We start from the raw sequence: 72089 nt of genomic DNA on the forward strand, positions 1-72089 counted from the left end.
TAGTTTATTCCTCCTGCACGGTGTAATGGTGACAGTGTGTGCATCCGTGTTAGTACTTGGCGTAGGCTATGATTGTGATCTCTTGTAGATTATGAAGTTAACTATTGCTATGATGGTATTGATATGATCTATGCCTCCTTTCGTAGCGTGAAGGTGACAGTGTGCATGCTACGTTAGTACTTGATTTAGTTGTGTTGATCTGTCGTGCACTCTAAGGTTATTTAAATATGAACATCGAATATTGTGGAGCTTGTTAACTCCGGCATTGAGGGTTCGTGTAATCCTACACAGTTAGTGGTGTTCATCATCCAACAAGAGGGTGTAGAGTATGCATTTATCTATTCTGTTATGTGATCAAAGTTGAGAGTGTCCACTAGTGAAAGTCTAATCCCTCGGCCTTGTTCCTAAATACTGCTATCGCTGCTTGTTTACAGTTTTACTGCGTTACTACTGTTGCGTTACTACTGCTTGTTTACTGTCCTGGGCAAAGCACTTTTCTGGTGCCGTTGCTGCTACTTATTTATACCACCTGTATTTCACTATCTCTTCGCCGAACTAGTGCACCTATTAGGTGTGTTGGGGACACAAGAGACTTCTTGCTTTGTGGTTGCAGGGTTGCATGAGAGGGATACCTTTGACCTCTTCCTCCCTGAGATCGATAAACCTTGGGTGATCCACTTAAGAGAAACTTGCTGCTGTTCTACAAACCTCTGCTCTTGGAGGCCCAACACTGTCTACAAGAATAGAAGCTCCCGTAGACATCAGTCAGAGGCCTTACCGTTACCGTTAATCTGACGGGTGGGGCTGCACAGAGGGCAGTTCCTCTCTGATCGTCTCGTGCTGACGGGTAGCCATCCATCTATCATTGACGCGTGGGCCATTTTATTTCCTGATTGTATACGCGTTGCTGCCAATGATAAATGGGGCTGCTCTATAGGGCTGCCGCAGCCAATGACCAGTGGGGTCGTCTATTTTTCAGGAAAAGATATATATAACCGCTCTGTGGGGCTGCCGCAACCAATGACCAGTGGGGTCGTCTATTTTTCAGGAAAAGACATATATTGCCGCTCTGTGGGGCTGCCGCAGCCAATGACCAGTGGGGTCTTCTATTTATTTAGAGAAAATCATATATTCCCGCTCTGTGGGGCCTCCGCAACCTATGACCGCTGGGGTCGTCTATTTATTTAGAGAATATCATATAGAGCCGCTCTGTGGGGCCGCCTCAGCCAATGGCAGGTGACTATTTTCGCAGCTTAATCTAAAGTGAATCTTATGCTAAACATGGTGCTTCCCGACGGTGACCTAGCAGTGGTGGCGAGCATAGCCGTTCTGATCATGCCGATATCGGCATCGTTTGGAGGCTCTGGTGCTCGAATCATGGTGAAAATTGCGATATAATTTTTTAAATGCATAATATATAGGAAAATAGCTAGATCTCTAAATTGATGCATATGAAGCTACATATATATTCTTGGTCATAATCCCCTTATCTAAAGGGGATGGATGCATGGCTTCACGTCGTCGTCGCTTTCATCGTCAGTATCTTCGTCGTCCGAGTAGTAGTACTTCCTGCACATTGTTCCGTCGAACACCTTCACTGTGAGCACATCATCGCCTTCATATTTGAAGTGTACGAAGCAGCCGAAATCCACACCGTGCGTGATGGCGAAATTCTCCCAGCCCTTGTCGAGGTACATCCGGCCTTGACCGTCAAATAGGACCTCCACGGACCACGGTCCAGAGATGAGGACCACAGTCAGCTGCTCGCAGATACACTTTAACTGGCTCGTGGCCGTCAAGATAGTCCGCAATTTTTTTTGGGAGTGTCTGAAAGAGATCGAGCGCCGATCGTTTGAAATTAAAGGTTTTTTAGAACATGCCCATAATTAATCACATGCATCATATATGTAGGAACGTGTACATACCTTCTTGACCAAAGGGTCTTCATAGACGACGATGAAGAACTCCTCTATGATCAATGGCAGTGTTGACGGTGGTGGTGGCAATGATGATGATCCACCACCCCGGCCGCCCCTTCCCCTTCCCCTTACGGTCTGTTGGCGTCCAAAACCCACCGGCGAGCTACGGCTGGCAACACGAAGAGCCGGGAACAACCTTAGGGCTGCGGCTGGCCCTGGTCCCTCCGAGCGATGGCCCGCAAAGCTCCTGGTACGCACGTCCCGATGCTGGTGCAAGGGCGTGCCACCTGATCTATACCTGATCAGGAAGGTGATGGATTTGCTTCGCTTAGTTTCCTGCATGGCATACACGTAAACATTAAATACGAGCCTCGATCGGCTCTCAGGTTGTTCCGTGAATCGGCTCAAGGAGCCGATCCACCCATGACTCGTATGGGGTTTACGATTGCATGGTGGTCCTGCTTGATCAAAACAAAGCTAAAACGACCTACGACGATCTAGGGTTTTCACCGCATAATCGGAACGTCCTACTCGTGATTGAGCCTGGCAGCCACGCACGGTGATCATAAACCGACCCTAGACAAGGCCTAAAAACCAACATTAAGTTGATCCCCGGAACATCTTGTCTAGGGTTAGCAAACAACACCCTACGTGCTACTGGATCATTCAACCCGTTTGTAAGGCCTAACTATGCAGATATTAAACTAATCCTTGAAGAATCAAGGAGCGATCATAACGGATCGGATCTACTAAACAATGATCAAGCAAGGTGCCGCCCTTACACCTGAGAAAGGTGTAAGGACGGCTAGATGTCTAAGGGTTGCATGGACGAAAACATGTAGCACGGTAAAGCAATGCTAACCCTAACACATCTATGATAACTACGTTGCTCGCCATCAACAAGGCTTCAGCACGAGCAACGCATGGATAAAGAATAAACGTATACTGCCTAGATCGCAAGATGCGATCTAGGCAGCATGATGCTTACCCGGAAGAAACCCTCGAAACAAGGGGTCGGCGATGCGCCAAGATTGGTTTGTGATGAACGTGATTGTTGTTTTTTCTTGACAACCCTAGATACATATTTATAGTCCGTAGACTTTCTAACGTGGGAATAATCCCAACCGTGCACGAGCCAAATTCTATCTAACCGACACGTATCCTACTATATTTACAGATACAAGGGCAAACTAGCCCAAACTTCGTATACAAGGCCGGTTCACGTATTTCTTCCATGTATATTCTTCAAGCCCAATCTTGATCACGGCCCACCTCTGATCCGGTCAAATTCTGGTGATAACACATGCCCCCCTGGTTTTGGAATTGATAATTCCAAAATCACTCTGCTTTTTCTTCGTCGGGTCATGTCGTGGCAGAGCAGAACCGTCGCAGCATCCTTCATCATGATGCCCTGCCTTCTCAACTTCTCCGCGTGATTTGACCGTTGTTTTTTTTCTTTGGGCACCACCTCCTTGGAAACTGCTGTGGCATTGAATCTCCACTACATCCCCTTTATTTAACCGCGCCGAACAGTTCGCCTCTTCATCCCCTTGCTCTGTTCTGGCCATCGGCACCCAAAAATTCCCAATCCAGAGCAATGTCTTCCTCCTCTTCCTTCTCCGCCTCATCGGATCTCTCCTCCCAGTCCTTCTCCTCTTCGTCCTCCTCCAGCTCGTCGGTATTCTTCGATTCTTCCTCATCTCGTGAGCCGACGCCGGAGTGGGACCCGGTGGCTGCTCAGATGGCGGCGCACAACAAGCGCACCCCAGAAGAGTGGGACCAGGAGGACCACGCCTCCTCCGTTTGGTCCGAGGACGACAAGTCCTTGACCAGCGGAGACGAAGAGCTCCAGTTCCTCGCCGATGGGGAACTGGAATCGGAGAGCGAGGATGACTCGTTCTCCTGGGACGGGTACACCTTCTCCGAGGAAGAGGAGGAGGAAGACGACGACACCGACTCCCTCGAGGATTACCCGCCGGCGAAGCGGTTCCGCGCCGGGTCAGATGATGACGACGACGACGTCGACGATGAAGATGACGAGGCCCCCCCTGGGGGCCGCTGGAGCAGTGACGAGGAGCCCGCCGGCAGCAGCGCCGACGAGAGCTCCGACGACGATGAGGGCAGCAACGGCCCGTAGACTAGGATCCACTAGTATAGGCCTAGTAGCAGTAGATTGGCCAATAGGCCTTTCTTTTGTTCTTCCTTCCTTGAGCAATCGGCTCTTTCTTTGTAAGAAATCCTTTATTAATGAAGAAATATTCCCCAATTAATTTTGCTTCTTTGTCGATTTTGCCGATTGTCAAACGAAGTCGATGCACAAAGAACCGATGGCAAGGCATCGGCTTATGCCATAAACATGCTTTAAGGCCATAACGGTTGCTTATTCATACGGTCAACAGATCCTATTCGTGTCCACGCCATCTCCCGGTCTCAAACACACAGATTCAGCAAAATCTACGGGAAAATTACCTCCGATGCCATGAACTCTGGCATGAAACCGATCTGTTAATCCGCTCCATTGAGTTTTGTTCCTCTAGAGTCGATGGCTACACATCGGCTTTTCCGTTATTCTAAAGTCGATGTCCATGCATCGGCTGTACTGATATCCATATTTCTCAAGTCGATGTCTGCGCATCGGCTATGATTTGTATAAATTTTTTTTTACTGGCCGATTTCATGAATCGGCCCCCATATTTTTACTGGTCATCCCACATGCTTGGGAAATATTTCTTGAGATGTTGACCATTGACAGCTACTGGGAACTTAGCACCGTCCAGCTGCTCTAGCATGTATGCATTACCCTTCAATGCCTGGACGACTTTATATGGACCGTGCCAATTAGGAGACCATTTACCATACGCTTTATCCTTGGTTCCTAATGGCAACACAGCTTCCCATACTAGATCACCAACTTGAAACTCCTTTGGTCTCACCTTCTTATTGTATGCACGAGCTACTCTAGCTTTATTCTCTTTAATCTTCTCCAACGACCAAAGTCTAAGTTCCGTTGCATCCTCAATAGTGTCACTCATCAAAGCTGCATATTCTTCAGCTGTTAGATCATTCTGAAATGTGACACGTCTTGATCTAGCCGTAATTTCCCAAGGCAATACGGCTTCCTGCCCATAGACAAGCTGGTAAGGCGAAGTTTTTATGGCTCCATGGCATGACATGCGGTAGGCCCACAAAGCTTTTGACAGTGTTTCATGCCAAACCCTAGGGTTCTCGTCAATCTTTCTCTTGATCAGCTTGATCAGGCTCTGATTAGACGCTTCAGCTTGCCCGTTGGCTTGAGCATAGTATGGAGATGATCGGATCAGCTTAATCCCCATGTCATCGCAGAATTTTCTGAATTCTTTAGAAATAAAGACCGAACCTCCATCGGTCGTGATTGTTTGGGGAATCCCGAACCTATGAATGACGTGTTCTTTGACAAATTTGATAACATCTTCTGATTTTACCTTCTTCATAGGAACGGCCTCCACCCACTTGGTGAAGTAATCTGTAATGGCCAGAATCCACTCGTGGCCTTTGCTTGACGCAGGATGGATTTTGCCGATCATATCCATGCCCCAACCTCGGAATGGCCAAGGCTTGATGATAGGATTCATTGCTGATGCGGGTACCATCTGGATTTTCCCGAACATCTGACACGCTTGGCATCCCTTGTAGTACTTGAAGCAATCTTCAAGCATAGTGGGCCAATAAAACCCTGATCGCCTAATCAGCCACTTCATCTTATGAGCCGATTGGTGAGTTCCACAGGCGCCTTCATGCACCTCATGTAAGAGCCGATTAGACTCAGTTGGTCCTAGGCACTTGAGTAGTAACCCTTCCAACGTCCTGTAGAACATGTCATCTCCTATAAGGACATATTTCATGGCCTTGTATCTTATCCGTTTAGGTGCCCCCCGAGCCGAATCCTTCAAGTAATTGAAGATATCGGCTCTCCGATCATCTGTTCAGGAACTGCACCTGAACTTCTGACCCATCTGGTATGTCCTTGTACCCTGACGCCATTTGCGCGAGATCATTGGCGTCGGTATTCTGAGATCTTGGGACCCAATTGAAATTGATGTACCGAAAATGTGTCATCAGCTCACGACATTCCATCCAATATGGGAAGAGCGATTCACTCTCGCACTTGTATTCGTCCGTGAGCTGGTAAATTACCAACTTCGAGTCTCCAAAAAGCTCCACCGCTTCTGCCCCGGCTTCCAGCAGCAACTCCAGTCCCTTGCGTACTGCCTCATATTCAGCGACATTGTTCGTGCAAGGAGTAGATAGTCTGATGGAGAAGGAGTATGTTGCCCCCCCGAGGCGATACGAGCAGAATGCCGATGCCACAACCATCGTCACAAGCCGATCCATCGAAGAACATAGCCCATGCACGTATAGATAGTGCTGCTATATTAGTATTGATCCGTTCAGCTATGAGATCGGCCAACGCTTGTCCCTTGACTGCTTTTGCAGGCTGATACCGGAGATCAAACTCCGATAACGCAAACATCCACTTACCAAGTCGGCCTTTCAAAACAGGAGCCGACAGCATGTGCTTGACAACGTCTGACTTGCATATGACGATTATTTCTGCCGTTAAAAGGATGTGATGGAGCTTGGTGCAGGTGAAGAACAGGCAAAGGCATAACTTCTCGACCTCAGGGTACCTTGTCTCTGCATCCAACATCCTTCTGCTGAGGTAGAATACAACCTTTTCAACGCCCTCGTAGAGTTGCACCACCACTGAAGCAATGGACGTGTCAGCTACTGATAGGTAGATATAGAACGGCCTGTCCTGCTGAGGCGGAACCAGTACAGGCGGTGTTGTTAAATACCGCTTAATCTCATCAAACGCCTGCTGCTGTTCTGCCCCCCAGTGAAACTCGTCATCAGATTTAATCTTGACCAACGCCATGAACGGCTCAATTCGTCCTGAGAGATTAGAGATGAATCGCCGGACGAAATTGATCTTGCCGATCAGACGTTGGAGCTCCTTCTTCGTGGTAGGCGGCTGCATGGTACGTACTGCTTCCTGACTTTTCAGGCCGATCTCAATTCCTCGTTCATGAACAAGAAAACCTAGGAACTGACCGGCCGTCACGCCAAAGGCACACTTCTTTGGATTCATTCGGAGTCCGAACTTCCGAGTTCGGTCTAGGATGCGTCGCAAATCATCCAAGTGTCCTTCCATGGAGACAGACTTGACCACCACGTCATCGATGTAGATTTCCACCAACTTGCCGATCAGATCATGAAAAATATAATTCATGGCTCGTTGGTACGTCGCACCGGCATTCTTCAAACCAAAAGTCATGACCACATATTCGAACAAGCCCACTGATCCTGGTACTCGGAATGCAGTCTTGTATATATCTTCTGGGGCCATAAAAATCTGGTTGTAGCCGGCATTGCCATCCATGAAACTCAACACCTTGTGGCCAACAGCTGCGTTGATCAATGTTTCTGCCACAGGCATTGGATATTCATCCTTTGGAGTGGCTCTGTTAAGATCTCGAAAATCTATGGCCACACGCCATCGGCCGTCCTTTTCTCCACAGGTACAATACTGGAAATCCATTCAGCATACCTGCATGGCCTGATGAACCCGGCGGCCAACATTTTCTCGATCTCTTTCTTGACTTCTTCAAGAATTTCGGCCTTCATCTGATGTGCTCGTTGTTGGTATGGCCGAAATCCTTTCTTTAGAGGGAGCCGATGCTCAATGATGCTCCTGTCTAGCCCAGGCATCTCTGTGTAATCCCATGCAAAGCAATCTGGGTACTCTTTTAATAGAGCTATCATCTGGCTCCTGAGATGTGGATCTAACTTCTTGCTGATGAAGGTTGGTCGTGACTTATCCCCAGGACCAATGTGGACTTCTTCTAGCTCATCAGCCGATGTAAACCCATACCCTAGCTTTCCGTCACCTGTTAGATCGACGCTGAACACAGGCAAAACGTATGGCAAGGATAATATGGGCCGATTGCTGGAATCGGCCCCCATCTTGATTGCATTGCTCAAAAGAGGTTTACATCTTGTTCGTGCTTCACTATGACTACGTGACATACTTGAGACAAGATCATTACTTTTTATTTTTTGGGGCCGATCACAAGGATCGGCCTTCCCATGTACGTTCATAGACTTTGCTCTTGTTACACGGTCAGGCCAGTGGATAAGACCAGCCTCACCCCGTTTTTTGACATGTCGATGTACTCGCAGTCGTCCAAAGTGATGCCTGAGAGTGGCTCTTGGCCTTCTGTCTCCCAAACGTTCATGCCAGCCGTTGAAATCTCGGCTGTATCGTCTGCATGGACGACTTCTACTTCATCTCCATCCCACTGTATTAGGCATTGGTGCATCGTAGATGGAATGCAACAGTTGGCGTGGATCCAATCTCTCCCTAGCAGGACAGCGTAAGTGCTCTTGCTATCGATAATGAAGAATGTCGTAGGGATGGTTTTCCTCCCTACGGTCAGATCCACGTTCAGAACACCTTGTGCATCGGATGCTTGGCCGTTGAAATCGCTCAGTGTAACGTTGGTCTTGATCAGATCCGAGCTAGAGCGTCCCAACCGACGTAGCATGGAGTATGGCATGATGTTGACTGCCGCTCCGGTGTCCACCAGCATCCTATTGACAGGCTGCCCATTGATATAACCTCGTAAGTACAGGGCCTTCAGGTGTCTGTAGCTTCTTTCACGTGGCTTCTCAAAGATAACCGGCCGTGGGCCGCAGTCAAGTTGTGCCACAGGTGCTTCGTCTAATCCTGGAGCACAAAACTCCACTGGAAGGATGAACACCATGTTTGTACTAGCCGATGTCTCATCATCGGCTTTCCTTTGCTTGGGGCGCCACTCCATCTTTTGTGGCCGACCCTCTTCGTCCAGGGTTCGTTGAATTTTCGCGGCCAGGTCAGGCCGCGCCTTCCTTAGCGTGTGCAGGTATAACCTTTCGGCTTCCTCCAAGCCACGCAATCGCTGAACCCTACGCTTTTGGGAACGGCTGAGTCCATCAGGGCACCACCTTAGCCGGTGGTACTTGTCCTCTTCTTCTTCGCAGTCATCTTCTAACTCCTCGAGGTCTTCTTCCCGAGAGGACTCAGTTTGCTTGTTCCTAGATGGGAGAGGCCCTAGACGTTTGAACACTGACACGTCTGTTGCACCCTTCTTCTTCTGTCTACATTCTGGGCAGTTGCCGATTGTAGGCAATCGGCTCATCCCTGAATCCCAGCAGTGTTTGAAGAAAGGACAGTCCCAGTGCCTGTCCACGTCGTCTTGTTCTCTTGACCTTTCCTTGGCACGGTGCTCGTATCTCTCCTCATCGCGATCATGCCGACGATGTCTCCTGGCGTCTCTGCTAGCTGGACGATCCCTTTCATCGTCGCTGTTGTACCGCCGGCGCTGGTCGTACTGACTTACATATTTATTGAGGAGATGATCAGAGAGAGGTCGTTGATATCGCACATTCTTCACTTCTCCCTCTGTGATGTAGCGTTTGCCATCGTGCCGGAGCCGATCGCGTGGAGCGGCTTCCTCCTTGTCCTTGCTACGAGAGCGGCTGCCCTCGCCTTTGTTCTTACCAGAGTGGTGCCCAGGCTCAACCATGTTAATGCTTAACGAGAAACCTGGTTGGCACCCCTCGGGGTAAGCGTATTCCACCGTGTTAACGGCGGGGAAGGGGTGTGTGTCGACTTTCATGGCGTACTGGTTGAAAATTAGACGTCCTTGTTCTATCGCCATTTGGATCTGCTGACGCCACACCCTGCAGTCGTTGGTGGTATGGGAGAACGTGTTATGCCATTTGCAGTATGGATTTCCGTTCAGCTCCTGTACCGTGGGGATTTTGAGGCCTTCGGGTAACTTCAGCTGCTTCTCCTTAAGTAAGAGGTCGAAAATTTGCTCAGCTTTAGTTACGTCAAAATCAAACCCTCTGGGCGGACCTTGTGGCTTAACCCATTTGCAGGACACGGGGGTTGCCCCCCGAGTCCATTCAGCCACTGCTACCTCTTGATCTCCCGCAGACCCTTCATCTTCCTCTGTCTCAACCAGGACTACTGCACGCTTGAATTTGTCCTGGTACAGCTCTGGGTGGCGCTGTTCATATAATGACAGTTTCTGAACCATGTGCGCCAGTGAAGGGTAGTCTGCTTGGGAAGCCATATCCTTGATTGGTGATGCGAGACCCACCATCGCCAACTCGACCGCTTCTTTTTCAGTCAAACGAGCCGAATAGCATCGGTTCCTAACGGTCCTGAAGCGCTGGATGTACTCTGACACTGTTTCTCTGCGCTTCTGACGTACTTGTGCCAGATCGGCAATGCCAGCCTCGGAAGCTTCTGAGTGATACTGCATGTGGAATTGTTCCTCCAACTGCTTCCAAGTCCGGATCGAATCTGGTGGCAGTGATGTGTACCACCCAAAAGCCGATCCTGTGAGGGACTGTGCGAAGAACCTCACGCGTAGTGCATCTGCAGCTGAGATCGTGCCCAGCTGCGCCAAATATCGGCTTACATGCTCGATAGAGCTGGAGCCATCTGACCCGCTAAACTTGGAGAATTCAGGGAGCCGATATTTGGGTGGTAGTGGGATCAAATCGTAGTCGTTGGGGTACGGCTTGGAATAGCCGATTGCCCTCCTTTTCGGCACCATGCCGAACTGGTCTCTCAAAATCGTGCTGATCTGATCCGCAGTGCTAGCTGCAGGAGTGGAGCTCTGAAGATTCGCTGGCGTGGCATACTTAGCTAGCCACGCTTGCTTCTCAAGATCTGAGCTAGCTACAGGAGTTGAGCTCTGGAGGTTCGTCGGAGTGGCATACTTAGCTAGCCACGTCTGCTTCTCAAGATCTGATCCAGAAGCTCCTCCTGCTGTTCCGGAAGTCCCTGCTGTTGCAGCCTGGTCGTGAGTGCCCAGTTACTGCTGTCTGGCACGTACGTGCACGTGTACCCGTGAGGGATTTCCTTAGGCGCCTCATACAAGAACTGGTAATCGCTAGGATCGCCACCGATCTTGTAGACAACAAATGCCGGTGTACTCGGCACCTCTGGTGCTGCCAGCGCGAACGGCAGCGGTGGTCGGCTCTGGAGTGGCAGCTCTCCTTGGTGAGTCCCTAGAGCAGGTCCTGACGGAGAGTATTGATGCCTCAAGATTTCATGGAGCACCCGAAGGGCGACACGCTCCAAAGTGTTCACCAAGCTCTCAGAGTGGCGGTGTAGCGAATGAGCTACCATGAAATTGATCTCCTGACACAAGGACCTGGTGCGTTCTTCTGAAGGGGTGGACAGGTCCACTCCATCGAGCGCGCCTTCAGGTGTGAACCCTCTCCACCTGATGCCGTGTGAGCGGGTCCTGTGGAAAGAGCCGATGAGGTCGGCTTCGAGGATAGCTTTGACATCGTCATACTTCTTCTTGAGCTCCTCGGGCAGCTCCTCGTACGTGACTGGAGTACCTTCCGCCATCTCAGATGTAGATGGCGATGCAGTTGATGTCGAAGACCGTCCCACCGGGCGTGCCAGAATATGTTGGCGTCCGAAACCCACCGGCGAGCTACGACTGGCAACACGAAGAGCCGGGAACAACCTTAGGGCTGCGGCTGGCCCTGGTCCCTCCGAGCGACGGCCCGCAAAGCTCCTGGTACGTACGTCCCGATGCTGGTGCAAGGGCGTGCCACCTGATCTATACCTGATCAGGAAGGTGATGGATTTGCTTCGCTTAGTTTCCTGCATGGCATACACGTAAACATTAAATACGAGCCTCGATCAGCTCTCAGGTTGTCCCGTGAATCGGCTCAAGGAGCCGATCCACCCATGACTCGTATGGGGTTTACGATTGCATGGTGGTCCTGCTTGATCAAAACAAAGCTAAAACGACCTACGACGATCTAGGGTTTTCACCGCATAATCGGAACGTCCTACTCGTGATTGAGCCTGGCAGCCACGCACGGTGATCATAAACCGACCCTAGACAAGGCCTAAGAACCAACATTAAGTTGATCCCCGGAACATCTTGTCTAGGGTTAGCAAACTACACCCTACGTGCTACTGGATCATTCAACCCGTTTGTAAGGCCTAACTATGAAGATATTAAACTAATCCTTGAAGAATCAAGGAGCGATCATAACGGATCGGATCTACTAAACAATGATCAAGCAAGGTGCCGCCCTTACACCTGAGAAAGGTGTAAGGACGGCTAGACGTCTAAGGGTTGCATGGACGAAAACATGTAGCATGGTAAAGCAATGCTAACCCTAACACATCTATGATAACTACGTTGCTCGCCATCAACAAGGCTTCAGCACGAGCAACGCATGGATAACGAATAAACGTATACTGCCTAGATCGCAAGATGCGATCTAGGCAGCATGATGCTTACCCGGAAGAAACCCTCGAAACAAGGGGTCGGCGATGCGCCAAGATTGGTTTGTGATGAACGTGATTGTTGTTTTTTCTTGACAACCCTAGATACATATTTATAGTCCGTAGACTTTCTAACGTGGGAATAATCCCAACCGTGCACGAGCCAAATTCTATCTAACCGACACGTATTCTACTATATTTACAGATACAAGGGCAAACTAGCCCAAACTTCGTATACAAGGCCGGTTCACGTATTTCTTCCATGTATATTCTTCAAGCCCAATCTTGATCACGGCCCACCTCTGATCCGGTCAAATTCTGGTGATAACACGGTCCGCGTTCGAGACGTGGAAGCCATGGCAATTGATCAAGTGTATGTGAACGAACAAGAGAAAAGCAAAACCTATTGACACAAGGGATGGCCGTTGTGGGTGTTTATAAGGGAGAGATGACCGTTGTAGGGGTTTACACAATAAATTAAGGAGGAGGTGACCGTTGTGGGGGTTTACACAATAAATTAAGGAGGACATGACCGTTGCAGGGTAGTCATCTAGGTTTTGTATTTAGTCAAACTTTTTAAACTTTGACCACATATATAGGAAAAAGTAGTAGTATTTATGACACTAATTTAGTATCCCGAGATTCGTTTTGAAATGTAGTTTCAAATTATACCAAAATCTCATCATATATGTTGCTACTTTTTTATTTACGGTTGGTCAAAACTTAAAATATTTGACTTAGTACAAAAGCTAAATGTACACTTATTTGTGGACGGAGGGAGTATATCTCAACAAAAAAGTAATGCAGACTATCTTGACGGAAATGGAACTTCGTGATATAGTTTATCATTTTACCGTGAAAGAAATGGTAATTCATGATAGTTTATCATTTTACCGTAATGGCTACAAGAAATCGGTGATTGTTCATCATTTTTTGCTTGGAAAGTAATGGCTACAAGAAATAGGTGATGGTGTATCATTTTTTGCGTGGAAAGTAATGGCTACAACAAATTGGTGATGGTGTATCATTTTTTGCGTGAAAAGTAATGGCTACAACAAATGGGTGATGGTGTATCATTTTTTGCGTGAAAAGTACAAATCGGTGATGGTTTATCATTTTTTGCGTGAAAAATAATGCCTAAAAGAGTTTATAATTTAGCTCGTGAAAAATAATGCAGAAAACCAAACTTTAGCGTACTGGGTAACCACCCTTTAGCATACATAGAGGGTGGAAGCTAACCGCCGACAGAGAGAGAGAGGGTGGTGGCCCCGACCAGAGAGAGATAGGGGTTATCCTGCATGTTAAATCATACGATCAACGGCCGGCGGGCACGATCCGCGTGACATGGGCTAGACCAATCAGGGCAATGTTGGGCGTCTCTGAGAATTTGTGAAGGAAGAGGGCAAAACTGAGTAGTATCAAGAAACCAAGGGCAAGTGAGTAGTAAACAGACTAAGTGATTCAAATATGAGATTTAAAAAAAATGAAAAATGCGTGTTTTGTACAATGAAACCCATCTTGGCCTACCTCAAACTATTTGCAATACAAATATACATGAGTGTGAAAATTATGGCCTCATTCAGACAAAGTATGTTTTGGGGAAAGATGTTTTGGGTAGGACTTATTGTGGAAAACCATGCACCTTCATAGCTACTAGGTGATTTGAGAAGTTGCAATTTGTGGTAAAACTTGATTTATCTATGATTTGAGAAGTGGCAATTTGTGGTAAAGACTCCATGAGTAAGTGCCACTCCTTTTCGGAATTTTTTGCACATTAAATAACTCATTTAACTGGTTAATCCCATTTGTTGACTCTCTGTTGACCAGCCACTTGAGGGTAAAACTGAGTATATTGCACTGGCCAGTATTAGCACTCAAGGGGAAAACTGAGCACACAAAAAATGCTAGTATATGACTCGAGGGTATACCTAGTATATCTAAATTTCCAGGGTTAGACTCGAGGACGCGTGTTGCGGTGCAGAAGTGGAAGACGTGCCATTGTTGACGCGTGTCGCGGTGCAAACGTGCACTAGTGGACGTGTATGACGCTGGTCGCATTTAGGACGAGTAAGCCCCTCTCTCCTTCCCTCTGCACACAGTACGTCTCATTATCGCTCACGCACGAAACCACGCCTCTCACGTCCCATCAACTTCTCCAAATCGAAGGAAAAACCCCAACCGCCGTACGAGCCCTGCCGGCGATGGAGAAGAAGAATGCGCCGGCGGCCATCGCTCCCGAGCCCGTCGCCTCCGTGCCCGTCGCATCGGAGCCCGTCGCCGCCGAGCCCGTCGCCTCCGAGTCCGTCGCCTCCGAGTCCGTCGCCTCCGAGCCCATCGCCTCCGAGCCCGTCGCCGCCGAGCCCGTCGTCTAAAAGCCCTTCGCCGCCGAGCCCGTCGCTGCTGAGCCCGTCGCCACCGAGCCCGTCGCCTCCGAGGGCGGCGCATCCAAGCGCGGTGCCTCCGTGAGCTGGGCCTCTCTCATGGGTGACGGACCACTTCACAAGATCGGCGAATGCTTACTGGCAAATGAGGAGTACGTGGACGCCTACTCTGCTATGAGGCAAGTCTGTAGAAATTGGCGCTCAGGTTTACCTGAGCCCGACGTGCACCTGCACGAATGGATCATGGTAGACCACGCCCTTCCACGCGCCGCTGAGTTCACCTTCCTCCAACTCGGCACATCCCGCTACGTCACCATAGATCTATCGGAAGTTCGTGCAAGGTTCAAATTCCTCCAAATTCCTCCATATCTATAGGGTTAATCTATTCTTATTTTCAATCTTAGTGCTAAATGTTATCTTCATCAATATATTTTAGATACTACTTTGTCGGCTTTTGCCGTGGCGTCATCGTGCTTGCCCAGAAGAACCCGCCGAACAAGATACGGCTTCTGAACCCACTCACAAAGGCATCGGACACTATGTTTGAGGCGCAGATGCCATCTGTTTTTCTGGATTCAGTTGCTGTAATCAAATCCCCGACTATGGTCTTCGTTTTCTCACATTACCCGAACGAAATTAGTTGGGTCGATGAGAGCACTCCAACTAAGGATATATATGAAGATTGGGGAGATGGAAGTTTTTCGATCGAGAACCATGGTTTGCGTTGCATTACCCCGTTCAATGGTGAACTGTATGAAATAGCTGTGGACAATTTTGAGTCCGGAAGAATAGTGTGCACCAATGTATAGTTGCAGCAGCGCGCGAGCACTGTCAAGATGGAGACACTAATTTCATTTCCACAACTTGGAAATGACAAGTTCTATCTTGTGAAGTCGGATGGTGATCTGCTGCTTGTGTTGTTGGACAACATGCTTTTGGAGGACCAACCATTGGTGCACTGTGTGGACACTCAGAGCCGCTCTCTCTATCCGGTCAGTAACATTGGCAGTCATGCCTTCTTCGTGCATTATATCCGGTGTATCTCCATCGACACTAGAGTGCACCCGACACTTCGACTTGGCTGCATCTACTACGCCGATTTGGGTTATATCAGAGAGTACATTCATGATACAAAGGCCTGGGATGAGTGGCCACGATATGTGGATAGAATGGGAAACTACGGTCTGAGAAATGAACACATGCCATACCATCTGGAGGATGTATTGGCCGCACACTGCAGACGGAAGGAGTTTAATGAATATTTCCTTGGGATAATGCACGAATGGGGCGACGAAGAAATATATGAGCAATGCGGAATCTTCTTGTTGGCCATACATTGTGTGCATCTTGTATTTTTTCAGCTTAGTTTGTCTTGAACATTAACAACGTTATTGGCCGCTTTTGGCTGCTGTATGCAGTTTATGTATTATACTTAGTTTTCTGATTATGTTGCTGTGAATTTATCATATACTAACTTCCAGATTTGCTGCCATATTGGAAAAAAAACGAGGGCCAAAAGGCAGAAATAGAAGCTTCTCTAGATTTGATACTAATTTGGTGAAAAAGACAGAGAGAGAAAGAGGGGAAAAGATGCTCTTAAAAATGCCGATTTGGGCCGAGAGAGACAAAACCCAGCTCCTGCTCACGTGCAATCAAACGCTATCTCGTCCTGTCCCACGCGGTCCCTTTCTACCAGCCCCACGCGAGCGGGCCCACACGACGCGGCCCCACACGTCAGCACGGAACGGTCAACTAAACGGGAATCCTGCCGTCTGAGCTGCTTCTGCGGGCTTCAAACAAGGACTTGGGGAAAACTGAGGAAAAACTAAGGAGCTGGGGAAAACTGAGCACAACTAAGGAACAGAGGGAACGAAAATACAAATCCCTAATAAAAATCACAAAGGATTATTTTGATAACTCTTAAGGATTAATTATAAATTTTGCTTATTCGCTACCTCCGAGATTAAATAATTAAGCATCGGGAAGGGGGAACAATCCTAAAAATCTAAAGCATGCATATTTGAATCTTTAACCATTGCCCTTATCGGGCAATGATGTTATCTTTCAGAAACAGAGGACCAGTGCCAGTCCAAACAATCCAACTGCACTACCTTGCAGTCATCAGACAAGTTCATCGCTTGCTCATGTCACTTTGAGTATTTTTACCAAATTACTTGCAAAGTACTATACTTATCACTTTTGCATGAAAAACGAAAATGCTATTTTGATAACTATGAATATGACTATGTGGTTGGCGATGGAACCATGGTATGAGTATGGTGGAGGTTCCATTGCAATGAGTTTATATCCATTTAGGATTAACAACAAATGTCATCCAGTGATTCTTGTGCCGTAAGACCCGTGTTAACCATAAGATCTAGAGTGGAACGGAGTAGTCAATTGTATTTCTTCCTCTCGTACATCAAGGGATGCGCTTACCGTAGTCAGTTGTATCCTGAGGGATAACCGGAGTGGGTGGGGAACCCCTAAGTCCCCACGGTAATGTGGTCTATGATGGGTTGCAGAAGGCCGGCGAAGGTATCAAGGTCGGATGATACCCAATGGGGTATGCTGACCGGCGGGGATATTAGTCGAGGTTGGATGATATCCAATGGATATGCTGACCGACGAGGACCCAAGGTTGAAACTGCAACAAATGGTGGGTGTGCGAGGTCGCGGAGAAATGTAATGATTGGCTAGGACCTTATACCGGGCCGAAAACCAAGGAAGTGTGGACGGGAAAGCTGCCCGTTGGCACCAAGGTTAAGATCTCTTATGGGTAAAGCAACACACCTCTGTAGAGTGTAACGAATCGTGACCTGTCACTCCTTGTTCTGGGTTTTGGAACCGTGAACGCGACCAGAAAGGAACTCCAAAGTTCTAGACACCCGGTGAAGGCTGACGAACATAGCTCTTTGGAATAAAAGCAACATTTTGAAGAAATGCTTACAAAAACCTGCATTGGCATATGATTTCCTGGTCTAGTGCCGTAGATAGTGCATAAAACACCTCTTTCCTATAATGAACTTATTGAGTACGCTCGTACTCATACCTCTTATAATCCCATGCTTAGATTGTCTGAATCATCTGGAGGAGGCAAATGAAGGACCAGAAGGAGCAGATAAAATCTGCTATGAAGAACCAGACCTCTCTGGAGGAGTAGAGAGGGTGGATTATCTGATCGTCTACGGAACCGGGGAGGTTCCAAAAGAAGAAACCGCTTAGGCAACACAAGTAGTAGTAGTCGAGCAGCACGAACTCTATAGTAGAAATAGTATTAAGTCTGCTATGACCTATATTGTATAAGTTAAGTAGGGTTCACCTAGAACGTTTGAGTTATCCTCTATGGACCCAGGAGGAGCTCCGGTGTGATATACATTTATGGCTTGTAACCTTAAGTGAGTAAAATAAAGACCAGCTATATTTCTGTTGTACTACTCTGAGGGATATAATATTTGCGGATTGATACTTCGCACATGTTATGTCAACGACTGACATACTACAACATGCAGTGGTATGCAGGATCACCACATATCATCCCCATATTGTTGTACTACATTAACAATTTTGTACGGTGGGATATATTTTGCTACTTGAATAACTTTTCTGAGCTAGAATCCACTTGTAACTCGACAATCTCCATTACAATTTTAATTGTAAATCACTTGGAAGTGAAAAACTTCAGTTAGAAACCCTATTTGCAACTGAAAATTCCAGCTACAATTTCACTTTGAACTCACACGACACGAGAATTGCGATACAAATCCGGTGGTCCTGAATTTGAATGTGTTCTAACTTAATCCTTTTTCGACTAAGAATTAACAAAACGGCTCAAAAAAAGAAGTTCGGACCCGTGGACCTTTCTCGTTTGGTGGCCCATAGGCCATGAATTGGGCCTGCTTCCACCTTACAGTCCTCGTCTCCCGCGGTTGCTGGAGGAAGAAGAGGGTGACCCGATCGATCGATCGATCTCTTCCGTGGCATCTCCGCCCTCTCCACCATTTCGCGTCTCCTGCTCATTCCTTTCCCTCGCCATGACGCGCGCCGCTTCCTTCTCCCATCACTCTCAGCAGCAGCATCAGCATCTACGCAAGCGCACTGTTCACGGCTCGTTCGCGCGAGCGCGATGCGCAGGTAAGCGTACTGCGCGCGCGCACGCAACGTTTTGGTTTCTCCATGGATTATGCTTTTGATCCCTACGTGTCTGTGTTTAGCTCCGAGGAGGCCGCGGCGGCGGAGGAGTCAGCCGGGCCGGGTTCTTCCGCTGAGCCCCCGCGCATTGGAGGATCATGCGGTCGTGATGAAGAAGTAGGCTCGCGGCCGCAGAACGCGGAAGGAGTCGGGCGCGCGGCGGTGCAGGTTGAAACGATGCCGCCGGCGCCGGCTCTGAATGGACCTGCGGAGCCTGAGGTGAGAGCTGTGAGTTTGGCTGTGTCGGCGGCGCCTGATGTGGGAGCGCAGAGTTTGGCGGCGTCGGCGGCGCCTGAGGTGACAGTGGAGAGTTTGCCTGCGCCGCCTGCGCACCCGCACCCGGCGCCGAGGCCGTGGTCGTGGTCGGGGATCCCGTGGATGAGAGTTTTGCTCGGAGGCCTGCTTGCGGCGGCGATCGGTTACGCCTTCTACAAATGGGGGCTACCCCTCCTGTCAGAGAAGGTTCTGCCCTTGCCCTTCATTCCTCGTATTTACAGTGTTTGTGAAGTCCGTACTATTCCACCGTCCTACACAGATTTGATCTTCCTCAGTATTTTACTCCTGTTTGACACATTATTTCCTCTAGTTGTTCATCCAAATAATTCCAAAATCCGTAACCACATGCTATTTTAGTCTTCTACAGTGATGAACTGATGATGCCATCAGGTTTCTGTCTGCTGATTACTGATGCTCCATACTGCCTGTATTTCACTTGCCTTAAATCTGTATGTTGGGGCCTCTAATCTGTTCGCATGGAATGTTACTGCAATGTAGGTGCTCTTGCCGATCATGCGATGGGAAGCAACATCTTTTGGCCGCCCTGTGTTGGCCATCGTGCTGGTTATCTCTCTGTCCCTCTTCCCTATCGTGTTCCTGCCTTCTACACCGTCGATGTGGTTGACAGGAATAATATTCGGCTACGGCTTGGGATCCTTGATCATCATGTCCGGCACTGCCATCGGCATGTCCATACCGTATTGGATCGGCTCCTTGTTCCTTCATCGTTTTCATGTAATATCCATCATATCCATTTCCTTAATTATGAGCTGTCTATGGTGCTGTGACTGCTGTCCCCTGAATTCTAGTCTGCATCTGTCTCTGAATGTTGTGCAGGGATGGTTAGAGAAGAAATGGCCTCAGCAGATAGCTCTGATTAAGCTGGCTGGCAAAGGGGGCTGGTTCCAACAGTTCCGGGTGGTTGCGTTGCTACGGATCTCGCCGTTCCCGTATACGTTGTTCAACTATATTGCAACCATCACCCAGATCAAGTACACCCCTTATATTTGTGGTTCAGTTGTTGGAATGGTGCCTGACACGCTGGTCAACATCTACAGGTATGGTCCGGAGTTCACATATTCAACATCGTATATACAAACTAGGAGATCAACACCAGCGTACTAGTAGTAGGTTGGCTTGTAAATAAGCATGGATTACAGTTATGGCATAAGCAGACACAATAACTTGACAGTTGTGCAATACTGGGTAGCTGGTCTATCAAATACTCCTTCCTAAATCCTAACCAATATTATTTTGCTAACTTGTCCTGTTCTTCCGCAGTGGCCGGCTGATACTCAAACTGGCGGACCTGAAGTATGACAAGCGTCGCATGACAACGGTGGAGATAGTATACAACGTGATCTCTGCTGTTGTTGCCGTTCTCATAGGAGTTGGATTTACGATCTACGCAAGAAGAGCATTGGATGGCATACAAAGTGAGGAAAGCACGCGCCAGCCTGAACCTACTGCCATCCCGACTGGCCCTGCGTCTGAACTCAGAGGTAGCCATCGAAGTGCTAGCTCCATACCAGTAGATGTTGTATAGTTGCATGCGGTGGATTCGTTTAATGGAGAAGACATGCATGCGGTTCAAGGATCCAGCTAGACTTACAGGATGGTCTGCACTAACCAGCACTTGTGTTGGCTCAGTTTGCAAGATCAAGGGGTCAGTTGTTTTAACTGTAGCTCAAGGAGTGTGGATTTAGTCGACCCGCTTCATGTAGGTGGAAACATACAAAGAATAGAAGAAAAACAGAAGTGAAGCTTAGGTTCCGTTTGGTGTTGCGGTGGCTCGATCATTAGCATTTCTTTCATTTTTGTGGATATTATAGTCAGTTAGAAAGATCTCTCTCTTACAAATAAAAAGCTTACTTTACTTGAATTAGTAGAGATTTTTTGTGGTTGTTGCTTATCTGATATCCTGGTATTTTGAAGCAGTTCTTTCAAATTTCAGGAGTTTTTTCGGGCACGAATTATGCTCATATAACCACCAAACTTGTGCCCTGATACATGTCTAGTAGTTGTGCCTGCTGGATGGAAAGCTGATCGAAGCTGAAATTGCGTGTTTGCTAGCTCTTGAAACTGACATTGGCTTTGTGTTGATCGCCAAAACCCACCGGCGGGCAGCGGCCTGTCAACACTGTAGAGCCGGGAAGAGCCTAGAGCTGCGGCTGGCCGAGACCCCTCCGAGCGACGGCCCGCAATGCTCTTCTGGTCACACGCGGCGATGCGAAGTGCAAGGGCGTGCCACCTGACCTATACCTGGTCAGGAAGGTGATGGGGATGCCTCGCTTAATTCCTGCATGGCATACACGTAAACATTAAATACGAGCCTCGATCGGCTCTCAGGTTATCCTGTGAATCGGCTCAAAGAGCCGATCCACCCATGATCCGTACGGGGTGCACGAATACTTGGTGATCCTGCTTGATCAAGATAAAGCTAATGAGATCTACGACGATTTAGGGTTTTCACCGCATAATCGGATCATCCTACTCCAGGTTGGGCCTCGCGGCCACGCACGGTGCTCATAAGCCGATCCTAAACAAGGCCAAAAAACCAACATGACGTTGATCCTCGGAACATCCTGTTTAGGACTTGCGAACGCCACCCTACGTGCCACTGGATCCTCCCCCCCTTTGTAAGGCCTAACTATTGCAGATATTAAACTAATCCTTGTAGAACAAGGAGCAATCGTAACGGATCAGATCTACTAAATGATGAACAAGCAGGGTGCCGCCCCCACACCTGAGATAGGCGTGAGGGCGGTTAGACATGCAAGGGTTGCACTACGTAAGCATGTTATACGAAGAGCTATGCTAACCCTAACACATCTATGATAACTACGTTGCCCGCCATCAAAGACGCTTCAGTACGGGCAACGCATGAACAACGTGGAGCTGGTGCTGCCTAGATCGCAAGATGCGATCTAGGCAGCATGTCGCTTACCTGATTGAAACCCTCGAGACGAAGGAGTTGGCGATGCGCCGAGATTGGTTTGTTTTGGGGTGAACGTTGTGTTGTTGTTTATTCCATAAACCCTAGATACATATTTATAGTCCAGCGGACTTTCTAACGTGGGAATATCCCACCGTGTGCGATACAAACTCTAAATCTTGATCTAAGATATAACCTACTATAATTAAAGATACACGGGCCAACTAGCCCAAATTCTCCGTGCAAGGCCGCTTCAGAGATCTTCCACGTGTAGTCCTCTAAGCCCATCTCTCTTACGGCCCACCTCTGGATTTGTCCAAAATCTGGTGATAACACATGCCCCCCTGGTTTTGGAAATAATTTTTCCAAAATCATTAAGCTTTCCTTTCGAAGGGTCATGTCGTGGCAGAGCAGAGCCATTTGCAGCATCCGTCATCATTATGCCCTGTCCTCTCAGCTTCTCTGCAAAATTTGACAGCTCTGACATTACCCCTTCGGAAACTGTAATGGCAGTAATTCCCACCAGGTTTCTCATTATTTAACCGCGCCGACTGATTAGTTATCTTTATCCCCTTCCTCTGTTCCAGCCATCGGCACCCCCAAAAAACCCTTCTGCGCACCATGTCTTCTTCTTCCTCTGCCTCGTCGGGACTTTCCTTCGAGTCCTCTTCTCCCGAGCCGATGCCAGCGCCGAGCCCACAAGAAGTCCATGCGGCCAACATCCGCCGCGCCATTGAGGCCCGGGAGGAGTCAGACCATGACTTCTCCATCTGGTCCGAGGACGACCAGTCCTCGACGGACGGGGAGAGCGACCTCCGCTTCCTCGCCAACGGGGAATCGGAGGAGGAGAGCGATGACGATCGCTTCTCCTGGGATGACTTTACCTCCTCTGAGGTACAGGAGGAGGAAGAGGAGGAGGAGGATGACGACGACAGCCCCTCCGACGAGCCGCCGGCCAAGCGCCATTGCCCCTGGCCAGGGAATCTCAGTGATTATGATAGCGACGACGACGACGACGACGTGGAGGACGAGGACAACGAAGGTCCTGCCGGCGGCCGCTACAGCAGCGACGACGAGCCCGCCGGGAGCAGCGCCGACAGCGCTGACGACGGTGACGACGAGGGCAGTGACGGCCCGTAGAATAGGACCTCTAGAATAGGATCAGCAACAGTAGACGGGGCAATGTATCCCCTTAGTACTCCCTTTTGAGAGCAATCAGCTCTTCTATGTAAGAAATCTGGTTTATCAATGAAGAACTTTCCCCCAATTTGAGTTTGCCGATTTCTTCGGAGTTTAATTGAGCCGATTCCCTCTTCTGCTGACCCCGCCGATCGTCACTTAGCCAATGCCCAACGAGCCGATGACAACGCACCGGTATCTCAATGCCCCATCCCTTTGAGCTCTGGCGGACAACTAGGCAGATCGACGTTCTCACGAGAGCCCCAGAACCACTGCCGACGCGACTTGCTCCTGAAGTCGATACCACTGGGTTTTCAGCCCGATGAAATCTCAATCGGCTTCTTAAGAACGGAAAATTCTGCGCCATCAGTTGCCCCCCGAGCCTCTATCAAGGCGAGCATATCAGTGGACCAACCAAATGTGTCGCCATCGGTTCCCAAGTCATGATGCGGAAACAGCCGATTTCAGCAAAATCGGCTCTCCAGAGCAGAGAACCTTCAGGGTGAGCTGCCCCCCGAGCTACTTCAGTCCACTTTTTGCGCCTTGCCGGTCAGATCGGCTCCTTTCCTGTGGTGGATCTGATGCAACCCATCCTCAACCTGATCTGTACATTACTCGCAAAAGGAAACCAGAGGTTCTTGAAGAGAAAATCGAAGTCATCAAGCCACTCAACTGAGGAGCTCTTCCATTAGAATCTCTCTTCGTGACTCACTTCCTGCTCTGTTGACCCTTTCTGCTCGTAACAACTGTACCTCTTGAGTCGATGGCCACGTATCTGCATCGGCTAAACGTTTTGTTTTTTTTTATTTGGCCGATTTTTCAGAATCGGCCCCCAATATTCCACTGTACGCATGTCTGCACATGTTTATCTGCATATGTTCATCTGACTATATGCCCCCCGAGCCGAATCTGCCAAATGACTGCAGATATCGGCTTTCATGGTTAGTCAGGGCACTGCACTTGCTGACTTTCATCTGCCGACGTGGCCGCTGCCCAGTAGATCGTTGCTGACCACAAACAGAATATGTGCAGAAGATAATTTTGGCCGATCGCTGGAATCGGCCTCCACATTGCTTGTTCGATGAAGGTTTTGTAATGTCCCTCCATAAACTTTTTGGGGCCGATCACAAGGATCAGCCTGACCCGGTTTGCTCATTGTTTTTTTTAATCTTGCTACTCGGTTAGGCTGGATAAAACCAACCCAACCTCTGACTTGATGCGCCTGCTGTCGTCCACCTTAAGTGCATCGTATAATCGTGGAGTACTAAGCTCCGTCGGCAAGACAAGCACCATGTTTGTGCCAGCCGATGTTTCATCATCGGCTTTCTTTTGCTTGGGACGCCACTCCATTCTCCGTGGACGACCCTCTTCATCCAGGGCTCGCTGAACCTTTGCGGCCAGATCAGGCCGTGCCTTCCTTAGCGTATGCAGGTATAACCTTTCGGCTTCCTCCAGGCCGCGCAACCGCTGAACCCTGCGCTTTTGTGAACGGCTGAGTCCGTCAGGGCACCACCTTGGACGGTGGTACCTGTCTTCTTCTTCTTCTAGTCCCTCGTCTTCGGAATCCTCAAGATCTGCCCAACGAAGTGACTCAGCACGTTTGCTTGGTGGTGGGAGAGGCCCTAAGCGCTCAAACACAGACACGTTGGCTGCCTCCTTCTTCTTCTTGTTGCATTCTGGGCAATTGCCGATTGTGGGCAATCGGCTCATTCCTGAATCCCAGCAGTGTCTGAAGAAAGGGCAGTCCCAGTGTCTGGCATTGTCATCTTGCTCCCTTGATTTTTCCATGGCACGGCGCTCGTGCTCCTCCTCATCGCGATCCTGCCGACGATGTCTTCTGGCTTCTCTAGCCAGACGATCTCCTTCATCATCATAGTTGGACCATCGGCGTTGGTCATACTGACTCACATATTTGTTGAGGAGGTGACCAGAGAGAGGTCGTTGACATCTTATATTCTTCACTTCTCCCTCCGTGACGTAGCGCTTGCCATCATGATGGAGCCGATCGCGTGGAGCGGCCTCCTCTGTGTCCTTGCTATGAGAGCAGCTGCCCTCATCTCCATCTTTGCCAGAGTGGTTCCCAGGTCCTACCATGTTGATGCTGAACGTGGGACCTGGCTGGCAGCCCTCGGGGTAGATGACTTCTACCATGTTAACGGCGGGGAAGGGCTGGGTGTCTACCTTCATGGCGTACTGGTTGAAAATTAAACGCCCCTTCTCTATCGCCGCTTGGATGTGCTGACGCCACACCCTGCAGTCGTTGGTGGCATGGGAAAGCGAGTTGTGGAATTTGCAGTATGGCTTTCCGTTTAGCTCTTGCGCCGTAGGGAACTTGAGACCTTCAGGAATCGTCAACTGTTTCTCCTTGAGCAGGAGGTCGAAGATTTGTTCAGTCTTGGTCACGTCAAAATCAAATCCCCTGGGCGGCCCTGGCGGCTTTACCCATTTGCAAGACACGGGGGTTCCTCCCCGAGTCCACTCAGCCACTGCTACTTCTTGGTCTCCCGCATGCACTTCACCTTCCTCTGTATCGACCATGACTACTGCACGCTTGAACTTGTCTTGGTACAGGTCTGGGTGGCGCTGTTCATATGCTGATAGTTTCTGAACCATGTGCGCCAGCGAGGGATAATCTGCTTGGGAGGCCATGTCCTTGAGCTGTGTTGCAAGGCCAGCTACTGCCAATTCGACTGCTTCCTTTTCAGTTACACGAACCGAATAACATCGGTTCCTAAGATTCCTGAAGCGCTGAATGTACTCTGTCACCGTTTCTCCGCGCTTCTGACGTAGTTGTGCTAGATCGGCAATGCTAGACTCGGAAGCTTCTGAATGGTATTGCATATGGAATTGTTCTTCCAATTGCTTCCAAGACTGGATGGAGTTTGCTGGCAAAGAGGTGTACCATCCAAAAGCCGATCCTGTGAGGGACTGTGAAAAGAGCCTCACACGTAGCTGATCCGACACTGAAGCCGGTCCTAGTTGTGCCAAATATCGGCCGATGTGCTCGATGGAGCTGGAGCCATCTGATCCGCTGAATTTGGAGAAGTCAGGGAGCCGATATTTAGGTGGCAGCGGGATCATCTCGTACTCGTCGGGGTACGGCTTAGAATAGCCGATTGCCCTTCTTTTCGGCACCATGCCGAACTGGTCTCTCAGTATGGTACTGATCTGATCCGCTGTGCTGGCCGCAGGAGTTGCACTCTGAAGATTCGCCGGGGTGGCGTACTTAGCCAGCCATGTTTGCTTTTCCAGCTCTGAGCCAACTGCAGGAGCTGGGCTCGGGAGTTTCGTCGGGGTGGCGTACTTAGTTAGCCACGTCTGCTTCTCAAGCTCTGTTGCTGACGTTCCTCCTGTTTGCGCCGGAGTCCCTGACGTTGTGGCCTGGTTTGAGAGTGCCCAGTTGCCACAATCTGGCACATACGTGCACGCGTATCCTTGAGGGATCTCCTTAGGCGCCTCAGCCAAGAACTGGTAGTCACTAGGGTCACCACCGATCTTGTAGACGACGAATGCCGGTGTAGCCGGCACTTCAGCTGGTGCTGCCAACGCATACGGCAGCGGTGGACGGGACTGGAGTGGCAACTCTCCTTGATGCGTCCCGAGAGCTGGTCCTGACGGCGAGTACTGGTGGCTCATGATCTCCTGGATCACGCGCAGAGCGAGACGCTCCAACACGTTGACCAAGTTTTCAGAGTGGCGGTGTAGCGAGTGAGCCACCAAGTAGTCGATCTCCTGCCGCAGGGCCCTGGTGCGTTCCTCCGACGGGGCAGAGAGATCTATCCCATCGAGTGCACCTTGTGGTGAGAATCCCTTCCATCTGATGCCATGGGTACGGGTTCTCTGAAAAGAGCCGATGAGGTCGGCTTCGAGGGTGGCCTTGATCTCGTCATGTTTCTTCTTGAGCTCAGCAGGCAGCTCCTCGTAGGTGACTGGCGTGCCGTCCGCCGCCATCTCAGATGTAGATGGCGATGTGGATGATGTAGACGATTGTCCCACTGGGCGTGCCAGAATGTGTTGATCGCCAAAACCCACCGGCGGGCAGCGGCCTGTCAACACTGTAGAGCCGGGAAGAGCCTAGAGCTGCGGCTGGCTGAGACCCCTCCGAGCGACGGCCCGCAATGCTCTTCTGGTCACACGCGGCGATGCGAAGTGCAAGGGCGTGCCACCTGACCTATACCTGGTCAGGAAGGTGATGGGGATGCCTCGCTTAATTCCTGCATGGCATACACGTAAACATTAAATACGAGCCTCGATCGGCTCTCAGGTTATCCTGTGAATCGGCTCAAAGAGCCGATCCACCCATGATCCGTACGGGGTGCACGAATACTTGGTGATCCTGCTTGATCAAGATAAAGCTAATGAGATCTACGACGATTTAGGGTTTTCACCGCATAATCGGATCATCCTACTCCAGGTTGGGCCTCGCGGCCACGCACGGTGCTCATAAGCCGATCCTAAACAAGGCCAAAAAACCAACATGACGTTGATCCTCGGAACATCCTGTTTAGGACTTGCGAACGCCACCCTACGTGCCACTGGATCCTCCCCCCCTTTGTAAGGCCTAACTATTGCAGATATTAAACTAATCCTTGTAGAACAAGGAGCAATCGTAACGGATCAGATCTACTAAATGATGAACAAGCAGGGTGCCGCCCCCACACCTGAGATAGGCGTGAGGGCGGCTAGACATGCAAGGGTTGCACTACGTAAGCATGTTATACGAAGAGCTATGCTAACCCTAACACATCTATGATAACTACGTTGCCCGCCATCAAAGACGCTTCAGTACGGGCAACGCATGAACAACGTGGAGCTGGTGCTGCCTAGATCGCAAGATGCGATCTAGGCAGCATGTCGCTTACCTGATTGAAACCCTCGAGACGAAGGAGTTGGCGATGCGCCGAGATTGGTTTGTTTTGGGGTGAACGTTGTGTTGTTGTTTATTCCATAAACCCTAGATACATATTTATAGTCCAGCGGACTTTCTAACGTGGGAATATCCCACCGTGTGCGATACAAACTCTAAATCTTGATCTAAGATATAACCTACTATAATTAAAGATACACGGGCCAACTAGCCCAAATTCTCCGTGCAAGGCCGCTTCAGAGATCTTCCACGTGTAGTCCTCTAAGCCCATCTCTCTTACGGCCCACCTCTGGATTTGTCCAAAATCTGGTGATAACACTTTAAAAATCTACTATACTCGTGCCTCCGGAAAATTCTTAACATCTATTGAAGACGCGCATTTGAAGATCCTGGGCGATTGTGTACTTGCTCTTTACATTGAATGATGACTGCGTAATCAACATGACAGTACAAGGCTCCCAAGACCTAGCGTGTAATATGGTAACATTTACCACCGCCGCCTATAAATACTGAAGACCATTCTTTCAGAGAAGGGAGTTCAACATCTACCACAAGTACACGCTGTAGTTTCCATAGCCATAAACTCCTAGATCCATTTGTAAACCTCGTCTGGTGCATCTATAAGCCCGTCGAGTTCATCTTGAGTCTTGCACAAATCTAGTGGATCCACAAATAATAAAGTGTGAGAGAAATTCTTCATCATCTATATCGTGTCTTTGATCTAAACCTATTGACCCGAACACCTTGCCAAACAAATAAAGTCATTACATGGGATCGTGAAAATAATCCTTGGTCACAAGCATAATTGAAAAATACCTATTGACCAAGTGGAAAATTGTTTATACACTAATAGGTGTTTATTAATTCATTGACTTTTTAAGCTCCACAATGAGGGAGGCGTATAGCAAGAGCTATTATGTAATAAGTATCTCAAGAATAAAATGTTGTCACAAGTGGCTAAAAACCCATTGATTCACAATTTTGGAAGGGTCTAATTTAAGTTAAGAATGCTTTTTTTAAGCGTGGTTTCTTTCATACAGGTAATAGTCAATCAACCCATTTTTGGGAAGACACATGGCTAGAAGAAACACCACTGTGTGAACAATATCTAACCATATATAATGTAGCATTAAATAAAACATTTTAGTGGCCGATGTCTTAGCTCATCTTTACTATTATATTGGAGTTGGGGATGGTGTGTCACTTTGACATCAAAGATTCTAGCCGTTCACATCAAACATTAGAGAAATCACAGCCGTAGATAATACTATATATTAAAGCTGAAGGCTTTTGCTTCCATGAGATTGCTCCAAGTTTTTGCACTGTAGATCTCCACTTTCTTCCAATCAATCTTTGCCACGTGAACTATTCTACAATGTGTTTTTTTTTCTCTTTTGAGGTTTTTGGATTGTAGTTTTAGACGTTTCATCCATAATTTTCGAGTTGTAGCTAACTAGGTCTACCTCTCAAACAAAAAAGTTACCTACATTCGCAACACCGCTTTTACATCCCGTTTTAAAAGCTACTTGGCGATATTTTCTTGACACACCTTTATGGGCATAATTCGCACACCGTATATTTTTAGCTCCTTTTTACAAAAGTTACTTGACGGTAATTTTCTGGCACAACTTTTCGACTGTAATCTTTGACGCAACTTAATTCGATACATATTTTCGGCCGTGACTTTCCAATGGTAGTTAGCCTACATCTACGGTGGTATTTTCTCAACTCCTTTAATTATTAGATGGTCATTTTCTGGCACAATTTTCCGTCCATAAATTTCAATTAGTAGTTACCTACGACAAGTCTTCGAGATTGTGTAATTTTAAGAACGTAATTTATTGTCGTCTATCAATCGTAAACTTTCCCTTAGATAGTAATTCCCTGACTCCCACTCCTTTAGTCAGGCTGTAAATTCCATGTGTTACTACAAGCATCAGAAAATGCACATCGGATATGATATATCGTGCAGCCATTGTATACATATATACAACATACCAGCGTGAATATATATAGCTCCAACGCTCCACCGCATGGCACTGGAGAGGCATCATTTTCTACTAATTAGCGGCCGCCATGTCGCCCTTTGCTAGAATTTTTTTTCGCTGCTTGCCTTTTATTTTCTGACTATAACTTATAGAGATAACTTTCCGCCCATAACTTTCTACCGGTATTTACCCCACGGTACGTCCTCGATGATGACAAAATTATTTCACCGTAATTTTTCGACTATTTTTTCGTTTATCTCTTTTTACTCTTCAATGGCAACTTTTCGAGATAACTTCCCGACTGTAATGTCCAATGAGCACTTAGCCAAAGGTACCTCCTCTACGATGAGTAATTCTCTTATAGTAATTCTCTAGGAGTATTTTAATATTTTCCCTTTTTCTATTATTTGACACTTTTTTCGAGTTGTAGTTTCACCATGGTAACTTCGAATATGATTTGTCGATTTCTTTGATGGTTAATTTCACACATAGAATTTTGACCTTAGCAGTGATTATTGGACATTAATCCTTCGTCGGTGTTCCAGTAGTTATTCCATGCAAATCATTAGTCCCGAATACTAATTCCCTATGGTAATTATTTAACAACAGTTTCCAAATGTGCACAGGAGCAGCCTTCATCCTTCATCGGTAATTTCCAAATGTGCATGAGCAGCATTCTTTTGCAATAATTTGCCGATGGTAACTCTTTATCTGTAGTTGTCTTCTTCTATATTATATTCATGTTTCTGCTATGGTAGCTGTGAGAAACAAAATACTTCACTATTCATCATTGTTTCTATTTGACAAAGATATTAATACCTTATGTTAATCGTCTCACGATTGCCTTACGAGAATACGAATACCTTCTTTTACAATTATTTCAAAAAAGCTACATTATCCATCACCTCTTTTATTCACGAAACAAATGTTACACATCATATCATCTTACTTTCCAAAAACATTATACTCCACCTAGACCGTATCCCATCAAATCATCTTACCCACCTAGACCGTGCGATTGGTGCTTCCTAAAATGACACTCCGTGTTCCCTTGTCTGCTGCACGGGCATTCAAACACTTGCCAAAAATCCCCCTACCAAAATCATATACGGAACTAATCAAGCATCAAATCGTCTTACTTTTCAAAAAAATGTTATAGATGAGATCAAATCTCATCTGGCTGCTGATATACATCCCTTCCACCACTTCGATCTATTTGTCGCGACAATCATATGGTCCATACCGAATTAAACTAGCTAGCCTCACTTCTTCGATCGTGCCTCTGGCTCGCCTTCCAAACCTTGCCCAAAAATCCTATCTCCTCCCTTCCCCTTCCCATCTCAATCTCAGTGTGACCATGCCGGCGGCGGTACACTGGGACTCATTATTGGCCAGACATAGCACAACGACGCCGGCTGGAGGAAATCGGAGGCGTCCGGGCATAAGGTAACCCATCCCGGAGAACGACTGCTAATGGCGCGCGTTGACCTGAAGCTGCGCCGGACCATTGAACATGTAGGAATGCGCTTGGCTTCCATAGCCCAAGATCATCAACAAGAGGTGGCTTAACCGAGGTTCCTCTCCCCTCGCCTTTCATCTTCTCGTTTTCTTATCTCTCTGATTTTTGGCTGCATGATGCTTGTGTTTCAGTTAGGATCAGAACCAACGACGAGTATAGGAGCAATACCAGAGAACATCCGACGATTACAGGATGCCGCCGCCTCACACGGAACAGGCCGCCGTCCATGCATGCAATTGTGACCGTCGGCCGAACATGGATCAGTCCTTGGCGCACCACAATGTCAGCATCTCCTTCGACCATCGGCCATGTACGGTTCAGTGGAACAAGCAAATGCACTAACATATACATTGTTCTACAGTACCAGAATCACCCACGCGTCTCTACTCTCTTCGCCGCTTAACCAGGTGAGGCCCAATGTGGTGTGACATTGTTTCCATCATTTGTTTGCAAGGTGTGTGTATATTAAATCTCTCCTTTATTCTGGTTGACCTTGTAAAAAAAGTTACGCAAAAACAATGGCAATTGTTATATGAAAAGTACGGCATGTAGCGATGTCCTGTGTTGAAGCAAATTAACCTGAATGTTGATACATGAGTTTAAGCTGATGACAGTTTGCATAACGTGACTAGCTCAAATGATAGGTCACTACGCTCTGGTTCAGGATAAATCTATTCATTTATGCTTTCCTAATACTTATTTACATTGTAACATATGCTTTTATGTGAAACTTACATTATGCTACACATTCTTCAAGTTTGATACTTCCAAAGCATATTAGAGCTTAGAAAATTATTTCTGGTGATTCATCATCTGTTCAATTGAAGCTTTCCAATTGAAAAAAGGGCTTGAATATGGTATTTGTTTTCAAATCCATGCACTATAATGGATTCCTGTGTTGCATGAACTCATGATCAATCCTGTTGATCTCACGGTTCTCACCATGTTGTACTCATGGGTTCAACATTTTTGGGCATAGGTGATGCGTTTGTTTGTCTCTGGGCCTCTGATAAGCAGGCAATATATTAAGTATCTTAGGATCATTCTGTTCAGCAGTGGGATGCTCTGTCAGGGACAAAAACATGGAATACAGTCTGCAGATTATATCTATATGGTGTAATATATGCATATAAAAAACAACTATTCTATGCACAATGATTGGCGTCTACACGTCTGTGTGCTGATTTTCAATTTTTCATCTCTCGTTTTTGCATCTTGCCCAAGGACAAAGACAGCACATGAGGGAGGAAGAAAAAAGTTACAAGATTTTTTTTGCAGAAAGGATAGATCCCACTTGGTCTCTTGTTTAGGATCTAAAAGCTATCAGGATGTAAGTATCTAAGTTATAGTTTGTTAAACTAATGTGCTTATTTGATTGCCTTTTGTTGAGAAATTGTTTGGATGGTTATTTGGGTTTTATTTCAGGCGCTCATAAAACGATGTTTCGATACCCATGGTGAGTATTTACCACCATGTTCATGTGATACACACATTTGCATATGAGCTTGTTATGACGTATATTTTCATATGGACTTTTCATGCTATGTGTGCTTACTATCACAGAATAAATAGTGCAGTGCTTAATGGGATTTCATTTTTCCTCAAACTATGATTGAATTTTAATATTTTGCAACCAATTATAATTTAATTTCCGCTTCATCGATTTTAAATATAACAGGCCGACTCCTAGGCTTAACCGCGTCCTGTGATATTGTCCACACCAAGATTGATGTGTATGAAAGCTTTTTTTTTTTGTAGGAGTAGAATTTTAACCTATAAGAGATTACTGGTTTGTTGCTTTGTATGCATTCAAATTATACATGTTTATTGAGTTACCTTTTAAGTAAAGGAGAATTAATGGTGTTGGTTTGAAATATTATGCTGCTATATCTCTTCACACACGTAAATTTTCATATGTATCCTATTGAAATATGCGACAATATTTTTTTAGGAGACCGCAGCAACGCATGGACATTCAACTAGTTATCCTTAGAATAGGGAATTCATAAGGACCCTTTCTGGGAACAAATGGGAATCTTGGCTGCATTTTGTTGAATGACTCATGCTCGTTAATCTAGACAACGGAGAGGATAAATTTGTACGGAGGCTTACTACATATATTTTCTCAGTTAAATTCATGTATACTGATTTTATAAATGGACATACGATCTTCATAAGAAAATATATATCGGTGAACTGAAAGTACCATTACAGATTTTTATGTGGTTCTTAGGCAAAAATCTTATACTTACAAAGGATAATTTGGCAAAGCGTAATTGAAATGGTTGTAATAAATGTGCTTTCTATGACTCCAGGAGTATATGAATCATTTTTTTATTGGACTTTTGCTCATCTTGTATGGAGAGTAATTCATTTCATTTTTCATATTTCCCCACCAATAAATTGTACAAATATGTTCGAATTGATTGAAAGTGACGGATGAAAAAAACCAAAGCACAAATTTGTGTAGGGACCTGCTGCTTATTTTCTATAGGTTATTTGTATGTCTACTCACTGGATCCACAAGTGGTCTTTCTTGCTACCAGAGGCGCAACAATCACCTATGACTAGAGACGGTTGCACGAGCTATCTACAACTAGGGTGACTAGTGGCTTTCTACGAATACGATATGCATAGTCAACTTGTTTTTCTATTTTTTGGCAGGTTGATTTGTATGTACACCTTGTGTGATTCATGAGATCTAAACTCTGAAACTTAGAATTATGTTATGAAGAAGGCAATGCCTATGTATTGATTCATATGCTAGGGCTACGCTCTCCATTTTGAAAAAAATAAAATCAGAAACGAGAGGCGTACTATCAAATGATCAGACAAACCTAAAACATTCCCGACGAAGTTGATGCCAAATTCGACAATTGGAGAGCACACCTACAAACCTAAAACATTCCCGACGAAGTGGAAAATGCCTATAGATGAGCTGTAAGCTAATGACAGTTTGAGAAAAAAAATTGTATGTACAGTATGATAAATATCTGAGGGAAGATATAAGTTACCCGGCCTTGCAATTATATCTTAGATCACCTTAAAACAACAACGATCTAGTTCACCGTATAAATATTTTGTAAAATATATAATATTTTCATATATGTATAGTTTGAGCAAAAACCTTGATTAGATGTGATAATATGGTTTCCCATATATGATCCCTGGCTGTTCTAGCTTTACCTGACAGCTACCTAAATAGCACTCTTCTAAACTCCTCAATGTTAAGATATAAAGTTTTTATATTTTTCATCTCATCAGGAAATGAAGTTTCAAAATAAGCAAACAATACATCCAATAGAATTATTTTTTAAAATTTTAAAGCAAATAGTTGAAAATCTAGGGGTAGTTGGTTGGCTCATGAACGGAATCAGATAGAGTTTTGTTACACTTGGAAACCAACTAGTAGTAAAAGAGAACATATTGAAAGAATATGGACATGATAAAAATATCTATTTTGAGAAATGTAAAACCATATGTATAAAAAGAAAATTAATCAAATGCTTAAAAATGCCGAATTGTAATTTTCGGTGATGATAAATAACATACAAGGGAAGGCCGAAAAAAGCATCCTCCACACGACCATTGATATTGTATAAATACTTAGTTCAAGATACTAGATGTAGCATGTCATTGTAAATAAATTGACTAAACAGAAGCATTATAATTGCTCATTTCAGTTGCACACATTTCATCACAACATGATCTTAGGTACAAGGCATACACATCGCCCACAATTTAACTTAAGTGAACATGTGTAACATATCGCACGCGGTTCCAAGAAGTATAACCATCTTTCATTTTTGTGGATATAACTGTTGGTTAGAAAGATCTCTTTATTACTTAAACATAACATATAAATCTTATTAAATTAGTGAAGATATTTTGTGAGAGAATTGTTATACATACGATGGTTTTCCATCCGACTCGTATCCGATGTTGCAATCAAGCCGTGTGTGCTTTGATTTTTTGGAAAATAAATCGTAGTAGTTCAGTGAAATGAACTCTGAACCCTAAACCCCTTCATTTGTACCCTAAACTATACAATCCCGTTCTAAATTGAACCCTAGGCCTATTTGGTGCAGTGGGAAAAGAAATAATCCCGGTCGGGTTGCGTTACTGAATATATGGGCTCCTTTGTTAAAAAAAAAAGTGATGGATAGGGACAAGTCCCTTACCTGCTTTGTTCGGAGGAGGACGCAGGCCGCCGCCTTCCCAGCTCGGCCGCTAGATTCGGCCATGAGAGTGCTAGGGAGGTGCCCGTGTGCCGTCGAGAGGACGTCGGGGTGGTGCCCCAGACGGAGGAGGCGATGGTGGGATGCGTAGTGGAGGAGCAACGACGGTAGCCTCCGCCAGGCAGGGGATCAGCAGCGACGGCGCTCGGCCTCACGCCCGTGCGGGAAGAGCGGCAGCCCTCGGCCTCGTGCCCGTGGGAGAGGAGCAGCGGTGGTGGCCTCCGCCCGACGGCGGGTTAGGCGGTTAGCAGTGGCGCCGTGAGCCCTCGCGGTCATGCGTGTTTATGCGATGGCAAAAAAAGGACTGATGTAGAAGACAGTCATGACAGGTGGTCCACTACTATAATTGAGAGTAATGATTTAGGATATTATTTTTACTACTATAATTTGGATCGAGAATGTATAGTTCAGGTTACAAATGACATGGATTTTGATTTCGAGGTTTGTTTTGCCAAACCTCTGCAAGTTTAAGGTTTAAAATAGACTTTTTCTTTGATTCATTAACCATCTGAAGGTGCGAGGACTTGTCATAGGCACATGAAGATCGTACGCATGTCATTTCCTTTTTTGTAATTGTTGTTCATGTGATATCCTCTTGTTTCGAAGCAACCCCCCTTTAGATTTCAGAGTTTATTGTTCCGGCATGGAAATCTACCTCAGCAAACTGATGAATGAGCGTGAAATAGTTTGGGCAAAAGATCATTTCGTGGGTTCTTTCCCACAAAGGATCATTTTTTTTGTAAATCGCCACTCGGACAAGCCTGTGTGACGTGACATGGTTACTGTGTCACTGTGTGCTTGCTCTGTACATCCTGGGTTTCCTGGTCATGGATCGGCGATGTCACCGAACGTCAAACAAGTTTAAAAAGCCCACACGTACATCACGGTCTCTGCATTATTTGAGAAACGAATCGCAAGTTGGCTCAGTTAACGTACCCAAACGTACTGGCCATACAGCGACATTCTTTTCTTGCAACCATGTGCATGATCATCGTCACGAACCGGCCGGGAGCCTCACATGGCATGCATGATTACATTGGAGAAGAAGATGGTTTAGTACGAGGCTACCGACTGTAGCTGACAGCTGCCGTGCGTTAATGGTTGCTGATGATCTAGCAAGGGGAGGCGACGCCGGAGCTCGAGCCGGCGGAGAGGCTCCTCTGAAGGTAGAAAGCCCGCAGCCTTGCTCTGCGGCTGGCGCCGCCGCTGGCGGAGTGTGAAAGCGCGGGGAGGCCCCACTGCGAGGAGAAGACGATGGCGGGGCATTCCGCCGCCGCCACGACCCGTCGCACCAGCTCCGCCAGAAGCGCGGCCGCACGCCGCGCCGGCACCAGGACGAACAGCAGCCGCATCAGCAGCCTCACGGCGCCTCTCTTGCCCGCACGCGGCGCCATCCCCACCCTCCTCCGCAGACGCAGCGGCCGCCTCGCCTTCGTCCACCTGCAGGCAGCTGACGCCGCCGCCGGCCTCGAGTCACCCCCCACCTCCTCGCCGCCGCAGAGGTCGCCGCGGAGCCGCTCGTACTGGCGTCTCGGTGGCCGGTCCCTCGCCATGAACACCCCGAGATCCATGTGAGCTAGCTAGCTAAAGGTGGCAGGGAGAAGCAAACTGACGAGTGAGCTCGATCTGAGCTGTAGGAATCATGGGGAGCAAGCGAGACGACGGCCGCGCGTATGTATATATAGAATAGGTGTGGAGGAACTAATACTTACCATTGTTGCGCTCTCGTATGCACGCACATCACATGGGGAAGAATCGTGCAGGCCCGATCAAGAGCGCCGGCGTGGCATGCGACTTGGGGATCGACCGGTGATCCTGCATAAAAAAATTGCGCGGCAAAAAAAAAAGAAAAAAATTGCGCGGCAACGACCTAGCGGCTCCTACGCGCTACGGCATGATTCTCTTTGACACATGCTTTTCCTCTATCAACATTATACTAGCTGATGTTCGGTATCACATTATTGGATGGATTATTGGATCTTGGATGGATGCACTATCTTGTAATCATGAAACTCAAATTTTGAATTGAAGGAACAATCTATTTTCCGGTTGGAGGCTTTTCTTAGTACAGACCCAACATTTTTGTTCAAATTCTCACGAGGGTGAATTTAGATTTGTTTTTGTACTCGTAGCCCATTCTAGACCTGGTACTCATACAATTTATCTTAAGCACTAGGCTTTAATCTTAATCAAGATTAAAGAAAAATCATAATACTCATGTTTAATGATTGTGTGCATCCCTAGCTGGTGCAGAGATCGGAATATAAAATTCTCCCTATTATTTTAGGGAAGATGCTGTTTAGAGTACGTGAAAAACTGTCTCCCGCATCGCCTCCAGTGGCGACTCCGGAGCCCCCCACACCGCCTCCAACAGACTACCTCCAGCAAGCCCTCCACCCCTTCGCCGTCGGAAGTCCATCCGACGGCGGAAGGCGGCAAGGGGTGATCCTTTCTATCGTTTTTTTTTTTGCCTTGGCAAGATTCTCATCGGTCTGGATCTTGAGATCTGGTCGCCTTGCCCCTCTAAGTTTGGTTAAGATGCGGAATGGAGCTGGGGAGTGGTTGCCTGTCCTCTGGTCATCTAGGCCACAACTGGTGGTCCTCTCCGGTGGCCCAAGTTCGGATCTCACTAATCTACCTACGGATGCCATTTTTGAGTCAACACAGAGCTAGCAACCGGCCTCTACTGGGATTGGCGATGCCGATGACCTTCCAGCATGGTCTTGCGTCGTATGTCCGTGGTCTGTGAAACAAGTCCGATGATGTACATCCTCGCCTTTAGTGACGGGTGGGCATGGTTATCGATCAAGAACACGCCTATGACCTGCTAGTTCCTAGGTGAATATTCCATGTATTCCTCGTGCACGAGATCATGGTGTGTGAGTGTTCATTCTGGGGCCTGCCTTCTGCAACGACGACTTTCTCATCATTGATGAAGTTCAGTTGCTGAAGATTACTAGCTAGGCAAACAAGGTTGAAGAACGGATTTGCTCTGGAGGTTCTATCTCGCATGCTCTTTGTCAAGTCGAGAAGAACCCAGTAGTACTTGCAATGGATTGGAGGAAGTATGTACGTCAGACAATCAGCATTTTTTGCAATAGTGTTCTTGACAAGTAGCGGTGACCTCGGCAGATTTCATTCTTGACGGCGCTCCTTGAGCTCCGTGCCTCAATTTTTGGGGTGAGAACCCTAGGTATCACCTTAACTGGTTGTACGTGGCAATGGTGGCTCTCTAGTCATTTTTCCGTTGAAGGTATTTTTTGGAGATTTGACATTCTTTAAGGTGAAAACCTAGGATCTCACCATCCGAACGACGGCGATGTGTATGCATAGTTACCTTCATGTAGGCATCGTTTTGGGAAAGCTTGTTCGAATTCGAGGTGTGAGATCATGGGTGGTGCTCTTCCTTTTGTGAGTCTCTGCTTGCATCGAGGAGTCTTTTTTTAACTTATTTTTCGGATGTGTGCATCTTTGATGTCTATAATTGCTCTAGTTGTTATGTTGTTGCAAAGGTCGGGTGTAAAAAAATTCAAATATTTCACCGTCGATTACCAATGATCTTGAGTTTTGTCTTAGTCTTTCGTAAGCATGCATTAGTGGATGAAGTGCATCGCTGAAATAGTGTTGGATCATTTCAAAGAGGTTGCGATTCTTGCTAGCCATTGACGCCACGCACATACACTCAACATGGCATGGCGTACCACAAAAGCGTATCATTTCTTTGTTATGAAGATTGATACGATTATTGCATGATCAATTGGCGTTTAGATATATAGTTGACACCTGTTGTTCCATTGCGGTGGGCCAAAGGACCACACCCTTTTGCCGAACAACCAGAGCCTGGGCTCGTCACCACATGCGCCTAGCCTCGATCGTACATCCAAAATCCAAATAACTAGTCATCAGAAATACATTATGCTTGACTCCATTCACTGAGGCGTGATAATAAATATGAAAGTGTACCGTTTTATCATTGAAGTTGGCATGTGACATCCAACATTAGCAACCAAAAGAAGGGTCACAAGGGATCAACAGTAATCATGGTTGATGATTGTCAAGAGGGTGGCTCAGATGATTGTTTAGAACGGAATATAACTGATTAAGTGCCACTTCCCCTCGGTCCCACAATATAGTAATAAGTTTTGAAAAGCCAAAACAGCTTGATAGAATTCTTATACTCCTTGTTAAGCACTACTATCCTTTGCAATATCTTTTTCTTTGTGTATTTCTTTTTTATTTTATTTGTAATTTAATTTTACACCTTATTCTTTAATGGAAAGCAACAATCGACCGTATTTCCTTACAAATATGAAGAGGGAGCAGCCCTTGGCCCAAGGGGGAGATGCTTGCTAATCAGTTTACTCAATTGGCATTTGATCTCGTAAACACATCAATCCATTATCATTCTTTTCATAACCATTCTTTTACTACTCAACTCCGATTAGGTGTTGGTCCTTTCCCCAGGATCGATCCTACAACTATTTTTCCTTTGTTCAAAACTAGTTTTTATCATGGATTGAATGAGTGAGCCTTAGCCATATGGCCCATATATAGTGAGTTCAACAGTAAACTTTAGAGTCCGCCCTAAGCCCCACCAATATTCTACATAGGTGAGATATCAGGGTACCATGACGACTCATTCGTGCCTCAGCTAGCTGAGAAGTAAGTTAGTGCTCAGTTGCTACATCGATTATAATTGAGATAATTTTTCAGTTGCAAGTGGGGATGCAACTAAGAAAAAAAAATTAAATTGTTAGATTTGTTTTGTGATCCGTACTTGTCATAAGTTATAACAGAGATTTGATAATGCCATCTGACTAACTTCTGTTAAGAACTAGTCACGCCCTAGCTAATTGTTAAGGTTTTGAGCATTTACTCTGTTAAGGTTTTGAGCATTTGCTCTTGTTCAAAGTTTTTCCAGAAACTAATCGCAAGTTGCCTCAATTAATCGTACGCAAAAGTACTCGGAAGTACAGCGACATTCTTTTCTTGCAAAGCTACATTACAAGCATGATTACATTGGAGAAGAAGACGGTTTAGTACGAGGCTACCCCGGCGCTGTAGCTGACAGCTGCCGTCCGTTAATGGTTGCTGATCGATGAACTAGCACGGGGAGGCGGCGCCGGAGCTTGAGCCGGCGGAGAGGCTCCTCTCGAGGTAGAAAGCCCGCAGCCTTGCTCTGCGGCTGGCGCTGCCGCTGGCGGAGTGGGACAGCGCGGGCAGGCCCCACTGCGAGGAGAACACGATGGCGGGGCACTCCGCCGCTGCGGCGCCGGCGCTTGCGATCCGCTGCACGAGCTCCGCGAGCAGTGCGGCTGCACGCCGAGCCGGCACCAGAACGAGCAGCATCCGCATCAGCAGCCTCACGGCGCCTTTCTTGCAACTGAGATATTTTTTCAGTTGCAAGTGAGGATGCAACTAAGAATTTTTTAAAAATTGTTAGATTTGTTTTGTGATCGTACTTGTCATAAGTTAGAACTGAGATTGGATAATGCCATCTGACTAACTTCTGTTAAGAACTAGTCGCGCCATAATTGTAAAGGTTTTGAGCAATTGCTCTTGTTGAAAGTTTTTCCAGAAACTAATCGCAAGTTGCCTCAATTAATCTTACGCAAAAGTACTCGGAAGTACAGAGACATTCTTTTCTTGCAAAGCTATACATTACAGCCTAGCCCGCCCATGCATGTGCGTGACTCATCTCCAGGAGCTTGGCATGGCATGCATGATTACATTGTGGAAGAATATGTGGTTTAGTACGAGGCTAACACTGCAGCTGACAACTGCCGTCCGTTAATGGTTGCTGATCATCGATGATCTAGCAAGGGGAGGCGGCGCCGGAGCTTGAGCTGGCGGAGAGGCTCCTCTCGAGGTAGAAAGCCCGCAGCCTTGCTCTGCGGCTGGCGCCGCCGCTGGCGGAGTGGGACAGCGCGGGGAGGCCCCACTGCGAGGAGAACACGATGGCGGGGCACTCAGCCGCTGCGGCACCGGCGCTCGCGATCCGCCGCACGAGCTCCGCGAGCAGTGCGGCCGCACGGCGCGCCGGCACCAGAACGAGCAGCATCCGCATCAGCAGCCTCACGGCGCCTTTCTTGGCCGAGCGCGGCGCCACCCCGACCCTCTTCCGCAGACGCAGAGGCCGCCTGGCCCTCGTCCACCTGCAGGCAGCTGACGCCGCTGCCTCCTCGCCGTCGCCGCCGGAGAGATCGCCGCGAAGACGCTGGTACTGGCTCCTCGGCGGCCGGTTCGTCGCCATGAGCACCTCCAGACCCATGTGAGCAGTGCTAGCTAAAGATGGCGGCGAGAAAGAAACTGGCGAGTGAGCTATGAGCTGTAGGAATCATGGGTAGCAAGCGAGACGACGGTCGCGCGTATATATAGGGTCGGCGTGGAGGAACTTCCATTATTGCGCGTTGGTATGCACGCACATGGGGAAGAATCGTGCCGGCAAGCCGGCCGATCAAGCTCGCCGTGGCCTGCAAGTTGCGGATCGGACCAGCTGCATAAGAAATGGCGCAGCAACGACCGAGCGGCGCCTACGGCTTGATTCGCTTTTGACACATGCTTTTCCTTTCCTCCACCAACATTATACTATGCTACGCATGCAGATGAACTTGTGAGCCTCTGCACTCTGATGATGTTCTGTATTCAAATTATTGTATGGATCATTGGATGTAGGCATGATCTTGCAAATTGTAATCATTAAACATCAAACTCAAGTTGGAGAACTATCCTTTTGCCGAACAACCAAAGGGCCAGGCCCAGAGCCTAATCTCGTCACCAGATGTTCCTAGCCTGGATTGATCTTCGAAATAAACAAGAAACTGCTGTGAGATTCTGATTAGTCAGCATGAGTACACCATGCTTAATTGACCCCATTCATTGATGCATGATAATAAAGCTGAAAATCGTAGTGTTTTGTTGTTTAAGTTGGCATGTGCCATCCATCATTAGCAAGCAAAAGAAAGGTTACAAGCTAGGGACCAACAGTAATCCTGGTCAATGATTGGCAAGAGGGCAGCTCGAATGATTGGTTAGCACTAGTTAACCCTGCACTCCTTCGGAAAGTTTTCCCTTCTGTATATTTTTATCTTACTTTTGTGATGTGTAACTTTACTCCTTGCTCACACTCTTTTCGTCGAAAAAAAAAGAGAGACTAACCTAACCGGACCTTCCTTCGATATCATGCCTGATACAAGTTGCATTAATATTGTAGGCCGCAGAATAGAGAACCCAAATTAGGCGAAATCATATGAAATTCCAAATCAGCCCTTTCGAATTTGGCCCTTTACGTAACCTGACTCATAAACTTGATCATACTCATTTCTAACTAATTATTTGAATCACAACTCTACCGTTGTTTTTAGGTTCTCCGCAGAATAGAAAATGTCAATTCAGTGGTCACTTCCTCTATCTATAAAGAGAGGCAAATAGATGCAAACCCATGCAATATATGGCACACGAGATAAGATGGAAGAAAATCTAGTAAATCATCAAATCTTGTAGCCCCCGGATAGGAAGAAGGAAGAAGGAAGATTGGGAAATCCGTCTGAAAGATAGTCTCCTATCTCCACGGGTCATACATTTCTCTGTTTTTTGTGGACTTCCACGAGCTCGAGTATTCTAGTAATAGATGACATTTTGTAAACAAACAAACAAGATGTTGCTCCAAGATAAGGTCGAGTCAAGGATCAATTTCCTCACGCAATCCCGATCAGCAATATACAAACTCTAGCAAAATAAGATGACATAATAGAAAAAACAAAGGTCTAGAATTTTTTGTATGGACTACTTTGTATGCATTTTCAAAGATTTTTTTTAGATGAGTACATTGTCGTATTCTTTGTCTATTTCTGTGACAACTATGGCAACCCCCTAACTTTTGAACAAAATTATTTGTTATTTTTTCGTAACTCAACTAAATGACTTGTACTAAGTAATATCGTCCAAGTAAGATTTAGCATGCTAGTTACCACAAAATAAAGCATAGATAGAAAAATGATACATATAAGAGGCAAGTTATATATTTGTATACTCATTGATAGTGTTTATATGGGCATCACATCCTAATATCCAGATGACGGTACTCTGTCATCCGGCTAATACCCCTTCAGCCATTGGGTCGTTCCCATGCTAGACACATACCATTGCATTGTATACCTAGATGGTGGTACTCTGTCATTGAACACGATATTGGACTATCAAATGCACATATAAGGTTGTTCTTTCTATTACTGAGTATCACCTCGTATGCCTTCCCATTAGCACGAGTGAGGTGGCAAGAGAAAGGTAAACATCATACCACTCTAACCTCGTTGTTAACCGGATTAGAGCATTTTACAACACTCCATCTAATCACAAGGGTAGCATCAAGAGCTGAGAACGATATGTATCTAATAGGCAGCAAGGGTAGCATCAAGAGCTGAGAACGATATGTATCTACACATAGATAAACACGAACAAGATTGCATATGAATAAATCATGTCATAAGAAAATGATCCACAAAGCAATCGTCCACGGGTAGCTCATATGCTTCACAACAATGATAATTCATAGAGAGTTATGATTAAGCTATTACCATAAAGAAACGGTCCAGCTTGTTGAACAATCCCCCTTTTATGGTGGATATTGATTCGAAGTCGATAACCAATGAGGAGATGCGACCAAAGGCAATTTTTGCATAGGTTTCTCCTCGGGCAGTAGACTGTGCATCCTCTGTTTTCTTCTCTAAGTCTCTCGAGCTACATCTTCCATGAGAAAAAAATTCCCCGGGGCTATACATAGAGGGACTTAAGTGAAAAAAGGAGGGGACAAAAATAATTATGCCATCTGACGAACAAGCAGAAGTATAGGAATAGGGTGAGCCTACCTCTAGGTGAGTTTTAGTGTTGGGACTCTTTATCTTCGAAAAATTGGAAAGCCATATTCTTCAATTTATTTGGATTCAGGAGGCTGCTGAAACGTCAAAATATGAAAAGGGGTTTCCTGCTTTCTAGAATTAAATACCAAATTAATGAGATGTTATTGAAAATGCAGCAAATAAATGAAAAATTAAAATAAACATAATAATCATTATAATAAACTTTAAAAGGTATGGACACGTTTTGGATGTATCAAGCACCTGATGTCTCTCCTCCAAGGAGACTGCGACAAGAAGAGTTGAGAACTTCTTATAGTTCTAGTCTATACAAGTTGTTCGAGATCGCCAAGAGGATTTCTACTAACATGAGGTCCAAAATGCAGGTCCAAAGGCTATTTGAATTCAAGCCATTGTGGCCCAAAATTCAATTGATCTAGGATATACCTTACTTATGCACTCCGGTTAACCTAAAAAAACTTTGGTTAATCTCTATGATGGCCATTTTAGGACGCGTGAAATCTTTGCTTCATCATTGAAAATTCTTTAGGAATCTTTTGGAGCATCTTCTCTATGTTTGAGATCTTGCTGGAGAGTTCGGTGTCGTGAACCTCACAATCGGTATGGGTATAATTTTATACCCACTGACTCTAGGAGTATGGGTATCTTGCAAAAAAAATATGAGAATATTTTATGCGAAAAAATAGAAGATATGACCTAGTTTGAAACAAAATCATTTCAATAGTTCTATAATACACAAGTTTTACAGTGATTGGCATTTTTAATAACCGTTCATTCACCCCCATCCAACGGTAGTAAATAGACGGAACCAAACTAACGGAACCAAAGGTGCGGGACCGGAACCAAAATCATGTGGGACCGGAACCTCTAATATATTCTATGAAAATTATAAAAAACAAACGTCCTTCTAAACGGTCAAAGCATCTAATAAGAGTGCACCGATCTTAAAGTCACGGGAGAAGAATAGTAGTCGGACATCATCGTCCTGGAGGAGTTGCGGGCGTTGATGCTGGCCGCCGGACAAGACGAGCGGCCCTAACAGCGACGCCCTTTGACGTGCAGCCTTGGTTGTCGCTGTACCGCATCTCGGCGCACCGGAGCGGCAGCGCGACTAGCTGTTGCGCCTCTTCCAGCGACCACTCGCATCCGGTCGCATACGGGCGTTGCCGCCGTCTTCCAGCGCAGCCTCCACGGCGTGAGCGAGGCGGCGAGCCCCAGCGGCGACGTCCTTCCCGTGAGCATCTGCAGCATCACGATGCCCAGCGAGTACACGTCGGACTTGACCATCGTGGTACTCCGGGTCGATGTAGCATCATGACGCCGTGTGCTTGACCAATCGTGGACGACGACGGGTGCTGGACTGCTAGCCTCCATGGCTCAGGTGGCGGCCCGGGAGGAGCAGCGCCGTCGAGAGGCCCACGTCACCGATCTTGCTGGCAAGGTTCTGATCGAGCAGGATGTTGGCCGGCTTGAGGTCCCTATGGATGATGGGGTCCGGCCTGGTGCTGTGGAGAAACGCGACGGCGGTGGCCACCTCCCAGGCCATGCGGATGGGGTCGTACCAGACTAAAAGCGGCGTGCCGTCCCGGCCGTGGTAGAGCATGTTCTAGAGGCTGCCGTTCTCCATGTACTCGTAGACCACACAGCCGTGCTCCGGGCAGGCGCCAAGCAGCAGTTGCAGCACAAAAGTTAGTGGATACTACTGCCACGAGCAGCAGGCGCTATCCAGCGTCGTGCCAGTCGCCGCACGGAGCTACTTCAGCGACGAGAATCCCCACGCCTGCTCCATCATGTGGCCGATCATCGGGTCGATTCATCGATCGGTCTCTGCAGCATGTATAACTGTACATGTGTCTCTTGAGCACACTGTATAAAACTCTGAAGCCCATGTTTGGAAGATGGGATTTTGTACAATTTTAATAGTTCTCTAAACTTTCTGGGTGTTTGCTCGTTCTCCGTTAGAACCAAATCTCGATAGAAACAGTTTGTTTTCATGTAAACGAAACAGTTTGTTTTCAAAATAAACAATATAATACATTAGATCCAAGAAAATGAAACACACACAAACAATTAAGATCCTCATATAAAATTTAAATTACATCTGGGACTTTTGATCTGTCATATTTAGCTCTACTTTTTGTATCTTTGCAACTGAGTCATGAAACAAACGGACTCAGAAGTCAGAAGCATCACATACATACAGCTCTTTACAACATTACAACAGTGAGAAAGATACACAAACTGAACTTTGGGAGCAGACTCAGATATAACATTTGGAGCGGACTACAATGTGACCAGTTACCGGGCGACTCCATAAGGACAGCTAAGTCATCGACAATCTCATCATGATGTCCTGGTCGCTGCAGCATCACCTGGTTCCATAGAACATTCACGCCCTGTAAATTTTGTTAACATTTTACTGTGTCCAAAGCCACTGGGGAGAATGTATGTACATCAGCAACACACGATAGATGATTCGTCTTTTCTCTGGCTGCAACATTATCGTTCTGGGCTTCTCTTGGTCTCAATGAAGGAGCCCCTGGGATGTGCACCCTCTCTACAATATGCTTTCTTAGCACATCATGGAGCCTGCCATACAGCATCTGCTTCACCTGCTCAAATGCCCTGTCCAATTTGTCCATCTGCACATAATATTTTGGAAATTCAGCATAGCATTTTACGCATATTCTATTGATGAATAGTATCGTGGTACAAGTTTCTCAGTAGTCACTAGTCATTGGACAATGTGGTTTAAAGATTGATTCTGCAACTTGAACTAATTCGCAATACATAATTTCAGAAAAGGAGTGTGTCGTATGAGTGTACTTGCCTGTTCTGTAGCATTAACAGTATACATGATGAGCACATAGTATAGATCGAAACTGCCGATAACTTGTTCTTCGTCTGCAAGGAGTTGCGTCAAAATGGCGGCAAGTATGGCTAGTTAACAAGCTCCCCAAAAATGAAAAAAAAAATGCACAGTTTTTCTTGTATTTCACTCACCACAAATGGCAGGAGGGTCTCGTAACCCTTGGTGTTGATTGGTGTGGACTTGAGGTCTAGCTGCGCCAAGACCCCTGCACTAATCACACAACAGTTAACATTTCGACTTTATCAGATGTAGTATATTTGCCTATTGGGCAAGCAAGCACATGGTGACTACAACTTGTTGGCAAACTATCCACCTCCCAATGGTGTGTGTGATGAACTGGCTTCCCGCAGCATGGCACATGACATCTCTTCCATCCGACTTCCCTACAAGCAACAGCTAACACACGATTCAGTAGCTCCATGTTAGATGCTTTTCCCGAGTCCTGAATGAAGTCGTCCCAGTCGACCAAACAAATTACCTGCGGCTCAAAGATGCTCAATAACCGCTGACGATCTCTGTCAGCAGAGGGAGATCATCTAGGAGACAGAAGTTGAAAGAAATTCCCCTAGTGCTTCTTCAGACAAAGGAAGATGAAAGAGATCAGACCAGTCATCTAGAGATAAAACATGTGGACGAGGAGGCAGAGAAGCGTCCGCCGTGATCTCCCGGGCGGCGCTCGTCAGGTAGGGGGTAGGGTCTGGATGCTCCCGGTGATCCCAGCGACACTTTGGCCGGTCCAGCGACTGAGGGAACGGGCCCGTAACTCTGCCGGCGATCCCCCTGACGGAGGGGAGGTGGCTGCGACAGAGAGGTCGACGGGGACGTGAATCTCCAGCGATCCCCGCAACGGAGGGATGGGCGGCGGCGGCTGGCGGCTGCGACGGAGCAGAGGGTATGCGATGGAGAAGATTGGGCCGTGACCTCCAGTGATCCCCGCGACCTGGGGAGGGGCGGCGGCGGGCGCTGGAGTGAAAAAGGCCACGACTAGTCAAGTACAGAGTAGTTATTCTTGATTTCGTGAAGAAGGCTACATCGTGATTGATTTGGTTGATTCTGATTTGATGAGTTGACTTCTAAGGTGTCCGTTTAGAACTGTTGTAGTAGAAGTTACACAAAATTTATCACCGATTTAATCAACGGTCACGAAAAATTTGATTAGACGGAACCCATATTTAATTAGACGGAACCTAGGTTCCGTGCCAATCATCGTAAAAGAGCTCGTTCTATAAAGCTTAACATAAAGCAATACCAATACTTTTACTTGGATCCAAGCCTTAACTAATTATTATCTAGCATTATACTAACTTCATTTTAAAATAAGTGTCGCGGTTTCGTCTAGACTCTAAATTAGATTGAGATGTATTTAGACGTATTTTTGTTGTATATATATAGATAAAATTATAACACTTATTTTAGAACGAAGTGAGTATATATTATAAAACTGCACGTATCTGATCGTACTAACATCTAATTAATTCATGTGTTTTCCTAGCCCTTGATCAAAGAGGCCTGGACTTGATCACTTCGATCTACTGGACGTGTAAGACACGATTGACTAAAATGGCGTAGCTGCTACCCTGCTACGATATCTCCACTTTTTAAAAGGAGTTCACGGTTATGGAAAACGGTTTAATTCGTTTCCTTTCCTTGCGGATGAGGAAACTTATCGGTCGATATAAACACGCAGGGAGCCGCACAACGGTAGAAGCACACATCTTTCCAATCATGGATCAACAAGACGGCCACGTCGTGGACATCGAACTCGGATGCGCCGTCTCCGGCGAACCCACTCGCTGCTGCGCGGTATGCACAGAACCGCTGGCATGGGTGGCGGTCGATAGCTGCGGCCACGGCGTGGTGTGTCCTAGATGCATGGTCCGCGTGCGGTTCGTCGAGGGCGACCGATGCTGCAGCGCATGCGGAGCGAACTCTCCGTCGGTCATCGTCGCCAAAGCGGATGACAGCACGAGCGGCGGCGCTCCGGCCGTCCCCGCCTTGTCGCAGCAGCCCGCCTCGAAGGAGGGCAAGGTGGGCGAGTACTGGTACCAAGGGGACACGGCGGCCTACTTCCACGACGAGCAGCAGGACGAGGAGGCAAGGGACGCGAAAACACGGCGGGAGGATCTTGTAGACAATCTGGTAACATGGGTCAGTGCGCCAATTAAATCTGTTTCCCTTTCCTAGGAAGTAATCATAACTGCAATCAAAATCTCTTCATATTTGTAGTTTTAATTACGTTTTGCATTTCATCTCAATTTTTCCCGAACTTAATTTAACCAAATTAACTGGATCTGAAGATGAGCCACTCAGACCATCATACATTTTAAGTTCTGGCTTTTCTGATTCAGTATTCATCTTTCATCTTGTTTTGCAGTTCACTTGTGCAGTTCTTGCCGGTGCCGGCGTTTTGGCAATTGTGGTGATGCACCCTTGAGCTAATAGTTGTAAGGATGTACATCGAAATGGTAATATTATGATGGTGATATTCTGTAACTCACACATTTGAGTATAAACTAGTAGGTATGCATACATGTTGTTGCCAATGGTATAAAAAAAATCATACATGTTTTCAAGAAAACATGGATGTGTTATCACCTATGGGTCAGTGCGCTAGTTAAATTTGTTTTCACGTTTGTTGTATGATCGAGTGTCATATTAGCTTTCTAATTTCAACTCAAAGTCGAGTTTATATTCCTATTAAGTAATTATAATTGCAACCAAATATATTCCTATTTGCAGCTTTAGTTACATTTTGTATCATCTCGTTGATGCATGCAACTTCTATATTTTTATTTTCCTTTGAACTCCAACCAAATTGGATTCGAAGATGAGTCACTCCGGTCATCATATATTTTAGGTTTTAGACTTCGTAGTTGTCCATTTATCTTGCCATCTTGTTTTGCAGTTCACGCGTGTAGTTCTTCTCGGTATCGGTGTTTCTGCAATCGCGGAAAAAGATGTCAATGTTCATCATGATGCAGTTTGAAAGTATTCTCATATCATATTTGATGATGATGCTCGTAATCATCTAGAAATGGACATACATTTTGTTAGTTACATGTTAGGGGCATAGGTTTTTGGTTCTCTTGTGCAAAGATAAATTATAATGTCCCAAGCTCGATTAAAAGAATTGGAAACTAAAAAGAACACGTTCTCTAGAACAATTTGTAGGGAAAAAACTTATGCATATAGCAACAGTTCCTTGGGCAGCCAATCCCTTTATATGCAGTGTAACTGAGGAATACTATTGTTTCACGTAAACTTTCTAATTTTTTTCGACAAAGAGCATATATTAATATCGTGGAGATACCAATTACACCCAACCTCTGCAACAACTCATTATCCAAGCGACATTACGGATGCACACAGTCAAAAAAAAAAAGAATTACAAAACAAAAAAAAAGTTCCGTTACGGTGGTCTATTTCTCGAAACAGCAACACTAACACAACCAAGACAGAACCATAAGTCCAAATTCTTCAAAAGCGGCGCCTCCAAGAAGGAAACAGTGCACAAGCGATGTCGTCGCCCGATCAAAGATCTGGGTTTTCACCCTGAAGAAGGCCCTCGCTCTCAAAATAATACATTCAACAAGGCTATTTCCAGGTACAACCAATTAAGGCTAGACCTTGGATTTTCACCCTGAAAGGTAGGATTTTTGTCTTCTCCTGTGCAGTCGCCCCCACTTGCATGCCGCTGCTCCAAGTCATGAACCACCAAGCCAATTCCTCATCGCCCCAAAGATTGGAACCTCCATTGCTGGTCCTTAGATCTCGGTCTTCATGACATTCTCTGCTAGCACCATGGAACGAGAACGTGCCTCATGATATTAACAGCCAGCAGAGCTTCGAAGCGCTCCCTCTGAAACCAAATGGCCAGAGTAAAACACGGGTGCGCACGACGAATTCCACCCGATCCAGCAGTCTCCAGACATGAAGTGCCAATGGGAGATCACCGGCGGAGCCTTCTGGAATCCGTCACTCTAGCCAGATCGATGGGGACACACCTCTGGAAGATCAACATCTTGATGCAAGTTAGAATCCTAGGACCACCGCCATTATTCTGGCCGAAACCAGCAGCCCCCACGCCGTTGGTCGACTTCCAGCGATCTGAGAGATCGGGCTGACCCCTTCCGATTCAGACGAGCCTAGGGATCAGGCCGCACGACGCGTTGCCCCGCCAGATCTTGGCCACACGCCTGCAGCACAGGAATGGCTAGCATCGCCGCCGCCTCCAGGCTGAGGTTGCGCCGCCGCCTCCAGCGAGTAGCGCCGCACTTCCTCCCCCTCTCTGCGCCTACCTCCCGCGACGGCGAGCGCCACCGCGACGTCGCTCGAACCGCCGCCGCGCCTTCCTGGAGACGTGAGCCCCGCACGATGGGATCCGTCGGGGAGCACCCACCCCACCCGCCGCCTTAGGCAGCCAGGTGTGGCTGCCACCGCCGGTGAGGGCGATGACAGCAGCCAGGGACGGAGATCGGAGAGCCTCGCTCTCGGGATCTGGGGGCCTCCGGAGCCACTCTCGCGCGAGCGACCCGGGAGGTTTTGGTTCTCGCCATACCGATACATATATAAAAAACCATAATGAGGATAACAATGGCAAGTTTACTATATTGATACTACGGTGGAAAGTCAACTGTGCTAAAACTAGTGGCATGCTCACTATAACTAGTTGAATTTCCGTGCGTTGCTACGGTTTTTCAACGTAAAATTCAAGAATAAGACATTGTAACATTAAATCGGCGCATGGAAAAAACACAGACACTCTCTACCCCTAGCTCACCTCCTCCATCTTGACGCTTTCGAGCAAGCTCCCTAAAATATCTCTCCTAATCTCGATACAGAATTTTTCAAAGAAGATTTTTTTCCTAAATTGTGCTCAAATCGAGCATATATATTTTATAACATTATATATGTGCCAACAATGTCATTTTGTCTCATCGAGTTTGTTTTCATCGTAGAGATAAAACAAAACGATACCTTTTTTTTTGCTTGCTTCTAGCTTGTATTCACCGGGGTGGTAGACTGCCCATTTTACGAAGATCAAAATATTATATGTTTAACAACAAGCAATAACAGTAATCTAGAATTGCAAGCACGCATCAACGCCTCTCTCTCTGTGTTTCTCTCTATCCCTTTCTTCCTAATATCCTCGCCGCATGCCACCTGTTGTCTTCTCTTCATACCACGATCACTCACACAACAAGCCCCACAGATGCATGTTCTCTTGCAGCAGACGCTCCGCGATCACTCACATTATCGAGTTGGGTTGTTGTTATTATAGTATGGTGAAAACAAAAGAGAGCACACGCCATGATAACATCTACAATGGTTATCATGATTTTGCTTCACTTTTCAGACATATCAATTATCTTCGTTTTGGGAAGATGGAGAGTAAATTTCTGATAGCTGCATTTGCGCAATAAAACATTAAAGAACAGAAACATTTTTTTATAACATAAACAAAGATGATGTTATTTTCAGATAAGAATTACTGATATAGCTTCAAATATAGTATGGATATATGATAATTTAGGCATCAATAGTTCAATCCCACATCAGAGAGTATAGAAACCCATAGAAACCCAAGAGCGTGTTGCTTCTCCTTCTCTTGTGTCCATATGTATTATGCCATTCCCCACCTTAAGTTCTGAAAAAAGGATAATAAACATAGTGGGCTGGGACTGCCGATGATGATTCAGTTGAATTACCAATACCAGGACCAACTACATAAAATCCTAGCTGAGAGGAAAAATACCAGAAATAAGAAATAAAAGAAGAAACATAGCATCCTCACCGTCAGAATGGGCCTGGTTTGCTCTTGTTACTGCGTCCGTACGGTTACCATCATTGGTGGTGGAGGCGGTTCCCTCCCGCGTGATTGCTTCGCTGCTGCTTCTCGCTCCCGGCTGGTTCTTCCCGTTTTGCTGGGCTTGTTTCGTTGGTCACGGTGAGACGACGATGATGTGTGCAAGGCCGTGGTGTCGCACGTTGGTGGGCGGCAAGTTTGGTGGAGCATGATAGAGCGTCTGGGGCGGGGATTTGGGGGTCGGGAGAAATCGTTGTCGGTCGGCGCCACCCTCCCTTCCTGAAGGACATCGGGCGTACTCCTTCCCCTCGCCCCTTCGCGTACCGGGGGGAACCTCAGGACCTGTCTGGGAAGCAGCGTCGTCATCATCACATTCCTTCTTGAAGGTGTTGCTTGGTACGCGGGGCATCAGAGTGCTAAGAACGTGGTGGGAATTCTTCGGAGGGCACAGAAGTTGCGGGACATTTTGTTTTCGTTGATCCAATATTGCTGGCATTAGTTTCTCTTTTGTTTCTGTTGGACTTGCTTGTGCTGAGGCTCCGGCAGCTGTGTGGTTGCTATATTAATATAGCGGGGCAAAATCCTATTTCAAGGATAAATGAATACACAAGAAAAACCTCTTTAAATGAAAATTTATATACGAAAATAGATTGTTTCTGGAGATGTGAAAGGATCTATTCTTCTCACTTTCCTAAAATAGGGCACCTTTCTAAATTATTGCTTGTATCCAAATGTATATAAGCCAAATTAAGTGCTCTAAATTTTCAGCATGTAAAAGATGACCAAGTATATTAGTTAGACAACAGGAACCATGTTTGGTTTCACCTCAATTTTGTGTACAAGTATCTTTTCAACTCTATGACGATATCTAATAAAATTTAGCATTTACTTTTATAATAGTTATTCTTATCGTGAACATCAAAGTGAGAAACAACGATTTAATGTTTTACCCATATATATTTGAATAACTTATCCCCTCTCCTACCTAACCTTATTCCCTTTATTTCGGTTGAGACCCCAGTAGGACTGTACATTTATTTCATATAGGCCGAGAAAAAAAAAATCTAATTAGCATCAGGATTATGCAATTAAGTGGTCACTAACTCTCATTCGTTGTCCGGATATCTTCGAAACGTCATGCTCTTTGTGCATGAAACATTACAACTGGTATATTTCAAAATCTGAAAACTGATCCAAAAAAAATAACCTGTTAATACAAAGAATCTAATAAATTGTAGATTTATTTTTCCAGCTAAAGAGGGAAACACAAAGAGAGCATACGAACAATCTACGTTGTATGTTGTTGCTGCGCACTGTAGTACTGCTGCCTGGCTCAGCAAATAATATATGTTTGTTGCCATGCTCGCTGAGCCATGCGTCTATTCCTGCGGCTGCTCTGGTACATACTCCATGCCGGCTAAATCTGTAGGTCGCAGAAGCAGAAGAACAGAGCCGAGCAGGGTAAGGTGAGCCGTGAGCGCCGAGCAACCGAGATAATCGCGGTCCTCAGATGCTTGGCCGTGCATCGCTCAAACAAACATGCAATGAAAATAGAGGGCTGTATTACCATCTAAGCAAACACATATGGCTCACATCTTGTAGCCGATCTACACGGTGTTTCTCCTGGAGAGCACCGAGATCCATCACTGCGAAGTTTTGTAGCAGACTGATCGATTTTGGAGAGGTGGAGATGGGCGACAGTCGAAGATTCGGCGACATCTGCGCTGGTGACGGGCGGCGACAATGACCTCACTGGTGCGACGGTGAAGGTCCGCGCTGGTGCAGCATAGAAGGTCTGTGCTGGTGTGTGGCTACGGTCGTCCTCGATGGTGCATGGGCAATGGTCGGCGTCGACGGCAACGGTGTCGGATGTGCGGCGACGTTTGTGTGAGAAGAACTGACACGTTCGTGATTGTTTTTGTGATAGGAAAAGAAGGAAGCCTATAATGATTCGATACGTAGGGTAGTAACGGAATAGGAAAGCAAGATTTGTTTTGATCCGGCAATTAGAGAGCAGGGTAGTAAAGAAAGGAAGGTAATGATTTTTTTCCTTTTGATCCGACGGTGAATGTTGAGGTGGAGATGTTGAAAGTAATTGGATGGTCAGGATGTTCCCAATCTCCTTCACCAAACGCGTTGTATGACGTACGACCAACTGAAATATAATAGTATTTACTAGTTGAATGCCCGTGCGTTGCTACGGTCTAGTAAAGCATCCATTATCACCCGAGATGCTCCGGATGACTATCACTTCACTCTTTTCAAATTTCTTTCCTCTCCACACATCTATACCTATTAATAAAGGAAGTAAGGTTTCTCCCCAATATTTTCATCTGTTTTTAATCTATTCTTATTTTCCGTTGAAACTACAGCAGTTGCCACCACTAAAGTCAAAATAACGAAATGTTTGGTGTGAACTTGCGGGGCTCCAGTTGAATGCCCGTCCGTTGCCACAGACTTTTAATTCTGTCAAGAACACAAACATTTACTATTATTAAATAGGAGCTCATATTCTACTTCCATAGGTTCCACAAAAAAAGGAACAGCCCAAATTGTGTGGACATCAAAAGGCCAAACAATTGTACCCTTAATCACCGGCACACAGCTGCATGTGGGCCGCCGCCTCGAGTTCCTCTCGTATCTTCCTGTGTGTAACCACCTTGTGCACATCCACTCATTGCCATTCTCTGCCCTGTTCTGTGACTCGTCTCACCGCTTTCCGTTCGACTTATATTGCGATGTCTCCCGTTTAGATCCACCATATGACATGGGGCTCCGCTGCGCCCCCGCCCGACTCTATTAAGCCGTCCGTGACCGGCATCACGCATCATGTTTGAAGCTGCGACACTCAACCTTCGAAGCTCCACCCACATCCTAATGTTGAAGCTCCTCCAACGACATCCTCCTGCACCGTACCTCCACACTCTCTGGATGTCACCATGGATGCCATACTCCATCCTCTTCATCTCCAACCAGTAGTGTGTGTGCGTAAATTCCTGATTTGCATTGCACGAATAGCGACATGTTCGTTTTGTTTCAGGGGAAAAGGAAAACAAATTAAGGAGAAGAGAAGTACACAATGAAGAGGAGAACCAACTTATGCTTGGGTGGTTAGGAGGATGGTTGTACCTCCAGCCTACCAGAATTTAAATCCAGATTTAACATTTGTGTGTCACATAAAGGGGGAATATTAATTTAGTGGGAGGCGACGTTTCCGTCGATAGCGAGGCGCCTGTGGTGACTTCATCAGTTTCAAGATTCCATCCGCCGACTCACTTTTTCGGAGGTTCTCATAGGGATAGGGTATGCGTGTGTGCGTTCATAGGGGTGAGTGTATGGCGTGTATGTGAGCGTTTGTGCTTGTACTTGTACTGTGTTTCTCAAAACAATGGAGAGGTCGCCCTTTCTTTTAGCTTTCATTACTTCATTTGAGGTTAAGACCTCTCTTGCTCTCATCCTTCCTATATGTATGATCGTATGAGAACAACAAAATACCGACTTATTTATCACTATTACATAAACCCCCGATCATAGCCCATGCGAGTCAGGCTTTGCAATGCAACAATAAAAAATCTATAATTTTTTTTGGATTACAACTAAAATTGTATTTCCTTCTTTTGGCTCTCAAAGCATCCTAAAAAGCAAACTATATCTCAGGCCATTAGATTAAGAAGTCATACTTCCTCCTCACATGAAACAACAATGCTTGAAGCTTCATTCCTCCTAGCCCCACTACAGTTCTCCCTTTTAGAAGGCCCGACGTCTTCCCTGTGACAGAATGATCAAAAATCTCGCGCGGGATAACTTTTTGATCCAGAATTTACAATTTGCAAGTTCGTGATCAAACGCACATCCGGGACAACTTCATTGACCAAATTGGAGATTTTTTCTTCACACAACATCCCAGAAGTGCATTAATCAGAAGGACCTCAATATAAAATCTCCATCCATGCACAAAGTACCATGTCATCAATCTGCACGAAAACAAACAGCTATCCGTAGAAACAACAAATAAGCAACAAAACAGCTAATCAGATTTTCCTATGTATAGTAGAAGAGAGTAAGAGAAAAAGCAGTAACACGCAAGCATAGACCCTTTGAAAGTTGCAGTAATTAGTTTCGGAGAGCTTCTGTGGCACAAAATCACTGACGCTGCCGATGCAGAAGAGTGTGTCACCCGGTCAGATCTAATATTCTCTCTATTATATTGGTGTCATACACTATAAATAAATCTTAGTTATCACTATTACTGAAGGATGTAGTACTTTTCATTGGGGTCAGCTGCACATAAGGCGGCTTCGTCCCGATTCCTGCAGTGATCATCTGCACGAGCGAACCATAGGTTAAGAAAATCGCCCAAAATCAATCTTGTAAATCCAACACAAACAACAGAGAAAACGATACAGATCATGGTGTGGAGATGGTGTAGCTATTGCTGACGCGAGTCGGGTAACGGTCGGGAGCGATGGACACAATTAGGAAAGGCACATACATGGACAACGGGCGAACGCCGGCGGTAGTTCGGATCCTCCTTCGCCCGATCAAAGGGAGATAGATCGTGCCTTTGCTGTCTTCCTCGATGACTACGGATGAAACATGAAGAGTGGGAATGACTATGAGTATGTGATTGAAAGGGGGAGGGACACGACTATTTAAGGGGAATTACAAAACGGGATCATATTTTCATATTGTTTCCTGAGTGAGCACAGAATTATCAGGAATGGGCAGCTCGCATGCCAAAAGCGGGCGGTGAATTACCAGGAATGGGGCAAGATTAGTTAGGAATAAAATGATAATATCTCATTAATGGCTTATGAAATCCCTGATTTGCATGGTGAGGTCAGCGATAGGATTAATTCCACATCAAATTTCTAATTTCTATTTGTCTGGTGATTTCTTTAGAACTTACCTTTTATTTGTGGTGGAACCTGTGTGACGTCGGATATAGATCAACAGTCCGGATGCTTCCAATCTCCTTCACCAAACGTGTTGTATGACGTACGACCAACTGCAATATAATAGTAAAGATTTACTATTAAATACTATTATATTTCAGTTGGTCGTACGTCATACAACGCGTTTGGTGAAGAAAATTGGAAACATCCTGGCCATTCGATCTAATCTAACGTCTCTAAGGTACCCAAATCTTTTTCCAGGTATGCTCTAAGCCAAGTCATAATAATGTTTCCTTTCCCACTTAACCAATCGGACCTGTGTTTAGGCATAGGATTGGATGCGGCCCGGGCGCCCGGCCGTGCGTTTCTCAACCAGCCACGCTTGGCTTTCATTCATTGTAGAAACAAATTACTGATTCCTTTTAAACTGCCCATGAATGTAGGAAGGAGAATGTTTCCGTTTAACATTTGGTATCAGATTCCAGAAATTCCGTTGGGGGTTGGGCTCGCGCGCGGTTCGATTCACGATCTGCTGGGCGGATCCTCTCTGTTGGGCGTAGATCCTTGCGATCTACAGAAAGTTTCGCTTCGTGAACGCCCACCTTGAGTCGAATCGGACGAACTTGTCGGAGCAGGTGCTCGCACACCACCTGTTCGATAAGTGAGCCGAGTGAAACTGGGGCCCGAAAAAGCCCAAACGCGGTGGGATACTTCGGGCCGCATCGACAGCATGGAATCAAGGATGGATGCGTTGATGCAAATGATCAAGGACTCCGAGTCTCGTCTGGCGCGTGAGATGGGAGCGATCTCGGCGGGGGTTGACGCCATCAGGCCTGACATCGTCGGTTTGCAGAGTTCGGTGATGTCTTTGCAACCGGAAATGGAGAAAATCAAGGCCACCTTCGAAGCCTGGCGCCCCGAGATGGAGGCGAGGTGGTGAAGGATCTGCGCAGGCAGGTCGACCACATGGCAAGGGGAGTGGGAGCTGGCGCGCTGGGGCCACCTCCTGCAGCAGCCCCTCCGCCGATGGGCCCATCTACATCGAGCGCACTCAAGGGTGCACACTCCGGGCAACTCGGCCTCGGCGTCGACAATCTCTCCGGGGTTATGGTGGTGTCGGATACGCCTCCGTCCCCACCAGCCCCGGTCTCAGGTCAGAATACTACGCGCACCATGATACCTTTTGACCCAGGTGCTAGTGTGAGCGTTACTACTGAAAATGCTAGAAACCAGGCCGGAAACCCACCACCACACTCAGAATTTCCTCGTTTTGATGGTGAAAACCCCAAATTATGGAAGAAAGCTTATGAGAAATACTTCAGAATTTATTCTGTTAGCTCTGAGTTTTGGGTTGAGCATGCCACCCTGCACTTTACTGGCAATGCGGCTCTGTGGTTTCAGAGTGCCGAGGATAAAATGGGAGTTGTTAATTGGGTTCAATTGTGTGATATTATAAACACAAGGTTTGATCGCGGTCAGTACCAGTTGTTGTACCGCCAAGCGTTCAAAATTAAACAAACTAGTTACATTGAAAGATTTGATAACTTGATGCATCATATGTTAGCCTATAAGCCAGACTTAGATCCTACTTTTTTCACCACACGTTTCATCGATGGTTTGCTTAGTGATATCCGTGCTGCTGTTCTCATTCAACAACCCACGAGTTTGGAAACTGCCGTTTCTCTCGCCTTGTTGCAGGAGGAGATAAACGAGGATTGCGAGCTTCCGCATTCTTTTTCCAAGCATGCCAGTTCGCTGCGCGTCAACTATAAAACGCCAGCATCATCTTCTACTTCCACACAAGCTCGTCCTCGCACTCAGCAAGTGACCGAGGATAAGAGGAGCAATGATACTGGCAAAGCTATGACCAGTGCTCAGAAGTTTGCAGCACTCAAAACATATCGAAGAGCTATGAATTTATGTTTTAAGTGCGGTGAGAAAAATTGGAATCAACAACACAAATGTGCTTCCACTGTGCAATTACATATTGTCGAAGAGTTGATGGAAATGTTGGATGGTTCCGAGAAAACTGACTCTTTTACCACTGCCGCTGATGCTGAGGCCGGAACTGATGCTGAATTCAATGCAATCTCTTCACAGGCTTATACTGGAACAGAGAACAGCACTTGTTTCTGCTTAAAAGGGACCATTCGGGGGCAAACAGTTGTGATGCTGATCGATTCTGGTTCTTCGGGCAATTTCATTAGTTCTGATTTTGCCACCCAGCTGCAAGGGGTTCAGAAGATGGTCAAACCTATTCGGGTGAAGGTGGCTAACGGGGAGACTATCAAGGGCACTGATATATTGCCAGCCTGCAATTGGGCATGCCAAGGTGCAGTGTTCCAAACCGACATGAAAGTAATTCCGTTGCAGTGTTATGATGTGATTTTGGGGATAGAATGGTTAAAAGCTCAAAGTCCAATGCACGTTGATTGGCAAGAAAAATGGATCGAGGTCAATCAAGATAATAAGAAGCAAAAATTATTCGGCGTAGTGGCTGACACTTCAAGCTGTAATTTCATTTCAGCTATGGAGTTGACTCAAGAAGAATAGAAGGGCGAAGTATGGTACCTTGTTCAAGTGTATGCTGTGGAACAGCCGATGGAGCAGCGTATTCCCTTGGCCATTGAACAGTTGGTTCACTCTTTCGACGACTTGTTTCAAGAGCCTACAGGGCTACCACCCAAGCACTACAAGGATCTGGGTCTATTGCAACAAAAATGTTTGTCGCAATACATGCCAAATTGTAGCAATACGTACCAATTGCCACAAAACGATATTCGTTGGCAGCCGTTGCAATTGGACCCATGGTAATAGGTTATTGCCACAAAAAACAAATCGAGGCAATAAAGTGTGCTATTGCAACAACCATGTGGGAAGTTGCCACATATTTTCCCATGGCAACATTCACTTGATGCCACAATTTGGTTTGTCGAGATAGTTTAATGCAACATGTAACGAATCGCGGCCATTGAATAGTATGTGGTAATAGACATTTGTGGCAATAACATATGCCAACGACGCTCATTTCGTGGCGCATACTATTCCGTGGCAATAGTCAATCGTGGCAAGAGACTATGGCAGCAATCCTTATTTTTGTAGCATTAGTCATTTTTCCACAAAACTATGGCAACAATCCTTGTTTTGCGGCATTAGTCATTTTGCCACGAACCACTACGTTTGTGGCAAGATAAATCAATTTTTTTTTCTTGGCGAGAGAACCATATCACAATACATACAAATGATAGAATACAATATGAATATAGTGACAAATAATTCAATATTTATTACTAGAATACCATTAGATACGTACAAATTGTTTGAACAACATAATTTACAGTCTTGCATCAAAATATAATATCCTACATGATCCTATATGTTTTCCTTGCAATATGTTGTCTAACATGTCCAGAGCTGATATCCGAATATAGCAAGCCTTGCTGATCTATGGGACCTGTAGAAAAGCGTTATCAATATCAGAGTGTCCAAAGGCAGAGGTATAGTGAATTATACTGTGTATTTAATTTATTTTTCCCAAAATGCGTATACTCAACTTGGCCGCATGCCAAAGCTTTGTTAGCACCCAGGAAATTTTGCCATCCTATGCATTTCAAAAGACTTGTCAAACATACAAATCATAATGGTTACCAACAGATGAATACGCAAAAAAGAAATATGAATAGGGAAATGATCACGATGAGATCTGAACAAAACCGTCAAACATAAGATCAAAAATTACTAAATCTCTTTTGACTAAATGAAAAATGTAGTGCTCGTGCCAATTTCTCGAAAAAAACAATATAACCTAACTAACAACAGATCAATTGTTTAATTAACTAGAAATAATGGTCAAACAAAGTATCACAGAGGTAATCAGTTAATTTGATAGGCAAAATGTATGAGTTCACATGTCTTGCATGACATAACAGGAGTTTCGGTATTTCAAATAAATGTAACCTACAGAAAAGAAACCTAAGATTGAGGACAAACATATACGATTATGTGATACATTGCAACTAACTCAGTATCTCCACGAGCATACGAATATACATGTTCAGGGAATAGGTCTGACCTTATCCACATGGTTCAGCATGTACAAGTACAAGAGTCGTAGTTTTCTTTGCGATAAGATTTTAGAATTTCACCTTGAGATTCATCAAAAATGAACCAACAATATGATGACAGAAGAAAAAAAAATCTGCTGCGAACTATAACATTAGGATGTCTTCAGAGTTCAGAGCAATATCTTAAAACAGTCTTCAGAATAGAATAATAGTGAACCTATAGAAATAATCTATAAGATCCATATACATAGTCATGGATTGGAAGCAAGGGAAATGGTTACAAAATTATACCAGGGAGATGAGTCCACCAACCCCGATGGGTTCTTCGAGGATATAGGACGAAATTTTCCACGGGCAGAGAACATGTGTTGTTTCCCGTCTAAAGCTTCTGCCAGACCAGCATAGTACTCAATGCATATTTAGGCCCACTAAACATTATAATGTGAATAATCGAAAATACCATGTCGGCAATTGCTTCATCCTTGGGTTTTCCGGAATAAAGTGTGCAGCAATGCCAGATAGGATGCCCGTAGATGTTTTCCTTACAACGAATTAAAAACGAAAAATACAAAATTGATTTCAAAATATTGTGCGTAATGAAGACAAACTCACCAGGCTGACCTCCAGGTTGAGCTCCCTCGTCCTCCTTCCCTGAAGATCCTCCACCAGCGCTGTTTGCCGCAACACCAGCAGTCCACAGTGTAATCTTAGTAATCTTGCCGTCGTCCGGGTTGGCCTTCTTCATGATGCGGCTGATGTTCGCGATGGACAGGAACCTTTCCAGATACCTGAAGCAGCTGTAACCATCGTCGTTTCTCCCGCCGCCCCAGGGGCCCGTCGATGGGTCCGACATCCTATCCTCCTGCACCACAGCCCCGGCAACGACCCCAGATCAATTACCTCACCGAGCCAAACCCTAGCCGGGTAGCCCCCGTCTTCAAGAAGAGACGGAAGATATTTAGAGAGATGGGGCACACCTCATATAGGGAAAGCTCGTTGCAGGCATGGGGACAGGTGGTGGCGGCGGCAGCCTGCGACACGACTGGTGCGCCGCGAGGGATGACGACGGAAAGCGGCGGCGCTGTGGTGGTGTGCGTGTGAGGAAGGGGAGAGAGGAGTTGGTGATCTGTTGGACTCAGAGTCGCCATGCATGTAGGAAAAAGGAGCACAATTGGCGCTATATATGATTTCATATGAAATTTCAATTTTGGAAAGAAGAAGGTTGGCGGGAGGAATTGACAGCCAACATTTCGGGTATTATATGAAAATGGTTCGGAAGGAGATTTCCAGAGAGATAACTTCAGGTTTTGATAGAAATAGATCGGCAGGAGATTTCCAGAGAGATAATTTCGGCCTTAAATAAGGAACAAGGTCAGCGGGAGAGCTGTTTTGACGTAAATCTCGCGGCAAATCCTGGAGGGAAGAAGAAGAAATACATGCACGAAGCGCGATCCAGGAGAAGCGCCTTCGGCCAAGGCATGCTCAACAACTTCCAGTTTATTGGACAATTCAGTTTGGAAAAAAAAAACCATGAAAATTTTCTCCGCACAAATGGTGGGTGGGCCTAAGCACGTCCGTTTGCCTCCCCTAATTAACAGCCCCAATTATCTCTAAAAATTTAGAGGATGGCTTTAGTTTTCCCAACCAATGAACACACACCTTGGTCCGAGTGAATTTTGTAGTACGCCGATTAACCGATCTGCAGTGAGTACAACAAATACGAATTTTGTTGCAATACAAGACTAATTTTTTAGACAATATGAATACTTAACGCAACATGGAAAAAATGTTGTAATATCTTTCCAAAAATTTCCACGAATTTTGTTTTTGTTGCATTACATAGGCTCTATTGCAACACGATGAGAAGTTCATGCAACAAATCATAATTGTTGCAATATCACCACCATATTACGACACCAACATATTTTGTTGCAATATACATCCTCTATTGCAACAAAAAGGGTACATACCACGACAAAATAAAATTGTGGCAATATGCGGAGCCTATTACCACAAATGGGAATTTGGTGGTAATATTGCATTCTATTGCAATGAAATCTTGTTGTAGCAATAAATTTTGTTGCAATAGACCGAAATTCTTGTAGTGAAGAGACTGTATGACCATAAAATTCCACTGCTGCCCGGGGAAACACCTGCGAAGCTTCGTCCTTACCGTTATAACCCCATGCAGAAAACGGAGATTGAGAAACAAGTTGCAGAACTCATCAAACAAGGGGTGTTGCAACTCAGTGCTAGTCCTTTTGCTGCACCAGCCTTACTAGTTAAGAAGAAGGATTTATCTTGGAGGCTCTGTCAAGATTTTCGCCACCTGAATGCCATGACAGTAAAGAACAAGTTCCCTCTTCCCGTTATAGATGAGCTGCTCGACGAGCTTGCTGGGGCTAAATGGTTCACTACCCTTGATTTGCGAGCTGGTTACCACCAAATCAGGATGGCGGATGAGGATGTCCCTAAAACAGCGTTCCAGACACATCACGGCCATTTCGAGCATTTGGTCATGCCATATGGTCTCACAGGGGCCCCGGCTACCTTCCAGGGGGTTATGAATGCAGTCTTAGCACCTGGATTGAGGAAGTATGTGTTAGTATTTATAGATGACATTCTAATCTATAGTGCTACACTTCAAGAGCATGTGCAGCATGTCAAGGCTGTTTTCAAAATGCTGATGGAAAACCAGTTAAAAGTGAAGAAAAGCAAATGTTAGTTTGCGCAACAGCAATTGTCTTATCTGGGTCATGTTATAAGTGCTGCGGGTGTGTCGACGGACTCCTCCAAGATTGCCCCAATTGTGAAATGGGCAGCTCCTCAGAATGTCAAACAGCTCAGAAGCTTTTTGGGAATGGCTGGCTACTACAGGAAATTTGTCAGAGGGTATGGCGTCATTAGTAAAACCTTAACAAAGCTGTTGAAGAAAGGAGTCCAATATATCTGGACATCAGAGGCCGAAGCTTCTTTCCAAGCCTTAAAAAGAGCTTTAGTTACTGCACCAGTCCTGGCATTGCCAGATTTCACCAAACGCTTTATTGTCGAAACAGACGCAAGCGACAAAGGCATCGGAGCTGTGTTAATGCAAGATGGTCACCCCTTAGCCTTCCTCAGTAAATCATTGGGACCTAAACAGCAAGCGTTGTCTACTTATGAAAAAGAGTTCCTGGCTATTCTTTTGGCAGTAGAGAAGTGGCGATCATACTTGCAACATGTTGAGTTCTATATCAAAACAGATCAGCGCAGCCTGGTGAATCTCACAGAGCAGAGACTCACAACACCATGGCAATACAAGGCGTTAACAAAATTACTTGGACTGCAATTCAAAATCATTTACAAAAAAGGGGTCGAGAACAAAGTCGCAGATGCCTTATCTCGCCGGGTTCCTACTAGTGAATGTAACTTGATGACTGTGGTTGAAAGCAGACCCGTGTGGCTAACAGAAGTAGCAAACAGCTATAAAAATGATGCACGGGCAGGGAAACTGCTCACCAAGCTGGCCATTGTGCCTGACTTCCAACAATTCTCCCTGAAGGATGGCATTATCCGATACAAAGGCAGAGTGTGGATTGGTAGTCAGCCCAAGCTTCAAGCAAAAATTACTCAAGCCTTGCACGATAGTACCTTGGGTGGACACTCTGGATTTTATGTGACTTATCATCGAATCAAACAGCTTTTTTCTTGGCCTGGGATGAAGAAATTTGTCAAAAATTGGGTGACTAGTTGTTCAGTATGCCAGTGCGCTAAGTCAGAACGGGTGGCATACCCAGGCCTTCTCCAACCTTTGAAAGTTCCTTCAGGTGCTTGGGAGGTTGTTACTATGGATTTCGTGGACGGGGTTCCTAAATCTGCTGGATTTAATTGCATTATGGTGGTCGTTGATAAGTTCTCTAGGTATGCCCATTTCATACCTTTGTCACACCCTTATACTGCTATGTCGGTTGCCACAGCCTATATGAAGGATATTTTTAAGTTACACTCATTGCCGTCTGCTATAGTATCTGATCGTGACCCAGTATTTACAAGTAAAATCTAGCAAGAGTTGTTCCGATTATCAGGCACACAGCTATGCATGAGCACAGCGCGGCACCCGCAAACTGACGGGCAGACGGAGAGGGTTAACCAATGCATGGAAGGATTCTTGCGGTGTTTTGTTCATTCATGTCAAACGAAATGGATACAATGGCTACACTTAGCCAAGTTTTGGTACAACACGAGCTACCACACCAGCCTGAAGCGCAGTCCTTTTGAAGTCCTGTATGGCCACTCACCCAGAACGCTTGGTATTGACGTGGTGAAATCTTGTGCTATTCCTCAACTTGATGTTTGGCTGAAGGAAAGAGATACTATGACAAAACTATTGCAGCCATTTGGAGCGAGTGCAGCAACGTATGAAAAGTCAGGTAGACAAAGGTAGAACGGAAAGAACTTTTGAGGTGGGGGAGATGGTTTTCCTGAAGTTGCAGCCTTACGTTCAATCTTCTGTGCATCACAGAGCCAACCACAAGCTGGCTTTCAAGTTCTATGGGCCTTATGAAATTCTAGAGAAAATCGGCAAGGTAGCTTACAAATTGCAACTGCCTCCTTCAAGTATGATCCATCCTGTTCTCCACGTCTCCCAGTTGAAAAAGTGTGTTTCATCAGACAGGGTGATTTCTACTGAACTACCTCCTGGCCCACCAGCGTTTCAGCAACTGGAGCGAATATTGGCTCGCCGATCCCGCAATCTGGGAGGCAGTGTCATCCGGGAAGGCTTGATTGGTTGGTCAGGTATGTCTGATACTCTAGCCACTTGGGAAAACTTGCAGGAAGTGAAGCAGCGCTTTCCTCTGGCTCCTGCTTGGGGACAAGCAGGATCTGAAGAAGAGGGGGATGTTACGGACCAGCCTATTGCAACTAAGAAGATTCCGCTGAAGAAAAGAGAGAAGGCGATCATGGAGCAGGGACCGGAGCATCAGCGTGAGCAAGCCAGGAGGTCAAGGAGAGAGCGTCAACTGAATGCTCGCTTCAGCGGTCCGGATTGGACCACGTAGGCCGATCCAACGACGCCGGAGTTCCGTCGCCTCATCCCGGTAGCCAACTCGGAAAACGTTTCCTGTACGTCTGATAAAAAGGGCCTGTAGGCCAATCTGGTCGGTTGCTTTTGAAGCCAGTTGTAAGAGAGGGGTGCTCACGTCTCTTCTTCCCCCTGCTCTTCTTCCTTGAATCTCTGCTTCTACTCCCAGATCTCTTGCTGCTACTTGCACTTGTATCCAAATTCATGTGTGAAACTATAATAGAAGAGTAGATCGATCCGGGTACATAACATTTAAACTGCCCCGTGATTTGCTTCCCATCCAAAACAATCTGTAATTTTCCGGAAATAATTTTGTGCGAATATGAGTTGTTTCCGACTAATAAACAAAAGATGTTTATTTAAGACTTTTTTCACTAACAACAACATAGCTTTGTGCCGCAGAAGCATTGTTTTTCAACATTGGAAACGCCGTTTTGGGGGAGCAAAGGCATCATCAGCTCGACGATATGGGGAGGAGCTAACCGGCCGGGGAATTATGAGAGCGATTTGGGAAGGAGAGATAACTAGCCGGAAATTTGGGGTAAAGATGGTCAACGCGCGAGGTTAATGGGCACAGCTTTTTTCCTATGTGAAAAGCCTGATGCATGCGATCGTGCGATGGAATGTGAATGGATGGCATCGGATCGGTCCGACGTACGCCTTGCTTTCCATCGGACTAGGATACGTAGTGTTTACCAAACAAACACTGCTTTCCTTCCTTTACTACCCTGCTCCTTAATTTTCAGATCAAAACACATTGTTGCTTTCTTAATCCGTTACTACTACCTTATCAAATTATTCCTTATTTCCTTCAAAAAACAGGTAAAGTGATTAAGGTTCATCGTTCCACGCCTGGCACCCTCCACCATACTTTGCGGCAGCGAGCATAGGTCCCCAATTCCCGTCCATCTGTGATGGTAAGGAGTGAAGAAAGGAGCTATCAGGCGCGGGCAGATCAAGCAGGTTTGCGAGGTGGCCGAGGAAGATCTACTGGAAGAAAAACTCCCACGACGTCGAGCTTCCTCCCGGTCCATGGTCCGCCTACCGCAATAAGAAGGGTGCCCGCCTTACTTCGTTCCCCCCTGCCTCCTCCGCACCATCCGCCCGCATGTAGGTAGAGCTGCATGAGGAGTCGACTGTGAGTGTGCTTGTGATGGTGTTGCTTGCGGCCTGGTTTGTGGCCGTCGCCCGTCGGAGTCATGGCAGTCGTGTGGCGGTGGCGTCGATGCGCGGCCGGGAGGAGGGAGAAGGTTCGAGTTCGTCCTGGTTGATGTCTCCTCGGCGCCAAGGGATTAGAGGTGGAGGATCTTCCCGTTGTGCCCCTTCTCTCCTTGCCTTCTTGGCAACGGCCTGCGATAGGGTTGAGGCCGGGTTGGTGTTCCACCGACCAAGGTAGGTGACATCGGAGGTCGAACTCTACTGCGAAGGAGTCTTTGCAGCGATGGGGGCGCTCGAGGGAAGAGGGAGAAGTATGGAGACAGGGCGCCGTGCAGGGATGCTTGCAGTTTCTGGAGCTAGCAACACCGGTAGCCTGCAGCAGCCTGATCCGGCGTGGCATGCTCTGTTCACAAACTGATGGCTCGTTATGCGTGAATTTACTAACAACTAAATAGTCTGGTGGTGTATATATATACTGCAGACTACAGAGTGCCTAACTAAATGCATGACACCGCCAGTTTTAAGATTGGCTTCGTATGACTTGTATGTGTGAAAACTTGATTGCAGGTCTTCCGTGGATGTATATCATGGTCACACAACTCACAAGCTACTGGGATGGTGTTTTACTCTTGCAGGTGCAGACAAAGCAATTTTCGGCAATGAACTATATCACCAACACGTGTGGTCTAATTAGGCCACCTTAGTATATCTTTGTGGAATTCGGCATTCTTCTGAACGAATTTGTGTCCTTGGTCGAATTTCATGGTTTTTTAGGTTTACAAATTATATTTCCTTTTGACATCTACTATTGCTTATTGAAATCTATGTATGCACTTTTGCAAGAGCTGACATAAGCATATAGTCAATGTTACCTCAAGAACTGAAAAGGTGCAGATAAGATCCGAAGCATGTACAATCTTAGATGCAGGCAAGTATATTCGTTGAGGTGTGGGGTTAATAAGTTTATATTTGATTGTACCATTTGTTTCTATCAAACATACATGATACAGCAAAGAATGGCACGGAAGGAGAAGTTACTAACCCCGTATGATATAACAGTTAAAAATACAACCTGTAATGAAGACTGGTTTGTAGCACAATTTTCTCCACAAATTTCTTGTGTTACGTTGTAGTTTTAAAAAATCATGCTATCTGCAGGCAGTGAATCTAAAAAGCAGCGATATTGTGGAGCATCCAGGTAAAATCATCAAATAAATTCCATTTGAATTACATAAATATTTTCCCATATTTTATTATGACAGTAATTATTTTAAGTTTTGTTCAGATATGTAATGAAAGTTGTCAAACAGATCCTGTATAGATACTGGAAATCTTGTTTGTAGTGTGTGAAGAGTTCAAACTGCCCATAGTTCAAACTCGTGTGCCTTGGAAACATCAAAGTTTACTGTCACATGGTGGTGGTTTGACGAAGAGTTCTTTGAGCTTCGATGGTAGTTGTATGGAAAGAGGTATGCATCTCAATAGTTTAACCTTAAGGATTTGTCAACTCTGTTTGGCCTAGGCTCTGGCGATATGGGCGACCCAGCCCTCCCGCCGCCGCCACCGCCTTACGAGAGTCCATCGGAACGCCGTAGGGCGAGTAGAGAGTCAAAGCGCTGCACGCGACGTGGAGGAAAGGAAGGATCGGGGGGAGTCCGTCCCCGATACGAGGTAGCGGAGGCGACGCCTGTCGCCATAAAACTGCATCCTCCGGATACCCTAGATCGAAAAAGCCTGAGGCAGAAAGATCGATCTTACGTCTCATCTGAGCGCGGATCTGTTCACGCTCCGATGGTAGGGATGGCGCACAGGGAAGGAACGCGAGCTTCGTCGGCTGAGGGATCGAGCCAGGGCGGTGGGATCGGCGGGTCTGATACGAAGGAGCCAAAAACCCAAGGGATGGTAGCACCTGTTCCTGCCTTGCAAGAGCGCACGCGCGCGACACCACGGCCAGTAGGGCTGCTGATGGCGCCGCCGAGGGGTGGGGGTGATCAAGGGGGTCTTGCTGAAAGACCTACCCACCCGAAGCCCACCGGTGGTGCTGCTGCAACCCGACTGCCCCGTCGCAACGTGCTGATGAGTGCCGACATGAGTCTGGAAGGAGATGGCAATTGGAACGATGGGAACGTGGAGGAAGAGATGGGCTTCCGACGTGGCGTGGAAGCACAGATTGGGGGCATTGTGGACATGGGGGATGATGTGTACATGGAGTTTGAGGAGGAAGAAGAGATCAAGCCGGAGCCAGCAGAGAAGACATCCTGGACCCTGCTCGCAAGATACATGGCAAGCTTCAAGCCGAACACCAAAGCCATGTTTAAGTACTTCATTGAGGAGGCATGGCGTCTACGCAAAGGTATTGAGTATTCAGAAAAAGGGAAGAATTATTACATGTTCACCCTATTCTCCAAGGGAGATTACGACTTCGTGATGCGAGGAGGTCCCTGGATTTTTAATCAGAACGCTATGCTGGTTAAGGAGTTGAATGACGCCGCTCAACCATCAGAGATTGTGCTTAACTCGGTTCCAGTATGGGTTCGGATATATGATGTTCCATGGGGCAAGCAGACAGAGGTGTGGGGAAGGCGGTATGGAGATGGTTTGGGGAAGGCCCTGGAGGTGGATGTCCCGGCAACCGAGCAAGACAAAAAGGAATTTCTGCGGGTGCGTGTGGAGTTGCCCTACAGTCGACGGCTGCAAACTCAAATCACAACGGGTGTGAAGGGTAAACCCCAGGAAGTGAAGGTGTTTAAGCTCAAATATGAGCGTGTGCCCTATTACTGCTCTCACTGTGGCTTCATGGGGCATAAGAAAGACGAATGCGAAAAGAAGAGGCTAGGCGCGCCTTCCCTGGACTATGAAGCGTATGAATTGCGATGCAGCCCGTATAAGAAATTTGAGCATCGTACCTTCTTTGCCCATCCAGCGGGCCAAGCCTCTGCACGGCGTGAACTAAGCTACTCGAGCTTTGGTAGTGCAGAATCCTTTAAGCGATTTGAGCAGAGAAGGCCTGGGAGGACGTGGCGGGATAGTGTTACCCCTGACTATGCCAATGGCCGGTCTGATACTTCAGAGAATGCGATGCCGGCTTTGGAGGAGGAGATCATGGCGCCGCAGCAAGCTGAGGAACCGATCTATGGAGATCCTGATGGCGGTATGCATGAGGTGGCGCCGGCTATGCAGGAGGTGGAATCCCAACTTGCTGAACAGGTGGGAGCGTTGGTGGTAGAACAAGGTCATGCTACAGATTTGGGCACCCAGCAGAGAGGCCATGATGCGTCCCAGCCAATCATCCAATTCCCAGAGGAGGACGGCCAAGGTGAGACTAGACTGGCTGGGGATTTTCAGCTATCGATGACGGAAGACATGCTTGTTAATATGCAACGCCTCCAAGCTAGGCGAAGTGCAAGTGCCAGCTATGGTACGGGCAGCTTTGGACCAAGACAGAGTGACATGATCCCTGCACTTCAAGGACTATCTAGCCTACAAGTATCTTTTGGCTCAGTGAATGATGT

General features: G+C 46.3%; 2 protein-coding genes and 1 long non-coding RNA gene across 11 annotated transcripts; 1 reads left to right on the forward strand and 2 right to left on the reverse strand.

Moving 5' to 3' along the window:
* Positions 1 to 18605: 18605 nt before the first annotated feature.
* Positions 18606 to 21030, forward strand: LOC127331995 (uncharacterized). Its single transcript, XM_051358245.2, has 5 exons — positions 18606 to 18785; positions 18866 to 19304; positions 19617 to 19853; positions 19956 to 20176; positions 20400 to 21030. The coding sequence occupies exons 1-5, from the start codon at positions 18778 to 18780 to the stop codon at positions 20662 to 20664; spliced, it is 1170 nt and encodes a 389-aa protein (XP_051214205.1). The 5' UTR covers positions 18606 to 18777; the 3' UTR covers positions 20665 to 21030.
* Positions 21031 to 36685: 15655 nt separating this feature from the next.
* Positions 36686 to 37654, reverse strand: LOC127329913 (uncharacterized). The gene is made up of 2 exons (XR_011750869.1): positions 37557 to 37654; positions 36686 to 37428 (listed from the first exon to the last, which is right to left on the reverse strand). It is a non-coding gene; the product is annotated as an uncharacterized lncRNA (long non-coding RNA).
* A 9112-nt stretch (positions 37655 to 46766) lies between these two features.
* On the reverse strand, positions 46767 to 48657 carry LOC127331996 (uncharacterized). Of its 9 annotated transcripts, none has more exons than XM_051358246.2 (6): positions 48071 to 48653; positions 47887 to 47975; positions 47724 to 47802; positions 47551 to 47624; positions 47174 to 47362; positions 46767 to 47092 (listed from the first exon to the last, which is right to left on the reverse strand). In XM_051358246.2, exons 2-6 carry the CDS (start codon positions 47950 to 47952, stop codon positions 46928 to 46930), a joined length of 573 nt encoding a protein of 190 aa, XP_051214206.1. In that variant the 5' UTR covers positions 47953 to 47975; positions 48071 to 48653; the 3' UTR covers positions 46767 to 46927. The 9 variants fall into 9 exon arrangements, 4 of the variants coding, with proteins under 4 accessions (XP_051214206.1, XP_051214207.1, XP_051214209.1 ...); XM_051358247.2 differs by having other exon boundaries at positions 47887 to 47988; XM_051358249.2 differs by having other exon boundaries at positions 47724 to 47797; positions 47906 to 47988; positions 48071 to 48651.
* Positions 48658 to 72089: the final 23432 nt, after the last annotated feature.

This window comes from Lolium perenne, chromosome 2 (assembly GCF_019359855.2).
Source record: "Lolium perenne isolate Kyuss_39 chromosome 2, Kyuss_2.0, whole genome shotgun sequence".
In the NCBI taxonomy this organism is placed as follows: domain Eukaryota; kingdom Viridiplantae; phylum Streptophyta; class Magnoliopsida; order Poales; family Poaceae; genus Lolium; species Lolium perenne.

Coding starts and splice junctions, on each gene's coding strand:
- LOC127331995 (XM_051358245.2), top strand. Junction 19,854..19,955: donor TGTTCCTTCATCGTTTTCAT/GTAATATCCATC, acceptor AATGTTGTGCAG/GGATGGTTAGAGAAGAAATG. Junction 20,177..20,399: donor ACGCTGGTCAACATCTACAG/GTATGGTCCGGA, acceptor GTTCTTCCGCAG/TGGCCGGCTGATACTCAAAC.
- LOC127331996 (XM_051358246.2), bottom strand. CDS start 47,952: ATGTGCCATGCTGCGGGAAGCCAGTTCATCACACACACCATTGGGAGG. Junction 47,625..47,723: donor AGACCCTCCTGCCATTTGTG/GTGAGTGAAATA, acceptor AACTCCTTGCAG/ACGAAGAACAAGTTATCGGC. Junction 47,093..47,173: donor ATCTATCGTGTGTTGCTGAT/GTACATACATTC, acceptor CTATGGAACCAG/GTGATGCTGCAGCGACCAGG.